The sequence below is a fragment of the Anopheles moucheti genome, chromosome 2 (genome assembly GCF_943734755.1).
Source record: "Anopheles moucheti chromosome 2, idAnoMoucSN_F20_07, whole genome shotgun sequence".
NCBI classification, from domain to species: domain Eukaryota; kingdom Metazoa; phylum Arthropoda; class Insecta; order Diptera; family Culicidae; genus Anopheles; species Anopheles moucheti.
In genome coordinates, this window is record NC_069140.1 from 101,352,063 (window position 1) to 101,417,185 (window position 65,123).

The following is a 65,123-nucleotide window of genomic DNA, read 5'->3' on the forward strand; positions in this document are numbered from 1 at the left end:
ACTCAAATAACTCGAATACCTTGTCTAGTCTAATCAGACGATCGCCTACTTGATGCTTTTGATCTTCACTATAGCCTTTAGCGAAGCTCTCTATGTTACGGAGTGAAATTACATACCTTTCCAATCTGTTGGTCTTCGTGCGAATGCGGGTTTCTTCACTCATTGTGATGCCTTGTTCTTATTCACTCTTAACGTCGACTGAAAGTTTGTGTTTCACTATTATTCCGTAGTTTGGTTGCTTCACTGGCGATACGAAATTGAGTCACTTTTTAGCGAATACTTTTCGATACGTATTCTGAGCACTACACGAATGTTTTTTCTTCGACACGTATTCTGATCACTACACAGTTGTTTGTCCAATACGTATCCTGGTCACTACGCACCAAATGTTCTGTTCACTTTTACCCTACGTTGTGTTTTATTATCTTTTAAAAATGAGCAGTCTTCGTGTTGGCTCGAAAGCCAGGACTTCCTCGAAGGGCTCGAAGGCCAGGTCTTCCTCGTTGGGCTAGAAGCCAAGGTCTTCCTCGATGGGCTCGAAGGCCAGGTCTTCCTCGATGGGCCTAAAGCCAGGCCTTTTCGATAGGCCTAAAGACACGGTCTTCCTCGATGGGCTCGAAGGCCAGGTCTTCCTCGATGGGCCTAAAGCCGGATGATGAGGCTGTGAGAGCCGTCGTGCTGAGGCTGCGAGAGCCAACGTGGTGAGGCTGCGAGAGCCAACGTGTTGAAGCTGCGAGAGCTAACGTGGTGAGGCTGCGAGAGCCGACGTGTTGAGGCTGCGAGAGCCGAACGTAGTGAGGCTGCGAGAGCCAACGTGGTGAGGCTGCGAGAGCCGACGTGTTGAGGCTGCGAGAGCCGACTTGGTGAGGCTGCGAGAGCCGACTTGGTGAGGCTGCGAGAGCCGACTTGTTGAAGCTGCGAGAGCTAACGTGGTGAGTTTGCGAGAGCGGATGGAACTGTCCTTAGTCCTTGCGCGTTCACTAATAACTGATTAAAACCAGCGCAGGATCCCCTTTTATACCCTGTTTTTCGGGTGCGAACGGATCACTCTCGGGAAGCATCTTACGCTCTGGTAGCAAAATGTTGTGCTTGCTACAGTAAGCCGTGCGCTAGGCGGAATTTCTTGGAAATTTGGTTTCTGATACAACAATGTTGGATCCATGGCATATTATTAATCCATCTCTAGCTAAAATACACCGAATGTTTGCTGTCTAAAATGCATAAAACTCAATGTGAAACAGTATCATTTGCTTAAAAAAACCCCTCCTAAACGCCGCCCAAAACCAACCTTTTTGAGTTCTATGACGCAAACAAGAACGTTTTATTGACGTAGCTTAAAACAAACGTTCAACAATTCAGCGGCAAACAAATACTTAACCGTAATTCCAGCACTAGGTTTTACCCACAATTTAATTTCAAACTGGTGCAATAAAATAGGAGACACCTTATGTCTACCAGTACATTAAACATGTCTGTACGTAAAGCTGAGTTTAGTAACGTTGTTTACCTTTATCGTACTGCAATATCAATAGAGACGGTAAACCAATTGGTAGGAATTTTCCACGCCACAATTTTCGGGTGAGAGAGAGGATTAGCGTATGATAGTACTACTATTGAATTTGGGCTACCTTTTTGTTCTCGCCTCTTGGGGCGAAGCAGTTTCATCTATAGTCTCGTCTGCAGCGTGTTGATACAGCTCGTTTTCGTCCGTAAGTAAATATTTTGATCGATATGCTCGGTAGCCGGCTAGTGTATTTGCTGAAACTGGTTCATCTGCGTTTTTCTGACGCCAACCGAAGCGCAAGCGAGAACCATTTACCTACGTTTCTGGCGCATCGATTTTGCGCCATGTTCGAGCCCGAGGTTTTTTTGGTTGCTTTTTTTCCCGCAACGCGGTCGAGTTTAGAAAAGCTGAACAAACGCACCAAACGCTGGCAATTGAAGCATTGATCAGTTAGTGTATGCGTGATAAATGGTTTATCTGTTTAGACGAACTGCTCGTTGCTTTTACGTACGATGGGGAGGAATATTTACCGAAAAACAGCTATTGTTTTGAGAGCGTTCAGTTGAAGTTCGTAGTTTTCTACGAGCAATTAAGCAGTTGGAAGTTTTTTTATGGATGGGAATTTTGAAAAAGAACAAAACATGTTAAGCTGTTTGTTAGGACAAACACACATACAACCGAAAAGCTCTCCGTTCGACGATGCCAACAATCGTTTCAGCGTTTAAACAATTCCCATCAATCTATGGCTTCGCCTGTATCGCTTACCAAAACTTACTTCCATGTAGTTGCGTCTAATGATAACTGTCGGTAATTGTAGGTTCGCTTCTTCTACTTGTGTGTGTGTGTGTGTGCATGTTTAAGTATTTTTTCTAGTGTTTCTTGAATCCTCAAATGCTTGGCAGGGTAAGCAGCGCCAAAAAGCAGCTATAATGATAGGGCTTTGCTGCGTGTCGAAATAAAAGCAACTAACACTGAGCTAGCCATACGGAACATTCCGTGCTAGGACAAACATACTACACCAGAAGAATTTGTCTCTTTTTCGGGACAGTTTAACGCAACGCCCCCTCGGTCTGGTGCGTTAATTTGTTAAGCCACGGTATTGACGGTCACGAATATGGCGCCACGCATGAACGAGCCAGCGAACATTCGCGCACAGGACTTCAGGAGGGCCCATCTTGCGCTGGCCAGAATCGAACAAAAACAGGCAAACTAAACTACCCTCGATGGGTGCGTTCCACGAAAAAGGAAACCCCTTAATGCTGTTGACTGAGTGTCCGCGTATTCAATTTGACGCACATCGTAACCATGTTCGGAAACCATTTCAAGCTCCGGCCTGAAACCATCGTAGAAGCAAATAAAAAAGGAAAACGTTTTGCTTCGCGGGATGGTGGGATTTTCGTGTTTTTTTTTTAATTCTTTTATAAGGGTAGACGCGAGGAAATTTGATATTATAGCTGCTCGGACAGGCAGGAAATTTTCGTTGGAAAACCTTCCCGGTGTATCCGGTGGGAATCAAAAATAAAAAATGGCTTCAATGCGTAAGATAATAACCGCTGGAACTATTGACAGAGCTACAAAATGGTAAATGCGGTATGTTTCTCGTAGGAGAGGCAAGAATATAGAACACCATAGAGAGTGGATGATATAAGTATAGATCAAAGTTAGGAATAGACAGTTGATTGTGAAATTTAGTAGCTTTCAAGATAGGAGAGTATCACACATTGCAACGAGTAAAATCTCACATAACGACCCACCCAAACCACTCAAATGGTTTGTCTTGTACACATCAAGCTTAATTTTGAGCATTAAGTAAGTAAGAGTATGGCTATAGTTCTTAAGGCTCAAACCACTACAACGCTCTATGCCTTCCACTCATAAAGCCCAACAGTTGATACTTTCTCTGCACTGTTGTGCCATTGCTTCACCCGCAAAAAGGTTTTCACCATCGATCTGCAACGTCATTGCGGACACCATTTCCCAACACTCACTCACACACTGCCTGCGAAGGTGGTTGAATAATTTATTTACAAAATCTTGATACACTTTGTGCCAACCCGTTCCATCTGACAATGGCTCTGCAGTGCAGAGCTGCAAAACGCGCAACGCGATAGAGCAACATTAATTAAACGACAATTAAAAAACAGGCCGCCGAGAAATCGACTTCGCCATGTTTCTTCGCCAACGCCATTGGACGGTGTTGAAGCTAAGGAAGAAAAAAACACTCACGCGGTTTGAAAGGGTGAAAAAATATGATTAACAATTAATTTGCATATAATAACCGTAATTATGAGGCTGATTTATTCACATCATTCTGTTCAGGTTGAGCCCGGGTCATTCGGTTCCGCAAAATGTTCCATCACTTCCTGGCCGATTTGCTTCTTTCACCGACACCCGGGTGTGTGTTGTGTGGCGAGTTGGCGACCGTTTGCGGGAGTTGAGACGCCTTTCTTTTCCATGGGCCTCGTTTTTGCCCAATTTTTATCGAAACGATTTGAATGTGTAATGGGCTCCCTGGGCACCGTTATGATGGATGAGTGTGCATTGTTTCAAACCGCACCGCGACAATTGATGTCGTTGTGCGTTGTGTGTGCCGGAATAGTTGGATAAGGGTCGTCGTGGTCTAGCAGAAAACATGGAAAACTCATCCCCATACAGTAGGAAGGAGTGAACAGTAAGGCAATGGAATGAAGTTTTCCTTTTGCGCTGTTCTAATCCGTGAGTTCGATCAAAATGCGCCTCTCGCAACCGGCCAGTTGGATTGTTGATTTAACGTGGCGTTGTGGAAATTAATGGCTGACGATCGTCGTCGAGGTGGGTGTTTTGTGCACTGGAAGCGCTGGGAAACTCGCTCCTTGATCAGCTCGCACAGATAACACCTAAAAAATGGCGAATTGATGGTGTCTCTTGCTTAACGTTCTCAACGATGCTAGGTAATGATACTTCATATGCTTTGCGCAGGTGAAAATGGGGTGGATGCCGAGAAAATGTGAAAATGTTTGTGCTTTTGACAATGTCATTTTATGATGAGACGGTAAATATGTGACTGTATTAGCACAAATGTAGTCTGACTTTGTTCATTAAATAGTGTCACATATTGCGTTTGCTAAATCTGTTTCAATTTCTCAGAACAGAGAGAGCACTAGGTAATGGTTGTTGTTCGGTCGTCTTCGTTTTGAAAACATCAACATTGTCGTTGAAGAATTCTAACTGTCTGCTTCTGTAAAGTACTTGTCTGCCCTATTTAGTAGGAGGGAATATTCAAAGTACTATTATATTTATTAAAACTATTAGTAAGTTAGTAAGTAAGTAAACAATTGCATTTGCTCATGGCCGGCTGAAAACAATGTCAGTTAATACTGTGTAACACTCAGTGTGATTTCACTGATCATAATCAAGTGCAGTTCATTGTTTTAGTGTTACACTTGTTTCTCATCGGGAAAAGAAACACTGTGCGCATTATCTTTTTCGACTCGCCGTGAACGTTTCACATTCCATCATTGCTCAATGTTAAAATTGTGCATTACTTGTTATCCCTCTCTATTGCTAAACTAATTACTAACAACTTAATTAAATTCAGCGATTTTAAGTGCAGAGAGTGTTGCGTTTTAGTGCAACGCAGCACCGACATCATTGTTATATACGATCAGAAATTTCCATTCCACCATTATGTGACTTTTTTCTCTCTGTCCGGAGTGTGAAAGGTAAATGCTTTTCCTCGTCTTCATCCCATAATACAAACAATCATCCAAAACAGTATTTCACGCTTGAGTGATATCATCGGAGAAGCAAACGAATCGCCGCGGTAGGTAGCATTGGTGTTGTCCGAACCTGCCACCAGTACTAGAAAAGGGGTTTGAATTTGATTCGTCTTTGCGGTATCCCAAGGATCCCAAGGCCAACAGTGCGTGTAATTACAAATGTATCTAATCCTTTCTTTTCTTGCGCCATTTACATGTTTTTCCTTAGTCTGTCAGTCACATTCTTCCATTCGCTGGTGTCATCTTGAAACGAGTTTCAAAACTGACAGAAATGAAACCAAGCCGGCACACATTTTCATTCTCAAAAGCCGATATCAATCACCGGGTCGGTTTTGGGTAACGATTTGATAATTTATTATTCCACGCTACACCTGTCTGTCCGGTGATGTTTCCAACCTCGCGTTGGCATGTGTGGCGAGGGCAAGAACCCTTGTGTAGTGTGGGGAAATGTTTCGAGTTAGAAGTTTTGGTTCGAAAGACGCACCGGTCAGCATGAATTACCAATCAGCAGTTGTTTAGCTAAGTGTGACACCGATGACCGATGAATAAAACAATGCTTTTTTGGGAACTTGGAGGGAGACGAATTCCATTTCCATTTCGCTTTCGTCACATGGAGGTGCCTACTAGAAGTCAACCGAATGGTCGAGTATTGTTTAAAATTGTCACATTTTTCATCCACAAACAATTGACAATGATACAGATGGTGATGAACAACGTTTAGGGCATATGAGTTATGAGTCTAGTAAAGGCTTATTCGAAAGAAGTCGGAATATTTAAAGGAGTTGAATTCAGGGTTATATGTTTAATTATTTTACTAAGTTGAATATTGTATTTTACCAGAATGATTAACAGTTAACATTACGTCTATCGTTTGATCCTGTGAACAATTCTTTTATTCTATTTTAAAGAGTTCTGAGGATATGATAATTATTATTACGAACTAAAAAAATCATCATCCTTTTTTTGAGTCCACTTTTTCCCAAAACCGAATCTTCACACAATAGAGTTTTACACTAATTAATTATAATAGAGCAATTTGCTATTGTTTAGCTTAAATAATTTCCTTAAATGTCGATAAATGTTAAAATTGGCAGCTTTATTATTCAATCATAATTACTGTTGTGATCCTCAGTTCGGTCACTTTTCTACGAGATAGGTAAAACGCGTACAAAAAACCACCCCAAAATAACAAGCCAGCTGCCGAAGGGCCACAACCACAAACAGATGCAATGCGCTCGAGGGTCGATCGGGAAAGTAAAGCTTTTGATGTGATTTATTTTTTTCAAAAAACCAGAAATAAAACCCATACATATGTACGGAGAAAGGCGTGAAAAGGGAAATCAATTGGATGTTTGTTTGAAGATTTTTATGATATGATGTCAAAGCGATCTGCCAGATGATGCTTGGGTCGAATCATGTTGTGATTGCGTGCGAGAATCGAGTCAGATGGTCCGTTTATAATCGTTTACTGTGAATTAGGGTCACGTCAAACAGGACACACAGTAGCAGGGATTGCTTTCGATCCACTTAAATTAATTTCAAATTTTCTGCTGAAACGCAGGTGGGACGCTTACCTAGGTAAGAAGATGGGTAACTTAAAATTAAATATTAAAATAAAAATGTTCTGTAGTAGCAGACAGAGAGAGCTTTTACCACACCGCACCAGGAATGTTAATGACATCGATTTTCCTTTAGCCTAATCAGAAGCAAGGATACTCGACCTTACCGCTGCTACCTTACAAAACAAAAAATTAAAACACTTTCCGTACGATTATTATAAGCACCACCAATTGCGGCGTGGTGTGAACGAAAACAACACGCACCCACGGCCGAATGCATCATTAATGCGATTGCCAGCGCAACAGGATATACAACTTTTATCAGCCCACTTCCTATAGGGGGTTGGGACGCATCCGGAAGACCGGAAACGAGGAGGAGGCCATGGGCGCTGAATTGAAACGCACTGCACAACAGAAGGCAATAAGTGGCGGGCACAATTTGTCACTGACATCCGTACAAGGTAGTGGAACTCGGTGTGCTGAAGATGTTGGCCACTTTTTGATTCTTTATGTCTGTTTTTTAAAGCAGTTCTTGAGGTTCAATTCGTGAGTGTGAAAGGAAACTTTAGCCGGATAGTTAAATATCCTTACTTACTTATAGTGTAGTATTTTTTAAGACCTCTCGTAATTCATAAGGCTGAAATGTTTCATCAAGAAAGGTTTCAATCCGATCGTTTTCTAAACAGCATTTTCTATTCCTTTTCCAGCAGTTCTTTATGTTTGCCAGCATATTATTTTATGCTCTTTTTCTATGTTGGTCAGCTTTTCTTTAACCACGCCCCTTTATTTGCTAACATACTCGAAAAATGGAATCTACTCGAACCGTTCCGTTTTTCTCACTCTCTCGTTAGGGGTAGTTCGTTCGAGCAGTTCTCTTATTTCGGAGAAGAGAGTTATGTACAGAAAATTTCAAAAGAAATATTATTTGATTAGTGATAATCGATGCTTAGTCATTTATTATACATAAATGAAATTTAAAACCAATTGAAATAGGGAAAATTTGAAGCAAAAATTTCAAACTCAAATATATGAAAATACTACACTTAAACTATTAAAAAATTTTCATACTTTTTCTCTTTCGGGTGTTCTATAATAAAACAAATCCGAACACTTGTGTTCTGCAACATTCTTTCGTCAGTCTTCTCGGTAATAAAACAAACCGTTCCTCTTTTTGCTACCGAGCAGAAATTTCAAATTCCGTTTGAAGTACATACCAGCTTAATGTTTTCTGTTCTTTTTGCTTGCTTGTGCTTCCTGTACGACCCTGTAGCACAGTTTAAGTAACTAAATCAGTGTGAAGCAAGGTACCCACACCTTACCACCGAAAGGAAGAAAAGAAACCGAACGAGGTTAAATTTAAACGGTGATTGTGCACCTTACCCAATGACAGGGTGAGCCTTTAGGAAGCTTTTCCAGTGTTTTTTTTTTTTCACCCAGCGGTCTATGATGCAACCACACGCCTGGACAAAAGTTAAAAGAGAATATGGATGAAAAGTCAGAAATCACAGCCTTTGTGTGTCAATTCGCTGGAATGGACGCAAATTACAATGCCCACCAACACTTGATGCCCGAGCATGGCAAAGGGATCGCTGCGCATCCTTTCTGCAGGTCAGTAGCGTGCTGTGTGATTTTGCGTTTTGCCATTCGTTTCTAATGCACGTCTGGAAGGAAACGTCAGTAATCATTGTACTTCAGGTCTGTGGGTGTAATTGCAACATTTCAATGACAATCTGAGAAGTTTTTCTACAATTTCGATAACTTGAAAGCATTTTCATTTCTGTGGTTTTATTTTACTTTTTACATATTCTAATGGCTATTGGAATTCGAGTAAGATACCTAAAAATACTGAGTAAATTGCAAAAATAATTGGTTTGTTAAATATTTGGTCAAGCAGTATGCTGTTGAAGTATGTATCAGATTGTATTAATTTCTTTTAAATGAAGTTATTCTACTCACTTATGTAAAATGTAACAGCAAAAATGTTACCAATGATCCTTTTCCCGTGCAATCAGCACTGCATTGCAGACGTAAACACGTTCCAAAGAGCATCTTCTTCGTAAACGGGTGACTTCTTTCAGTGCCAACTGGATTAAAAAGCTGAAACAGGTTTGTACGATCCTGTCCTCCACGCCCCGGTATGATCGAATTAAAAAGCGCGGTTGATATTTAATTTATATTTTTAATGCACTTCCCATGCACTGGCGACATCAAAGCGTTCGGGAACTGCATTTGCGGGAACTCAATCCGGCGGTGGACTGCCACTACACTGACAGTGTACCACTTCAGATATTAATGCATTAAAGCGGACAACCAGTGCAACATTAACAGGTAGCTCTGGGGAAGGCCTTTTCTAAGTTTGGAACGCATTTGGAGGGCCTGGTGGCTGGCAATAGAGAGCGGCGTACGAGTGAAACGAACCATTAATCTTGCATCGATTGGCAGGACGGATCCGGAGCGAATTCAACATCAAGAAGCTTCTGCTGCTGAATGTCCTTAGGTGAATGGAAGGATCCTGTTTGTTCGGAAACGTTAGACAATACTAATCGTACCGTTCCGTCAGCTTATGGGTGAGTTATGTGTCTGAAATATTTATCCTGATCAGCAGAGCGTCCAGCAAAAGAAAGGTTTCGGAAAAGGAAGAATACTTCGCTGGTGCGTTTCGTTAAAAAGCATCGGAATTCTAAAATTGAAAAATATTTTGAGAGAAGATATTTGAAGAATACATAGTTTGAAGAAGTAATCGCTTGGAACTAAAATTGTATTTTATCTGAAAGTTGATCAGTCAGATTATCGGTATATAGCTTGAATTGTTACCAGATATTCCTGAAGTCTTAAACTTTTACAAAAGCTGACCTCACTGTACATATCTTAAATTCATCCTACAAAAAGAAATCTTACCCGATGGCGTAGAAAATTTCTGGTAGCGATCGTGCGATCATTGAGCGTACACATTGCATATCTGTATAAGTGGTGAGAAAATTAACAAAACCCGCATTACAATCGTGCCCCATGCTCGCCTCATTAACGCGCAGTTTACGTTGATATGCATCGAGTGCAAATATATTTATTGCTTGTTGTGTTAGCTTCCCTTCCAGGTCCGGTTGTCGTTTGTTTTCCACTGGGCAAGTTTTCCCTTGTTCGAAACCACACCATTAGCCGCTGCGTGTCGGAGAACCCAATCCCCAGATACGTATAGCAGTTTTTTCTGCTTGCTTTCTGCGAGCAGCTCGAGCAAAATGTCGTCTACGTTCGCCCCAGCAGCAAAGAGAAAAAAGGATGTCCCATCGGGCCGGGGAAGATTAATTTTCTGGTTGAAGAAGAGATCCAAATGCAAACGCGGTTTGACTTTATGCTGCATGTTTGCACTTTATATAGATTTCTGTGCATCTCCTCCTCCTGTACCACCACCCCCTCCCAACACTTTTCCCGTCTGCCATAAAAAGTGGACAGACATGACATCGACATTCGGTGTGAGGCGATAAGAAGCTGAAATTATTGATCGTTGCTGTTTAGCTTTTATTGCCCCGATCTGCGCTGCTGTTCGATTTTAATTCACCGTTTCTTTATGTGTGTTTGAAGAACAAGGAAGGGTGTCTTGTCGTCGTGAGGTGAAACCAGGTATGGATAAATGAAAAATATTTCTAGCGCTTCTCGTCAACCATAATTAATTGCTTTCAATAATCTTTGCGCGCTGATTAAGAAATGGAAGATGCATCGAAGTGGTTGTGGTTTGTTGTTTTATTTCGTTCTGCGTTTGGAATTGATCTTACCCGATTTGTGTGCACTTTATCGTTGAGGATGGGTTGATTTATGTGGAGAAATGTGATAATGGATGCAGCGGGGAAATATCTCTAGATGCATCCAGGGGTTTATAACCATTTCCTTATTCAAGGAGAACGGCCATACCGCTAAGTTTATAATCCTAAAGTTGACTAATTTTACACACTGCGTGAAAATGCTCGCAACTGCATTTTTGTACGCAAACTCCGTATAGTAGTTGCATACGTAGCTCGTAAACTACTAGAACGTCAACCGTCAGGTAAAAATAAAGCCCACTGCAAGCAAGCTGCAACAAAGTACATTTCCGTGTAAGTACGGCAACTTCAAACAACACGCATCGAGTGTCCAATCGAATAAAAATAAAATTACAATCATATACGCCTCGTCGGTGTACCGGGACAAATAATGCTGCTGCACCGGCGGATCTTTATGGCGGCCGGTGGCCATCGCACTTAACGATTACTGTCACACGAAAACGGAACGGGTTCGTGTCGGAAATGGTTGGACATTATTGTATTATTAAGCTCAATAGTGCGCTCTTCGCCGCAGTGAAGGCAATGTTCCCATGACCGGTCCGGCACCGTAGTGGTGTCGCAAGGGGTTAAGTAAAGCTATTTAGTGCCTGCCTCGAACTCGCCCGGCTGGTGATCCAGCGAGTCGTTTTGCTGAACGTTTCCCGCGTGTGTGCGCTCTGTCCGCGATGGCTACGAACGGAGAACGTGAAGTCCGCGCTGCAGTTTTGATAATAAAAATAAACGTAAATCAGCCACCCGTTTGATGGGCGACTTGGGGGAGAATTGTTTTCGATTGCCTAGCGAGGTTCACCCAGAGGGCATACCGACGTGAAGGAGATGTGAAAATTTGTCTTTTATGTCTGTGCAATTCTTGATTGTTAGCTGGGAACTAAGCCATGCATATGGATTGTGTAATTTTTTATCTCTTTTCATGCCAGTATGTCGTTCCACTAGGGATGCGATGTAAGGATGTTGGTTAAGAATAGATGTTTTACAAAAAAATGGTGTTTGTTAGGCAAATGTTAGAGTATCTTTTCAATATTTTTATTTTGATGTTGCGCCTTCAATCTTCAATGATAATGTCAATATAAACGCTATATGAAACGGAAATAGAACTTTCTAAAGACAATTGAAGTTTGTAACAAGATCTGAAGATTTAATCCAATTTAAAAATCACATAGTACTTATTTAAATCATATTTGAATTATACTATTTGTGTGGAGTGCTGTTATTGTAATAGAGATTTCAGTTGAATTTCTTATTTTTCGAATGGTATATTAATGATGAGGCCATTCGATCAATTTGAAGGAATACTGTGAATTGTCTAAGGGTTAAAGACACTAGTTGATGTTATTTTTCACATGTTTCGATGTTATTTATTTTACAGTACTCACTTTACTTAAGACTGGACTTAGCACAGACTGGACTTTAATATGCAAGCAATGTACTACCCTACTATTCACCAACAGCGTGCTGTTCTCATCCAACCTTACCATCCTTCAGGAATATCCTTATTCTTTGGGACACCTCACAAAGCCATTTCAATCTCCATTATGAAAAGAGCTGCATCTCGCAAGGCGTCAGACGGTTGTCACCACATGGCAAAATTAATTAGCGTAATAACAATATCCATTCACGGCCAGATAAAAGCCGCCCGTGGAAATGCATTTCGTAAACCTATGCGAGTGTGCGTGTGTGTGTGTGCATTACGACGTTTGTACCGTCCGGGCCGACACGATTATTAAGCCGTTCCTCCGTTCCGATTGTGTGAAGGTGTGGCTGATGATGATTTCAATCGATGAATTATGCAAATGAGCGACAGCGACTTCAACGGTCCGACACCGTCAAGGACATGGGCGAAATGTTCTGGGCACTCGGTTTGCGTTCAGACAGTCGAACAGCCGCCGAGTCATAAAATAATCACCATTGTTGCGTTCGTTCGCCAGTCGAGATGCGGTTTGGAAAACTTTGTCCCCGAAAAGGTCCAGAGTGTTGGAGGGTCTCGGTGGCAATTAATTATCAGTAATTGGCCATGTTTGGTTGCGAGGGAAACGAATGAAAATGAAGCTTATCAATACGAAATTACGTCCGTTCGGCCATTATGTTCGACGCCTTTTTCTAATATGTGGCTAATAGGCAATCAATAAGACCGTTTCTTGTATCGCTGTACTGTGTAATATAATTTTAGTACGTTTAAGATAATCCATTTATCGAAATATTATGAAACTCTTCAATAGAATGCGGCATGAAGTTGTTTAAAAAAATTGTTCATTCTTCCAAGAACATAATTACAGTGTTCCACATCTGTTAGCGTCACTTCCTGGTTCATCCTGCCGCCATCTCGTCATATGCAGGCGTTTTTCCACCCCGACGAACGAGAACATCAGAAACCACCGGAAGCATTTTTACCTCCAGCGTAGATAACACTTCCTTCCTCCTAGCAGGACGCTCATCATAACACACTTTGTGGTTGACAACACTTTGAACTGAAATACTCGAACCGCGGTGCTGCTTTTCACCATGTTAGCACACCTCTGATAATTGTTAGCTCGAAACGACTAATGAAAGAGTGCGAAAACGTTTACTCGTACGAGTAGGGTGTCAGGGTCGATTACGGCGACGTGTTCATCTGGACGACGCAGAACAGAACAAATGGCACAGCAAAAACTTATGTGCACTCGATCAATATTTGCTTTGAAAGAACCTCTTTTTAAATGACTGTATTAAAGATGTATGGTTTAATTACATCTTCATGCAACGGATGGTAAAATCGCACGAGTTTAGTAGCTGCAATAAATTACATTAATATTCGTAACATATGTTCATTACATTATATACCTACGTCTTATCGTTGCTGTAATGTAAAAATTAAACTGTTCTACACACGAAAAAAACAAGTATTGATTATCTCTTAAGACAGGAAATGCTCAACAGATGTAATATTATTTCGACATACAAAGTTTCGCCAGTTTCGTGCCTTTCCGTTACCTTCAACCGATTGGAACGCAAACGCAAAAGCAATTAAAATGAACCCCCGAGGTTCAACCCCACCGGGATGACCGGGGCCAACGCATATTGAAGGATTATCTTAGGCTCCACCAGCCGATAATGAGAACCGCTGAAACCTATGATCATGATTAACGACACGTACCGTGTACTGCTCTATAGTGAGCGAGAAAATACTTCGATCCGGATGTAACCGCCAGAATAATCCTTCTCCCATTCCTACCACGCCAGCTGAGTGCAATCTCCGCCATACACTCCCCGTATAATGAGCAATAATTATTCGGTTAATGAATTTAATTGCCATTGCATTTGCAGCAGTAGATTTAGTGCCAGGATGATGTGGTGCAGGAAACACCACACGGTAAATAATCATTGCGTATGATGATGGTGCCAATGATCGGCACAAAAGTGTCGCCTACGGAGCGAATCGGTTTTTCTTGGTTGAAATAAGATTCTACAAGACGAGACAGTTTTACGGCGATATAAAATGGAATCAGTGCCGTGAACGGATATTGCGCTTCCAGAATGATTACGAGGGGATTTAATGGGCTTTTCGATGGGAGGTAGAGTTAATAGTTCGCGCTGGGAATTTATGTGGTGTGAATGACTCAATTCTCACAACGACGTTGTACATGGGCTGAAGTGTTTTATTGAAGATACCTTATGGCTCTATGATATGAAGCAGATCAATACTTTAAAGTTATGTTATATTTAGAAGCACAACCAGAATACATTACTGAAAATGACCCTAATTGGTATAAATATAACAGTGACATTGAAAAATCTCCAAATAGAAAAAAAGTTGTCCAATGCAGCTTGAGTAAATAGAACCGTATTAACATTTCAAACGTTTCCGTCCATTTCATCTCAATACACAATTGAGCAATGTGTCATCCCATTCGTTCACCTCCGTCATGGCTCCTTCGCTTGACCAACATCATTCTAGGCGTTCCTAATTGACCTCAAATTTGGAAACCTGTGCCGACTTAACACTTCCAAACCAAGTGAACCAAGAACAAACAGAAAACGAGCGAACAAAATTATTACAAATTACCCTACCAAATGACCCCGTAACCATTCTGGCCAACCTCTTTCGGGGCCGGAAAGTGACAAAAAGTCCCAAAAAATATAAATCAATCATTCCCCATCAAGAAAAGGAAAGACACTCATACACGGGAATCACCTTTCGGGAAATGAATGTTTATTTAACGCGTGTAACACCCGCGATGGTATGGGTTCGGGGATTTCTTGTACATACCGGCAAAAGCGTCACCATTGTCAGTATTTATCCTAAAACACCTTCGGCTATCGCTTATTAGCTGCTTGTCCCATACTAAACCCTCCCCATTAGCTTCTGCTGGCAAGCGCGCTTATCGTTGTGTGTAAAGCCGTTTTCTATATACCTCTTCTTTGCAACGTTTTCACCGCCGTTAAAAACGCTTAACCACCGAAATGGAACGAGTCAGAGTCAGCTACCATTTAGATGCAATCTGCCCCTTGAAAATGCCCAACGAAAAACCAAGCCACCGAAGCAAACTCCACCTTTCCCGGGGAGCGAAATGTAAATGGTCCGGTTCGGTTGACTGTTCGACACGATCGTACGTATACGCATACACACCCGTTGGGTTTGATCGTGTAGGTGGGTTTCAGTTTTATTGTGCGAGGATCATCTTGAAGGAATAGGAAAGACCCCGGGACAGGGCAGATGCTTTACAAGCCTTGTTGTATCGGTGCCTTCATCGAATCGAGCCGCAACGAGCAAGGCATACAGGAGGGAGCTTTTTTTAAAGTGATCCATTAAGTGTGATGATGGAATGGTGCGTTTGAGAAGTGACTTAGTAATTTTGAGTATTAAAGCGAAAGGCAAAATTGAGCTTACATGAAAAACGCATTTTATACGAAATAGTATTGTTTAATAGAATACCCCGAATTTCCCTACATCGAGAGGTTTGTGTAATATTTTTAAAATAGTAATCTAATTTTTAATCTGATCTTGCGATCATATTACGTGAAGAAAGCGAAGACTAAGTCTATTTAATTTCATACTAAATTTACTCATAATATACCCACATCTATTCTTCAGTCGCTCTGCTCATCTGGTCACTTTTAATGCGACCTTTTATTCGCCATCGCGAACGATTCCCCACAGGAAGATCAGTTTAGCTCGTACCAGCCCATTTTCATGGCGGTGTGATTTTCTGCTCAAAGATGATAGTGTTGATAGGACGCAACCGCAACAGTTCCACATCAGCTCCCCGCGACCTTCCAACCCGATCCACAGATCGCAGATGTGGCAGATGTGAAAGGCGACTGAGACAACAAACGCGACGCGGCACTCACAGTCACGGTCGAGGTCGAGGATGCGAGCGAGCGCGGACTGTGCTTCTGTTTTCGAATGTTTCGTCGCTTCGCGCTTCACAGCCAGTCGCCAGTCGGCAGAGACGTGGATGCGTAGGCGTAAGACGAGCAGAGTACGGTGTGGCCGAACCAGAGTGTACGTTCGCATGTATGTAACCGGGGGCAGGAAATCGAACGACGGCCAAATAAAAGACGAACGCAACCGTGTCGCGCGCTCCACGGAAACGGAAAGAATGAAGCATAATAATTCATAATATAAGTGTAAGTAGCAATAAATGAGCGAGCGTTGTATATTAATCGATGGCAGGTTTCTTTCATTGTGTGTAGGGGATGGATAGTTGAAGGGGTGTAAGGAAGGGGAGGGAGGGTTGGAGTGGGTGGTCTTTTGAAGCTCATTTGCAGGCGTTTGTATGTGAGCTGAACGGGAGTGTATCGTACGCTAAGCTCATCTGCATGTGAAGAGGAACCATTCCGATGAGTAATGAGAGAAACGTTTTACAAAACAATACGGAGCACTATATAGAAGATCAACCTTCGGGATGAGTTGATTTTGGGTAGAAAAAAAAGGCAGCAAGGTTTCCAACCTTGGTATTCCAACAAGTGTTGTGCTAGTTTTCCTATACGCTTGATTAAAAATTACATGCTTTTTAAGAAACCTTTTATTAATTACTATGTTATGCCTCCTCTATGCGTGTTTTTGCATTAAATTAAATTAAAAGTACCCCTTTGTCGTTATGTTTATTTGTTTGTTAGACTTCATTTTTGAAAAAAATATGTAGCAGGTTAGAAACATTTAGGAAACAATCTTCTCCAATTTACGCAAACACAATTTCTACCCTCGGCCGTCGGCAAACTCTCATGCGCACGGGGTAAAGACCAACTGCACCCTGTACCATCTCTTGCGTTCGTTTGCACTAGCGACTGATCTCTTTTCCACACACACGACCCGGTCCTCGTTTGTGCACCCGTGGGGGGAGAAAATTATCTTCAACCCCCGTGCAACGCATCCAGAAACCAACCCCCTTCTGCAGGGGGTTGCAAGTCGGCCGCATGCTCCAATCACAAGCGCTCCCGTGCACGCTTTATGGCCACGTGTGGCCCTACCGGTGTGCTCTTTCGCGCCTGTGCCACGGTATTTCGGCTTTTCTCGGTCGCTCTACTCGTTGGTCGGTGGCGTTTTTCCACCGTCCTCCATTTTCTGCTCCTACGCACACGTAAACGCAAAACGACCGCAAAAGAGCCGAAGCAGGTTTTGAGCCCGTGCTCACGGGTGCTTGAGTTTGCTCAAACCTTTGGTGCTGCTCGTTTCCTGCTTAGCTTCAGCGTTCGTTTTCAGTCATTTCTCGATACCTGTACCGTCCGCATCCTACACGCGCGTTGGTTGTTTGTTGTGTTTTTTTTTCTCTCTAACTGCTTCGGTCGGTTCGCTTAGTACGCGGTACGTTGGTTCGACTCGACTGGCCGTGTTGTTTTCTGCTCGATGCGGTGGCGTGTTTTTGTGCTGCACGGTGTGACGATCGTACCATGATCGAGTAAATTGAAGAAAAAAAGGTTCGTCACTTTGAGTTTTTCGTTAAGTGAAGCAAATTAGTGAGACAGTGTAACATATGTATTTCAGGCATATTGCATGCCACAGTGAACTGCAAGAATAAACGTTCTAGTTTTTTATCACATCTGATGGTGACAGTGTGTTGTGATAAAAAAAAGCTCTAATCATAATCACTTACTTACAAGCGAACCAAAAGTGACAGTGCGTTGTAAAACGGAATGATAAAAAACATTTCCTCGCCATGGTGACAGTGACACTTCAAACTTCAATTTCTAAACCAGTTTAAACACGACTGCCTCCGTGAAAAAAATATTGATGATCGGTGTATCTGTCGCTGAAGGCGTCACTTCAATGCATCTGCTTACCGTCGGGCGTGCAGAAACAGGCAAAAAACAAAACAACCTTCATTAACCTAGTTATCAGCAAGCATACCAGCTCACCAGCGATGGGTGTCTTGTGTCAAATAGAGCAACTAACCATACACACGCAGCGGTGACTGAGGTGTTCAACTCTCGTTCAATATTGTGCTGATCTAGCCCCATTCGCCCCCAGTGCGATCGTCGGACCGCGCGAAAGTCTAATTAATTAACTAATTATTTCTGATTCGCTAAAAACCGACCCCGCTATTTGTCGCGCTCTCGCTCTTGCGCTCTGCTTGGACTGGATTTCTGCTTCGCCGGATGACACCTTATGTGATCGGTCCCAGGAGAGAAGACTAAAATGCCCCGTTGACCAATTAAGTACATCCCGGAACATTTCCAGAACTGTGCGAGCGGTTCGTGTTGATGAGATTCAAATGACAGTTCGTTGAAGTGATGTGGAGGCAAGAGAACGTGTGACGTGCGATTTCTATTTTGCTTCATAGTCAAATTGTACCTACTAGTGCAGCGTTACCTTTATTGAAAACATTAAAAAAGTATTTACAACATTGCGCCGTGGTAAAGATTTTAAGTTTCAAACATGTGCGCCGTTGTGTTTTATAAAACCCAACAAAGTGATTTGAAAAGTATAACAAGTGATGTCAATTCTTCAAAATTCTAATTTTCCCTTCTTTAGCTCCGATGCCAACAAAGCAGAATATGAATTGAAAAACAAGTGACTGTGAGTGGTTACGAGAAGCAACACCATTAGTTAAGAGACGCAACATAATCATAAACAATTTGCAATTCGTTGCACTCGTCGGCGGTGCCATCTAGTGCAATTCGCCCGTAATATAATGTTGATAGGATCTGCGATCGGTAGTGAGTTCGCCCAATTACCGAGTGCCCCGTGGAGCATGGAACCTCCGAGGGCTCCACTGCCCGGTCAAGGATCGCTTCCTCCTCCGCCGCCGACGCTCCAGCTCTCACCGACCGGTAAGTGAAGCCGTCCGAAAATCGCCCGAAAAATTCATTTTGCCGACGGCAAAACGGCAAACACCCCAACCTAACGGGAAAGATTGTGCCTGCCGAGTAATTAGAGAGAACATAAACATTAGTTGCGAATTGCGAAAAAACGCACCCGTTGTGGTGTTACATTTCCTGAACGGAATGCATTTTAAGGGTAATTATCATAAGGCGCAAACCGGCGCAATCGGGGACGGGCTCATACCACGCGGTATGCTCATGTACAATGCACATATGCACTTGCAGCCGCACATACAGAACATGCAGCAAAAATACTTGACTTGTTCGTGGTTGGACTGATAAAACATCGCCCAACACAACAGCCCGGGGTTTGCCGGTAGCGAATGTTTCGAAAGCGCAGAAAAATTAGCCGATCGTTTCACCGGAACATGGTATAGGAATGGAAGCGTACCCGCATACGTAAGCCTTTTCCACGGGGGACCCTCTTGCATGCCGGGACGACATAAAAAAAATGCGCCGTACGGGATGACTGCTGGTTTTCAAATTGATGATCAATTGTGTTCAATTGTGTAAAGGACTTGTCATCTTTCGTGTTGTGAACGAAACACAAAACAACGATGTTCGGTACGATAAGAAGAGAGAGAGACAGAGAGAAAGCTGGGAATGAACATAAAATTAGCACTCATTTGCACTTGGCTGTCGGTCTTATCGGTTCGATCAGTTGTATGATACATTAGTCAAAATTAGCACTCAATTACGAAACCATTATGAAGGGAGTTTCTGCAATGGAGAGTTAAATGTTTTTTCAGTAAGAGGTTTACCAGAAAAACTTAAAATTTTAAATAAGTTTGTATTTAACTTCCACAATTTATGAGTTCTTCGTTTTGAATCTTATAAAAATCAGTATTATTCATTAACGAGTTGATAAATAATCGATCAGAAAGCCTAGTGCTAATTATTAACATATTAAATTTCATGCTATAAAACGCATGCAAGTTCGGACAACTTTTACCAGAAGAACTCACACACGCACGCCTGCAATAACGTAAAATCAAGTTTCACAGCTTGTTTTCCGTGAGGAAATCAATCATTTACTTCCAAACGACTGCAACCAAAAGAGCATAAGCATAACTGGGAACGATAAAGTAGAAGCAAATACACACAACAAACTTCAGACAAAAAGATCGATTAAAATTCAGCACGAAATTGATTTCCGGCGCACGGACGCGGTGAAGCGAATCGGGCTGTTGAACGGACGGCACGGAGATGCTTACGACCACCGGAGCTGTTGACAGCATAGCCACAGCATCAGGCCCCCAGCGGGAGATTTCGCATCCTCGCAAGAAAAGGGGGAAAAAAGGCGCGATGCGCATCCCTGCATAACCGTACATCGACATTGTGTCAAGTTTTTGGCAGTGAAACAACAACAACAGGTCATGATATGTAATAAACAAAAACGCAAATCATCCTTCTTTTATCATCCTGCGAGGGCCATAAGGATCCGTTCCATAAGGTTCGCATTCGGTTGGCTCTCTTTATCATGCATGTGTGAACGACAAATTGATCATAAATATTGAACCACCGCGTACGCTTTTCACGCAACTTTTCCACTTTCTTTTCGCACATTATGAGTCCGATCTCGATCGTCACTTTTCCGGCGTGTGTGAATGTATTTTTTTATACATTTTACGATCCGTCCATTCGGGCGGGACGGAATTTTTTTTTGGGCTAAACCGTTGCACTACACAGTGCGAACCTTACGTGCAGCCTGCATTTCTCAGACATGCACTGTAAGCGATGTAAGTTTTAATTCGATGTGAAACGGCCCATCTTCGGAGCGCATCATAATGGTCAGCTTGTCAGCAGACGACATGACATCTTCGCCTGCGCTGGCATTCCTCCAGCCCGTACCAGCTCGCCCTGCCCGGGTGTCCTGGGACCATCGTGAAATTTCTTTTAATTAATTAATATTTATATATTCGCACAAAAAGGCAGCCCCTCGGTTGGGAAGCAACCCAGCTACCGAGTGGAACTTCCTTGCACACTGTAAAGACTGGGAGTGAAATGTTGCCCAAGAAGGGACCAAGCAGCTTAAGAAGTTTTATGGATCCATCCAGTGGAGAAGTGTTGATGTGTTAAACTGTAATGGTTGCACTTGTTGATTCGATATTATCAGTCCTTTTCTTCTGCTGTCTTTGTGTTCTGTTTAAAAGAAAAAGTTGAAGAGTTTACGAAGTTAATGAAAATTACTGGCCGGTCTCGCATCTGTTACTAGAATTCATTCAATTTTATGACTCCAAAGCATTCGGGCAAGGTCCTCAAATGCAGCTTTAAAAATGCCGGGAACTTGAACATATTGCTGTTGCGAACTGCAAAAAAACGAAAACATTTCACAGATCGTTCCGTTCGCTGTTGTCCATCCACTTGTTTTGAAGATCATTTTTGAGGCAATTTTAAAATTCACAGCATCGCTCATAACTACCCAGCGTGCTCTTCGGTCACAAAATCAACGAAACAAACCTACCCACAGAAGTGTTAATGTCCTAACGACAATTGCCGTCGAGCGGGCAATCCGGCAGTAGCTGCAACATAATTGAATTTCACGTCACTTATGCACCCGCTGAATGCATTTCACCCATCCCCGAAGGGAACACCCATTCGACGGACAGCCTCACTGGGCAGTGTGTGTTCGAGGCAGTTGTGAAAAATTTTAATTTCAAATTAATTTTAATTTTTCCCGCATTCCTTCGACCGCGGAGCAGGGCCCGTGAGCAGGAGGAAACAGAAAAAAAATTGTCAACGAAAATTCGAGCCCGTCTCGCATCGAGTGAGAAAATTGTCAACCGAGGGCGAGACCCTGCGAAAAACCGGGTTAATGAATTTAATGTGTCACCACAGTCCTCGCATGACCTGAGTGGCAATTCGCATGATGGCGCTGTACTAGTTCGTGGTACATTAAATGGAACACCAACTGGACGTTGCATGCTGTTGGCCAAATGTGTCTTCGGACCCGTTTCGATTGGCGTGGATGCGCGGACCAAACGGCACACACTCCAATGTTTGGACCCAACCAAAAACAACACACATTCCATTCGCACAACTAGACGGTTCGGAAAGAGAAGCTCCTAAACTTTGTCCGTAACAGTTCTGGTTCGGGAATGTTGATTTTGATGAGCATTATGCTTGCCATTTCATAAGTGCAGTTCTTCATTCGGGTCGGGCATGGGCATGATTTATGACGGTTTTGACGAATTTGGTCACAGTTAAAGCGCAGAAGGGTGCTCGGACAAAAAAATTATACCATATTTGGAAGTATTTTACGGGTTTTGTAAATTAATTTCCACACTGAATTGGGAGTGATCGCTGCGTTCGACACAATCTTATATTGACTGCGAGTAATGGAGTTATTGTTTGTTTAATGCAATATTATTTTGGCTTTAATATGGCATGCATGAGCTTTGAAAAAAATATATTTTTATTTAATTTAAAGTTCTAATACTTAATCTAAATCCTTTGGTTATTCCTTCAATAAAACATGAATCCAGTCTGTACGCGACTAGAGAAACGACACGCTTTATCGATATAAAAACTCAATTTTCCGACAACTTTCCCAGGCCAGTTATTAATGCCACACAGTGCACTACATCCTACGTCAATACACGCGTTCGCGCAGCGTTATGAAATTCCCTTTGATTAGCGGTGTTGGGCAATTTAAGACAACCACGCTCATTCCCACCATATGAGCTCGATTCGAACATTACCCGCTTGAAGTGCGAGTCATGTGAAACACATTTTCAGCAATTCGTCCAAACACTTGCTGGTGTATATAATGCGATTTCCTCCGGGTTTTCCTCGAATTCCGACAGGAAATGTTAAATATCTCTAACGCAGAAAGTCGCACAAAATCGCACCAGCGGGTATGCCTCCATTACCGACAGTCGATGATTGATTCTAGACACCTCCTTCGGGCTTCTATAACTATGCCTCGGAACAGTACCTTATGGGACCATTACATCGACACCGACAAATTAATTACTTACCACCTCCTGTGTGTCTTCCCCTTTCCCAATTCCTACCCGAAAATGGCACACAAACGTAAAGTACTATTGCCACGCATAGCCCTCGGGTTGGGAAAAGGTGCCCAAGTCGTGCGTCCGCTCGACGACGACAAACGATTCGGGCGTAATTTTCTCCAACAGCGTGCCAAATGGAGGGTCCCGCTGGATAATTACCATCGATCCAGCTCCATCATGGCACAATACCGTTCCGAACGTGGTCCGCGTGCCTACAGATATCATCGTGGTCGGATCGTGCAAACAAAATGGCGTTCATCGCCATGCCTCCGCGCGCAATTATGAATTGACTACTTTTCCAACCCGCGGCACCAGCTCGCCAGGCTTTCCTCAGCATGGTTGTGAAGTTCGTGAATTATAGCTTGCTGTAGTTTTATTTAGTTCAAGCCAAACAACGCCTCACGCGCTCAAACTGGTCATGAAAAGCTGCGGGGCTTTGCAGTCGTATTATGGGTAGAGCTATGTTTTCTTTCAACCATCCTAAGGGGGGCGAAGGATTTTCTCTATCATCTCATGCGTTATCGATTTTGTGAGCTAAAAACTAGAGCATGACTGATAGGTGCTCGTGGGAATCCCGAGTCCTCAATCACCATTGTGAAAATCAATATTACATGGAGGTAATTGAATTCTAGAACCTGTTGTCAGCAGAATCGTCATGTTTCGGTGTGTTTCGATCCAGTAAATGTTACTCTACCTGTGAACGCAGCTACAACAACGCGGTAAATCTATATATCGCCTTCATTCTGTTACGCACTGTATATCTGTGTCAAAGCTCCATGAACGCACGGGAGGCGCACAAGCCGAACCAAAATGGTAATTGTGGTCTAGCTCCAACCGGTAATATGATACCCGGCGTAATTTCAACCAGTCGGCCAGTATTGGGAGTGACTATTCCTACTCACTTTTATCACTCTTCCCAACGTTTTCACACCATGCAAAACGGTAACGCCCTGGAAGGGATATTCACCGGTTATCTTTAGACTATGGTGTCGCGTAAACCTGTGATCAACTTCATTGCCTTTTACTCCGCCGTCGCAAGGAGTTGAGCCACCTTAATCTGATTATCGCACCTTGATTCCTCACAAAAAAGTGTTGGATAGGGCGATAGAGTGTCAAGGATTGTTGGAATTTTCGCTGGTACGATTAACGGTCACAAGTGGAAACTCGAAGCTGAAGGGAGCTTCTCTGTGGAAGATATTAAATTACCAACCTCGGTGTGCGCTATCGTCCTTTGGAGAGGAAAAAAGGCATTTCGCTAAGCAAACAGAAAACATTGATTAATGGGGATACTTAATCCAATAGAATCAGAGACACGCAAGTTTGTGGAACCGGAAAGAAGTAAGTCAAATGGTGTTTTGATATAATCGAGAAGCGTTCTTTTGCGGACTGGATTTCAACAGTTTAAGGGATATATAAGGCTGAGTAGTTTTTTAAACAATTAAATATGAATTGTAGGTAGTATTCGCCATACAAAACAGCAAGTTGCTCATGGTTGACGAATGTCTAGTGTACGACGTACTCACCACTCGTTACGCTACGATCGCAACCACATCCACGCAGCGTCTGGAAGCATTCACGTTCGTAGCTCACTTTGTCGCGCATCGTGTTACATTTCATGCGCATGTTCACACGTTCCTGTGGCTTATTAGAGCCGACGATCATACTCTGCTAAAATGCACCACCAGAATGCCACCGGCATCGGAAACAATGGTTCGGCTTGGAACCAATGTCTGGGAATTGAAATATGGAATTCCATAATTGAAGAGTAAGCCATCATAACGACAGCAATCAGTCGGTTCCGGTGGGACGTGTTTCTATTTTGGCAAATGGTAGCAAAGAGAGCGAAAAAAACCTCCCCAGCATAACCAACCTGACCAAGCGCCAATGCGCCGGCTGCGCTTCATTACACGGCCCGACCGGCCACGGTGTTGATGATTGACTGTTTGCTCGATCGCTACCGAAAGATAGCCCTGCAAACGCGTACTTCATCGTTACGATTACGCACATGCAGACCGCAGCGAGCAAAAAGGGCGCTACGTGGTAATTTTGCAGCGCATCCTGCATAGCCGACGATCATTCCAGTGCATATTCGAGCCACGGTGTACGAAAGACATCAACGACCAAGCGACGAACCCGCGCGTGGGAGCAGTGTTGCAGACGGGATCGTTCCACATCGAGGCGGGATGGAGAAAACAAAAGCAAACACTGAGCAAACTGTTTGCATTTCATCCCCTTTCAGGACACAAACGAAACGCCATCCGCCAAACTGCTGCTGATCGATATAATGACGCGACATGATTGTTGTTGATGCGAGGAAGTTGATAACGCGTCATACACTCGCGGACACACACAACGCATTGTGCAGAAGCGTTCGGGATCGGATCGCATTTAACAAACGCGACGCCACCGAACCCGACCACCGGCGTATCGAAAAGGACGGTTTTTTGTATGCGCTTTGTTGCTTCCCTGTAGCGCATTGCGTTTTGTAACATTCAAGCGCACCGCGATCGATTCGCTGAACATTCGGATCGGATTCCGGCAGATTCCGTGCAGTTTGTCCCGGGTGGAATAGTGGTGCGTAGCACTGTTTTTGGCCAAGCGAGACATTCCATCCGTCTGTACGATTCGTTTCCCACATTTCCCTGTCCCTCGTTTCCTCGAGCCCTTTCCCGATGGACGAGCGATTGATTTTGATGCGCGATAGCTCCCGTGTTTCGGTTTTCCGAACGCTCGTCAAACCGTCTGCCGCCGTGCCGTTGGGGAAACGGGTTTTTTTTCGGATGAAATCTAACAAATTAATGATGCCCCTCTATGTCTCCGTTGGCGATCGAACGTATGTCGCCCGGTCTGCACAGCTACATACAATTTTCCTTCCCTAGTTGTCCTCCCCACTTTCGATCGCGTCTCAACCTGCTCACTCAGTTGATCGACAAGCTTACGATCGGGAGCAGTTGTGTGCTGTTTTTGTCGTCTTTTTTACTGCCTCAGACCTACAGCGGAAAGAGACATCTGTTTGATGAGCAATCGGATGACTGGACTGGACTCGAACAATCAATGTCACACAGGGGTACGCTACAGCCCCGTAAATGGGATAAAACTGGGCGAGAGAGTTTTGTGCGTTTGGGACACAATATTATTATTTGGTTGGTAATTAAACAGGTCCATAAAATCAGCTTCTTTCCTGCTGTTGGAAACATTTAGAAAAACCTCCCCCCCTTTCCAGGCCGTGGGTCTACTTTGCTTAAAACAAGCCACCAAAAATCATGGGCCCGATACATGTGTTTTTCCAACAATCCGTACCATCAATCTTGTTCGTGTTCGGAAAACGAGTCGCACGCATTGTGGGCCCCGCTTGGGCGGCTCAGCTCCTTACGGCGATGCAAATCGCCACTCACTACTTGCGGACGGCATTTATTATCATAAATTATTGTTCGCCTTATCGCGATAACGATCTTTATGATGTAATTTACGGCAAATTAGTCACATTACTGTAGCGCAAGTGCTACCACCGAGTTGCTGTTGTCACATCCGTCAGCACTACTTACCGTAAAGGGGAACCCAACCCGACAGGGAACGTGTACGCACCAGGGCGCGTTTGGTCGGCTGGAGTCGGTTGGAGTGAATGTTTGTTGATTTTTGATCGTTGACCACTAAATAAACATGAGCAAACGGAAGAAACGCGTACGCATGTTAGCGCCTGTTAAAATGGAGGGTAGTTTAAAAAAGGCAACAAAAAAATGAGATGATAATCGGACGATTGTGAAACCGAACACTCTTGGGCAGATTGAGCAGGTTCGTCGCCAACCAGCGGTAAAACCATCGAAGTCTTTCGTTTGCGTTGTGATCGTTTCATTCATTTTTGTTGTTGTTTTCATTCGCTCTTCTACCACCTACCAAAAAAAAAGCTCAAGAAGATGAAGGTGTCTTGCTCATAAACCATCATCCTCGAGGGTAGGAATAATTTACCATCCGAATCTGAACCATCGATCGCATCGATTAGCGCCTTATCGGAGATGTTTACCCTCTCGTATGCCATCTCAGCAACCCGCGCACCCCGATGACACACGGTGACAGTTGGGGATGGTTCCGAAAAAATTATGACTAATTACCGGCACGGCAGGAGACCCAATCAGTGACACCGCAGGCGTCTAAATGACGGCATCGCGGCACGATACCCCCACAGCCCATCGCGCGTCCACGCACGGGGAAATAATTTAATTTTTTCGATTCGTGATAAAAAGCACCCAAGAATGAAGTGATGATAAGTGTCACAGGGCGCGCACCGGTTTGGGAAGCAGTGCGATCACAATCCGCCTCTCCGTCCTGGCAGGGAGTCGAGCGAGCGAGCGCTACTTTTCATCAGCGGCGACAAAACAACCCGATTGTCGCCACGATAAGGCGAACCGTTTGTCCAGTTCACCTCCCCAAAAATGAACCAATCGTCACCTGTGGTGCCATTGGGCCCCACCACCCTGGAACTGGTCAAACACGGCTGCCTGGTGGCTGTAAACAGTGAAAATTATGTGCCGACTCCCGGGTGAGCATCGGGTGATTCGCTGATTGTAAAACCCGTCGGCAGCTCATGTTTTCGGCTTTCTTTTCGCCTTCATTCGATTATTGTTGCTGTTAGAGATATGTTCGCCACAAAGCATTCGAAGCATTCCGATGGCAATGTTTTGCTAATCAACTCTAATGGTGTGAACCCGCGCGAGGTGCGTCAAATGGGCCCTGACTGGGGAGAAGCATAATAGTGTTAGCATTTTGATAGAGTATTTTTGTATCCCTTTGGTTGACGATGCTTGAACAAGCTTGTTGACAGATTTCATATGCTGTTATTGTGTTCTAGACATTCCTTAAAAGAGTTTCTTATTTATGGAAATTGATTCGTCGGTGTGCGGATTTGACATAGAAATAGAACTGCAAATCTGCACGGAACTTATTAAACCAAACTCTCCTTATTCCCAACCAAACGGTTTCATTGATTCAAATTCCCTAAAGTGATGCTTTTCCTCATAAGTGAGCAATTAATGTCATTTTCCGGTAAATCCTACCGTGTCCTTGCAGTAACAATGCACCCTGTACTTTCTGCAACAAAACTGCAATATTGCTCGCCCAAAATGCACTCACCCCGCACCACCTTCACACTGCACCACTCCCAACGTTGGCATTCCCATATGCGTGTCTATGTGCGTTTGCAAACTCCCCAGAGGCTCATTCCTGAACGATGCCTTTCGGCCACGTCAAGCCGGTCGCCTGGTTTGAGGTTCGCACTTTGCCACTGAAAGGGCCCCCCTGCTCATGAGCAACGATTTTTGTTGCGTGCGCAACATAAATTATTCTCAATCTTTCGCTCATTCGCCACTAGTTCTTCCGAACCTCCTTCGAGAGCGACTCCGAGAAGCGTGCGCTTTGCAGTTTGCGGAATATTTTGCAAAATAGTGTAAATGGACCAACTCACACATCCAACCCTTTCGGATGCCATTCCGATCGGGGTGGGAGTTTTCTGTCTGCTTCGGTCGGTCTCGGTGGGAAAACGAACCACTTTCCTGCAGACCTGAAGCGGTGGACAATGTACGGATGTACGGTTCCCGGGTCTGGTGTCCGGTTTTTCGAGGCCACCGGTTCTCCGGTTTCGGTTTGAAAAATTCCTGGAAATCTCCATACCGGGTAGATTACTGCCGTAGAAGTCCCTCTCCCGGGGTTGCAAACTTGCCGTCGGACTCGAGTTTGGGTTTTCTCTCGCGCGGACCAGTCCCTGGGGATGCATATTATTACTGGCAGACATCCGTGCAAGACGCCATGCAAGCGCGAGACTTGGAGCTAATTCTACCTTAAGGAGCAGTCCGAGTTGCGCACCGGTCGCGCTTAATATGAAGTTAATCATTGTCCGCGGCAAACTGTAGGCGCGCTTTCAATTGCTCTCCACTATCTCCTTCCGCAAGGGTTGGGTGCTCCGACAGACCATGTCCAGCGTATTAGACCCTACAGCTCCACAACTGAGAGCCACTCACGTCCACCTTCATCAGGTTTATTCTCATTCAATGCTCCAAAACGCTTGCAATTCATCAGCAACAATCCAGCATCACATCATTAACCATGATGCAATTCATTCCTCTCCCAGTCACTCCACCATGCTTCGCTCTTTACTGATGTATCGTATATGCATTAAAAATGTAGTTTTGCGACATGCCTCCCACCAACCCACCTTCACTCTCCACCAACTCTTCTCCCACCGTTTAATTCTTCTCAGGATGCACATTTGTGCATTTTCTTCGTCGCCTGCTTCTTCCCATCGCGGTTTACCATTACTATTTTCTTCATCCTTTCTCTTTCTTGCGTTGGATAGCACCCTTTCCATCGCTTCTTCATCCACCCTTCCCTCCATCCCTTCATACTCGTTGAGCTTGAAATAAGTAATACAAAACAAAAACAAAGAAATAATGGGATATGTGGGCACAAATTATGCACTTTCGAGGCAAACCTCCATGCAACTCGTGCACCCACCCAAATGCCCTTCAAACTTCATCCGCTCCCATGCCGACCCTCTCGCACCAACCAGGCACGATCGTGATCGTTGCGTCGAGAGCAGTCATCATAATTATTATAAATAAATTAAAATACGATTAACCTAACGTTTGCGCACGGTAATTCGCAAACGATCGGCGGCCCATCGAATGCACCCATGCACATCTCCCTCTGTGCCCCATGTGGCAGGTTTAGTACTTCCTTCGGTACGGAATGGGATCAATCACAACGCACTAACCGAACGGCAAACGCTATACGATCATGCTGATGGTAGTTTTATTGAACTTTAGTTATCGAAAATATATTCCTTATTATGCTTAAGTTTTTCGTTCTCTGAAGAACTTGATTCTTTTTAAATGTTGTTGAATAAAAATTGTTATGAAAATAAGTTCTTAATTTAAAATAAACATTATTTCATGCGTCAAAAAATTCTTCCCATACAAACCAATGCACTTTTTTAGCTGCTCATTTCCTTTTTTATTTTATTGTTATACCTACACTCACCTGCCACTCACACTAAATTATGAACTCATTTATGGTCTACACACAGCTACCCCGACGAAGCTGTTACTAAATGAGTTTAAGCTTTAAATTAAACTAGCTATGCGCATTCGGTGTGCGATGTAATCCTATTTGATGTTCAAGGAAAAATGTGTCCACATGGACCGCACTGACCTCCTAAGTGCCTCCTCTCTCCATCCAACAACCCCTATCCACAAACAGAGGGAAAAACTCGAACCACAACCGGCAAGTGAGCTGTAAGTCTTTTAAGGGGGTAATTTCCAAGAATGCGGTACATGTAAATGGCACATGCAACCGCCATTAGGTAAAGCAACCTTAAGGGAAATCTAGTTAGTTATTACTTTGCGTTGTGCTTTGAAGGCACGATGCACGGAAGAGGCAGATTAAACCTGATGTACACTAAGGTATTTAGAGTTGAGCTTTAAAAACAAATTCAAAGGAAAAACCCACTCTTCGTTTAACTAGCTCCACTACAAAAAGCAAATCGATAAATAGCTAATAAATGGGTAGCAATTTTTTCATTCGAGTAGCAAACATCTAATTTGTGTATCAATAATGCACTGAATGCTAAAAGAAAAGGAACCACTTTTGATTTGCCTATGGATTCCACCCCGTGATACATGTTTGCATATTGCATGCTTCTTTACCTCTACTAGTACAAGGACGCTTACCTCTTACCATGCCGAAAGGTCGATTAAAGACGAATGGAATTAAAGATTATCCCATCACGTGTATCATCAATCATGTTGCGCTAGACAACGGCAATGATGGGGTGTATGTGCATGTTGCCTCTAAGCCCACCCAATCAAGCATTATCAGTAAATAAAAACCCTCAACCAACACCTTTCGGGGGAAAGCGTTACCAATACGCATTCTATTCGGCCGGGAAAGGGTCGGGAAATCCCAACAGTGCATTGCGTAAAAGTATTTCACCTCATCGAGAAAACCGTGGTGGGAGGAAGGAACTTGGGCAGGGTAGGGAGGAAAAGGGTGGGCTTTTCTGTTCTTCTTCGCACAGCACAGCACTTGCCGGGTGTAGCCGAACGAGTTCGAGGTGTGAAAATCATTTAATCGATAAAGCTTAAGGTGCGCTTTTGCGTTTGGAAATATGGTAACGATGGATGGAAAGAAAGGCGCGTTCATCGACGGAGATACGCGGATTGTACGAGTTACGTTTCGGAATAATACAACACGTAATAAACATATCGATCATCAAGGAATCGGAAGCTTGCATTTACCTGGAAAAACCCCCACCAAAACTCACAGAGCACAGAGGGTTCGTGTAAACAAGTTATCAATCACTCGGGGCCGGTTTTGTGTTGCTGAATTTGGCAAATGTTTCGAAGCGAATAAAGTTAAGCTTAATTTAAACTCCGATCAGTCACTCTCTCTCTCTCTCCCTTTCTCTTTCTTCTTTTGTACAGTTTTTCCTCTCTTTATTTTCTCTCTCTACATACGCTTTGACGTTGCCTCGTGGCCTTTTGCGTGGCTAACCATCACTTCACACTTCAGGGAACACCTTGGGCAGCCGTATTGGGTTGCGACCGAATCTGCTCCCGAGTCCGGGTTCTCGGGTTTTGGCGCGCAGTGTCGCAATGTGTGAGTTGGCCTTTTTTGTGCCCATCGTCCCAAACAAAACAACCACACAAACCACACCACAACCCTTCAGGAGCGTGTGGGGAGCGTTTGCATGCGTTCATTATGAGGTTCAGCATGCCGGCAGGGGAACAGTTGTAAGGATGTTTCTCGGAACTGCGTCTCGACACCTGACCGACCCGCGTGGGCCAGGTGTACTCTTGGGCGGGGTGCGGTGTGTGTGTTTTTTATAGTTGATTTCGAGTTATGCAGAAGCGAAATTTTGACCCAGAACTGAAGATATTGATTATGTTTTCAACAATGTACTAAAAGATTAAAATTTCCCATGCAGGTGGTGGCTATATCTGTACAGTTGTCTCTTTTTATAACATCAATTTTATGGAAATTTTGACATTAAACTGTACTTCAGCAATTGGTCTAAGAAATCAGTTAATGTCACCCACCTTATTCCCTTATTGGAAAATTACATTGATCATAATTTCTATCGGTAGTTGATTTATGCTTAAAACACTCTATCCCACTAACAAGCCTTCCGGACGTGTACCGTTTGGCTCATTATTTGCAGAACCCTTGCCTAATGATACGTAAACATTAGAACTTCCTGTTTGCCGGCGACATAAGCACCGGATGCAAATAGCAACCACAAGCGCAAGTGTAACAGCATGTGCATATTTTGTACAACCGTCGCGATGATCAATTATGCTGCGATACAGCTTACCGCACGCAGAACAACTTCAACGTACATCAACGAACAGAAAAAAAGAGAGAGTGCATTATATCTTTTGATCTTATCCGCCGACCTGGACGACCCCAGTGCGCACAAGCTGCCCGGATAGACCCGGATTGGATATGATTTACAATTCAAAATATGGACGACTGTGGAGCCTCGTTAGGCGCACCGGGTATCCGGCTCTCCAAAGGTGCTTCCTGTTCGCCCAATTGCCCAAAACAGTTTTCCGCAATTTCGTAATGAAGATGTCGGCCCGTCGAGTGACACCGTGAGCGCGTTTTTTTGCACGCACCAACCCGCCGCCTCACCGTTCGAAATAAGCACTGAATGAGACAGTTGTTTCCCCTTTTTGCTGCCCGTATAGCTTATCTTTCCCACTAGCCGGACAGACTGGGGCTGTTTTATCGAACCGCGTTCTAATAAATATAAATAATCGTCATCGAGAGTTGAATGCTGAATAAAAAACGAAGGAAATGCAGTAATCCCTTTCAACCCCTTGTGGCTTCATCCTGTTGACTGTGCGCCTCAACCCGCCTTCCGATCGTGGCCATGATGATTGTTCATTCAGTTGTCAATAAATTTAATAAAAATATTACACAAATATAAATATTAAAACAATTGTACTCGATCAATCCGAAGCCGGGAAGCCGGGATGAATCGATGGGAATTGTAACGACTGCCGCGCTTGGACGTGGCATCCGGTAGCAGGCGCGTTTATTTGCCGTCCATTCTTTGCCTTTCGCTTTGAAAGATCGATTCCCGTTTTGCTACGATTATGTATTGCTCATTGATAGGATAGTGTATTTTATTGATCAGCGCCGTTTGGATGCGGTTGGATGCAGCCTGTCCAGGCATCCAGGAAATACTTCGCTAGTAGTTCCAAGCAAAGCAGCATAAAAAGACACAACCTTTCCTTGCTCTCCAGTTCCCACCCATTCTCATGGGGAAAAAAGGAAGCATAAATTCTATACGGTTCCGCTTTTAAGGGAAGCGAATGTCCAACTGGTCGTACCAGTGGTGCGGCCCCAGCACGGGCAAAGGTTCATTCAAGCTTGCCTCGAAATGTCTCTGTTTAGCGAGAAACTGTCGTGTTCGCCGTGGACGTTGAGCACTGTTAGGTCCGCACCAAAAAAGACATGAATCCAGTTCGCCACTGTCCACCAGAAGTTGGTTATAATAAATTTTTGACATTGCATATTGCGGTGTTCTCAACTCTCCCCGTACGGTTTGCCCCGTTCTGGAGTTTTTGAGAGTAAGAAGTTGTGCACGGGACACCAGGCGTTGTGAGGAACTACCGCAACGGCGTTTTGGTTGGAGTTTATAAAATTCAAACGATGCCCGCCGTCGCTATCACAATCCAATTCAAAGTTGTTCACTGGCGTACAAATTCCAACGCGGCTGCCAGAAGAACATGGTGGCGACATAGCAGAAAAAAACACACAACCAAGAACACACGCTGCAACTGCTACAAGGATATACGATTCTATTGTTTTCGCCAGTGACTTCTGTTTGAATTACGCGTGCGCGCGCGTTCTTGTGTGTGTTTGAGGGTTTTTTTGCGCTTCAGCACTCCCTTTACAAGCGGCGCCATACGGTAACACTTTGAAAGGTGTTCGATTTCGTGCCGACATTCATGTTCATGCTGTGGCGGGCCCGGTGACGGCCGGGACGAAGAATCGGGCGTTTGTAATTTGATGAAGAAAAATGCATTTTATGCGCTACTGTATTTATACAGGCGAGGGCCGTAAAAAGGGGCCTCGGACAACCTCGACCCTTACACTCTCCTACCCTCGAATCGTCATTCTTTACTGCAGCATGAGAAACCAACCCTTAAACGGAGTTTTCAACGGTGACTTAAGTTATTGGTTGGTGCTTACGACAGCAGAGGAACCTTTTTTGAGTTGGTTGGTTCTAGCCATTGCTGGGCAGATCTTTTGATCGATTGAGCTCATCAAATTTAATTTCATCAGAACAGAAATGCTTTTAGAATGGGACTAAATCATTTCAGTTTTCCATTTCATTTGCTTACAAAGCTATTGAACCGATTATACAACTAAATTTATAAATTATTAATACTTCATACGTATGCACACAAAAGACAATCACGAACGCTGAAAGCTCCAATGGCTATTATAAAGTATATTAATTCAACTTTTTGTTATCCATTCAATTGAATTTGCTACATGAAACATACATTTTGACAACTTTCTTTTCGTTATCCACAGTCGGCCTCTCACCTAACCTTCCTTCGCCCGGTTCAGTTCAGCCCACGACGAACTTGTTCGGTGCCGCGGCCGCTGCTGCAGCAGCCGGAGCAGCCGGAACCGCCAACGCACACGCCCTGGCCGGCCTGGTGTCGCAACACCGGCTGCTAGAGCTGTCCCGCTTCGGTCTGCGCGGCTACGATCTAGCACAGCATATGCTCACCCAGCAGGGGGCCGTCTCGAAGCTGTTGGGTAAGTGTCTTCATCCAAACTGATCGAAATGTTCCTTCCAACCGCCACACTCTGCCCCCCGGGATCGATATCGCAGCACAAAAGCAATCCATCGTAATAAAAAAAAAACAGCTCCCTTACCAGATAAAGACGCACAATTGACACATTCATGCGGTCAGCATCTGGTCTGCCACGGTTTACCGGGCCGTGAATGTCACGGCGCATCGTGTTTACTGTTCAAAAACAGCAGCCGATCATCGTCCGCTCCACCCTGCCGCTTACGAGAAAAAAAAACCGCCCGATAATAACACTTCATTATCGTCATAAGTCATTTGCCGCCCCAATACGAAAAGCGGCAACTCGCATTGCAGCAAACGCCAAAATTATAGTATTTAAACTGAACGCTCCATTTCAAATGGTGCCTTCCTCCAGGTTTTTTTTACATTTTTTTCCTCCCGTTTCAAAAGCACCTTTCTTCGGCTTCTGTTATTGCTACTCCCCATCCCTCTGCACCTTTATCCTATCATGCCGGTAACCAACATCAAACGACTTATTTGTTTCCTAGCGCTCGTCTGTTTTTTGCTTCCTTTTCCTTCCATCAAAATAATAAACATTATCCTATTCCACACTGTAACCGAACCATCAAATGGCCTGCGCGACCAAATAAAACCCATCATTACACTGAGCGGTTCAGCAGTCCTCGCCCGGCGAATGATCTGATGCGACTGGAACACATTTGTATCCTGTTCAGGGCACCACATTCACGCCGAAAATACTCCAACGGAAACGAACCTACATTCGGATGTTCAGGCATTGCTCACCAGCCTTTGTGTTGTGCTTGTTTTTTGCAATAGATTTTACTTGCTTTTCAGTAAGTTTGTTACTGATGGCACTGATGCATAATACGGGAGCTCCCTATAAGAACACCATCGCTTTTGTCCGGGCCGGCATGAACTGGTTATTAATGTATGACTGTAATAATGCAATTTGCCAGACGGTTTGGAACCACCGAAAACACCGATGACGATGATTCGTCAGTTGGTGGATTTCTATGCCTTTGGCCGAAAATTCGGGAATGTCTACTAGTGCAGAGTAGTAGAAAATAAACCTAAAACAACCTTACTCCAAACGCTCTGTGCAATACAATTTACATATTTTTGGCCAATGGTTCTGAATTTCGGTTCTTCCGGAAGCGCACTGAAAGTTTCCTTCCCGTGAACTCGCGTTCACTAATTTTATTGAGTGTTTGAATTTATGTGCTCTTTTACCGCTACTTGAACCGAGCGTCCTGAATTTGAATAACAAATTCTAGTACCAAAAAAAAGCACAGACCCTACAAATGCTCATAAATTCCCTTAACCCAATGTTTATGCTAATACCGATGGTGTGAGCACGAACCTTGATGTTTGTAATTAATACTCTAATTATCAGCTATTAAGAGCTCAGCTTGATGTGGATCAAACATCATTCGTTGTTGGTAACCTCGGTCAAACAAAAAGTTTAAATTCTTTGTTCTTTATTTATCCAGTTTTAAACACCATAAGATGGGTCAAGTTCTCATATTTTCATCCAAAGCTCCCATCCATAAAGCATTTTAATTTCCTCCCGAACCCTACCATTAATTACCGAAACTCACACCTTTTCTCTTGGGTGCATCGCTTCGACCCACAGCCCATTACCGGCCGGATTACACCGAATCGCTCGCGTTATCCGATCGATCTAATCTTCCTTTACACGATCTTCTAGCGCCAAGTTTATTTTACACCTGGGTTGCGTACGGGCTCCTCCATGCAGAGTGATGCATTTCCATCCGAGCCTATCAACTACCATCATATTTTTCATCACAATTAACCACACCCTGCGTGTGTGTTTGTTTTGTTCCCTCGCTTATGTATGCGGGATAGAATTTATGCATAGGTAAATATTTACGTGCAACATTAATTTTTCGAAATTAACACACCTCACGCATGAACACAGGCCTGCCACGAGACTGCAGAGTGACTGTGCAACGAAAGACTGCAGCGCGTGAAACAGCAACGAACCCCTCTTTGTTTCTTTCTGGTGCGAAACGATCAACAGACGACGTACGCTCCCCTCTGTTTGCGCGTTTGCAACATCCTAGTATCATTCCCAGACAAACAGTTTTGTTCTGTCGATTTGTAGACAACCGGTAAACATGCACTTCGCCGTACGTTCTGCATTTATGCAGCCCGTCTGATTGAGCATAAAGCGATGCACCACTGGACGTCCGATGAATGAACGCAACAAACCACCACCAAACGGCACAGAAGTCATTCCCGTGCGAGTGTCCGGTAGCATGGACAGGGCAACTGCAACTGGCAAGCAATTGAACCGTAACGCGTGTGTCTGTGTGTTTGGATGTCGTTCCGATTTTCACCTTCGAGTCGTCCCCTCGTGCAGAATGGGTAATGTTTTATGCATGAACGAAATGAAATTATTCCGTTTTGCAAACCGTTTTGTTACGGTCACACTTTCGAGCCCGTGTTTGCTGGTCGAGTGTGCGCTAAATCACTGGTCTTCAACAGCATTCCCATGCACTGCTCAACGTTGTGCAGAAACATTGTACCGTCCATTTTGCTGTGTTGCGCGGTGTCTCAAGACACAATAGAATAATAATTTTATTAGAACCGCTACTCTAATTTGTCTAAAAGCTTCCTCACTACCGACTGCGGATGGCGGTGTTGTCTTATTGGGCTCAAAAATTGCACTCAATTCGCAGCGCTAATGTAACCCCGAAACCGCAACCAGCACCGTGTTGCATAAAATTTAAATCACGGTCATGTATGCCATCCCATGAAAAGGTCACCACCGTGTCAACCGCGGCATTGTGAGAGCCTTACAGAGATGCTATCAAAATGTATGCAAATAGACAATTTAGCTAACCGGTAAAGTACGATTCAAATCCAATTTCCTCCCGGTAGCGCACTTCGTCACCGTCGTCTGGTTAATTGTTTTCCCGCCGTTTAATCTGCACCACCATCGTGACCGCTTCCGTGGCTGATCGTAATCGATTTTTAAAGTACTGCAATTGTTGTGCACAGTGCAAACAGGTGGTACCACACCGCCGCATCTCACCGCATTTGGAACGAAAACCGATCGTAACACCTTGATACAGCATTAATGGTTTGTTCGTCCATGAGAAAATGGGCAGCAAAATGTGTTATGCTGTCGTATCTGATAAAGAAAACACATGTAGGTAGACCTTTGCGCGTTACGTTGTATTTCCAACTTGTTTGTTTTTCTCCGGTATATTTGTGAATGCAGTTAACAAATGTGTCCACATCTCATCGACATATGCGAACACGATTTATGATGGTGCATGGAATAAAACAAAAAAAGAGCATTTTATTTGTTTGCTATATTACTCTATCATTAGCAATCGTACGGTGCACCTATTTTAATAGCACCTTGTAAATATTCCAGCCCGCTTCGTGAGCGAGCTGTTTTGTCGGTGCTTTTCTTGGAAGGCGAAAAAAGGCCGAACCATCGTTGGCCTCGCGCCCAATTTTGCAGCAAAAGGGTGCAATTTTTCAAATCGCTCATTTCCAAATTATAACTATCAAGACACCGCGGAGCGCCGGAAAACGAGCGACTCATTCGGAGGGGGGTTGCTTTGGTAGGACTCCTCCCACCGTGCATACGGCTGGGGAGGCGAGCTAATTTGCATCTCGCGATCGACGCGATCGAATCGACCCGATTGGAAATCGATACCCGTGCCGCCACCTAATGGTTGGATTTATTTGGTTTTGTTTTACACCACAGACGGCCCAACGGGAGCAAAAAAAGGCAAAAATATCGATCGCGAACTGGGTGCGTTGGAAGCTTGGGAGATAATTAAACGTTTGCTCTCTCGCGAAGCAGATAAGGGAATGTTTTCATTCTGTTTCTTTTCTGCTTTGTTTGCTTTACGCTTCGGTGCATTTTATCCCACTTAGGATCAGCTTCCAAATCGATCGCAAAACAGGGGGCTGGATAAACAAATTTCATCGCGTCCCGCGTGCCTCATAACTCTCGTAAGAGCCAAAGTGAACTTAGCAGTTTTGTTTGTTTTTCTCCTACGTTGGTCCGTTGGTGGATAACAATTATCGATGTGTGGCACTACGACCATTGGGTCGTAGATACGCGTGCCCAAAGAGAAAAAGGGTTGCAACACTGATCAACTAATTAGCATATCGGTCACAGCAACTTGGCTGTAGTAAAATGCAACAAAACATGTATAATAAAAGAGTTATAGCGTATCATTTAAACTTACCTTAGCTAAACAACACGCTCACCGATGAAATGTGAAGCTGTTTCGGTGGCACATGCCATCGAGTGTCTACCACCTGCTTTTCCAAACCCCCTAATCAGTACTATCATCAAACGATCGGAGAACGCTCCCTGCAAAAGCATTTTCATCATAATTTGCTTCCATTCCGCCCCATCGGTCGCGAACTTCGTCGGCCCATTTGGGTTGCGACCTGTCCAGATGGTCTGCCGAGTGGCGGTTCCATAAATAAACCTGTTTATGCGCCGTCGCTGCTTGGGACCCTCAAATCGAAGACGAAAAACTGTCACTTTTACTTCACTCATTAGCATCGTTTATAAGGCGAACATTGTCCATTGAGGGTTCGATCGATATCGCTGTGTTTGGAGGGGTTAAAAGCCCTCGGGGGTTGGCAGCCCTTGTGTTGCTGTGACGTTTATGATCCGTTTTGCTGATGTTGTATCGATCATCGCTTAAACGGTGTCATATAAACCTTGAAACAACGCGACAACTCACCACCCATGTAGTCGAAGACATCTTAAAGCCTTTAATCGACACATTACAGTAACGTTTTCAATGGGATGGTACACCATGATACACCCGCAAGCAAAATACCATCCCTCGTCCCTCGTCTGGTAGAATGATCTCCCCGGGTAGTGCCGAAAATAATTGCACACTTCAATTGAAAAATTATAACACAATTAATTAGATAGCAATCGATCGCGTTTCGGTACGTTTAGCCACACATTCGCACGGCCAAGTACATGGCATGCAATATGTTTCGACAGCAGCAAAATGATTCGTGTACGCCCATCGGTAATATCTGATGGCGGAAATGTATTTCTCAAGAGCAAAATGCACCTGACACTGACCGAGAAGAACTCGCAAAAAAAAACGCAACCACCAGTGGTCTGTGTGTGAGAATAATGCCTTCAAGTACCGATTGTTAATGGTAATTTATTCACACCTTACTTCCATTTAGCTCTCGGTTTTTCGGTGTTGGGTCAGGTTTGTTTTTATGCTCTGTCTCTCTCTCCCTCTACTCGATGCGGTTTGTGGTTTGCATCTCCACATCACCATTTATTTTATCTCTTTGCAGTTCTTTTTTGTATTTCTGTTTTGTTTTAATGGTGAAAACAAGGATATCGATACGCATCTTGTACGTAAAGCAAAAAGGACAATAATTTGTAACAAACTGTTACGAGAATTTTAATTGAATTATACATTTGTGATCACATCGCTTCCAGTTCTAACTAAACGGGGAACGAACACTCAACTATTTGCCCACAGCACAGTGTCGGAAAGCGATAAACAATGGGCAGTGTGTTGTTGTTATTATCGGGAATGATTTCCCAACTTACAATGGGATGTCACCACAATTGAATACGGATGCCGATTTCACCTGCAAAAACGAACATACTCCCAAGACAGATGGCATTTCGCATGTCAAGCGCTGCTGAAAACTTCCCGCTAAGTGAGCAGACTGAGCTGACCCATAAGCGCTGACTAATTGGCTAGCTGGTCCTCCCTCCCACTAGAGGAAATCATTCCACCGCTAAGCAACAGTAGAAGTGAAAAGAAAATGGTGCTTATTATATCATGCCGGGTTGTCTCAGCGTCAACGATCGGTTAACATCTTCATTAGTAATCTCCCGGGGCCCGTGTTCGTGTGTGAGGCCCTCGGAACAGTAGCGTTCTGCACATTTTCCCATGATGACAACCGCCACTTCCACGCGTCCATCAGATTGAGATGGGAGAAAAAAGCTCACAAATGCATGCTAACATGCTAAAACGCAGCGGTTTCGATCGTTTTCGGATTCGGATCGGTGCACATTGTATGCAAATGGTCGCGGAGAGCTGTCGTAATGCAACACCACCACGGTTTCATCGTGATCCACTGCACCCCGGGACATGGGTCACTCAACAGCAGCATCGGTTTGATTGATTCGAAACCGTAAATCAAACCGGAACGCGGGTGACATCGGCGAAAAGGGGAAGGAACGGACGAGCGGGTTCTAATAAATATTCATAGACCACTTGTGTGATAACTGATATGTAATTCGGACATCACGACAAGTTCCGCTGTGAGAATGATGGAACGACCACCCCGAAACCTCAATTCATCATGTTACCTTTTTTATTGAATGAAACTATGTAGCACACAACAGCACAGCGAGCGGGAGAGAGCTAATGTTAATGTGCGGTTTCACTGGACAAACCGCACACGATCGTAATTGTACGCATTTCGCCCCGCCGCTCAATAGCAGAGACAAAGAGATCACTCTTTATGAAGTATAAATAACCCACTCACTGTTTCATCTATCCATAAAATGCCACAAACGCACATCCGGCCACGGACCGTGCGTGAAAGCATCCCCTTTTTATGGATCAATCGGAAACGGATTGGGTGGAATGAAAATCCCTTCAAAAATGGTACCCAAAACAAAAAGCAATATTAAAAACAAAATATCTTCCAACACCCGATGATTAAAAAGTACGGTACGTGGGGGCTCCATTTCAAAATTAATGCCCACGGTTGACTACCGTTGCGATCCTCACGCGACACGCAATCACCGACCGACCCGTGCGCTCACAATTTGCGTGTTACTCTCGGAACCGAAAATAAGAAAAAATCCCATCGAAAAACCCTACAGTGAGTCAGAGTTTCGCTTTGCCCGGGATGGGTGTAATTAATAGAATGAAAGGGGAGTCTTTATTAGACCAATTCTGGGAGACGCTTGGGTTTATAATTTGTTTCAATCAAACGAAAAGTGCCGATTGCCGAAACCCAAACCTTCAAATCAAATTCTCGAGGGTCGTCCAAACAATTTGGACACAAAAATGGACTAATGCTCCCCGGCGGCTACAGAACCCGGGCGGTAGCTTAACCGCTCAACAACGTTTCCAAGGCGAATCGAAACAATTATTCCCTTCGATTCCATCTCAGATTAATGGCATTTGCTTCCAATAATATTATGTCCATCAAAAACCAATTCCGACTGTCGGCTTCTGACGTAGGAAACGGTCTCGCACGGTTCGAGTTGGATGTTTTTTGCAATCTCGTCCGCTTCCGGTGATGATAGGATAGCTCCAGCCGACGGTATATCCGGATGTGGATGGATCTAACGTTCCGTACATCCCGGGCGGTACAACCTCCTTTGGCGGTGCCTTTTTAACAATCCTCCATTCCAGTCACGGTAGCGCACCTCCTGTAGAGTTAACAACCGCGCGTGCTTACCCGTGCTAGTGCTACACCTGCATCCAGCAGGTGGACCAGAATGGCAGAAACCGTATTTCCCGCTTCTTCACTTACAATTCCACTCGCTGATACTCACCGATCGATTACTGCGCTCGTTGATCTGCACCCCGGTGAGTTTGACGCAATTTGTCCATTCGTTTCGCGCGCGAGAATTGTAAGCTCGATGCCGGTGGTCCTCGGACGCACATCGGGACGGCAGTTTGGCGTGAGCTTGTTCGCCATTCAACGACCTCTCGCCGGGAGTCGAAAGCTTCCCACCGGCGCGATCGAATGCGCGAGATCCCCGGTGGGGTGTGTGTGTTAAAATTAAAAATGGTACCGTTTGTACCGCCCTCCTGCCGATGGTTGTTGCTGCTGGTACGGTTCCAGCAAGGGGTTATTTAATTCGGTCTAGGAGAGTGTATGAAGCTCATGGGGCTAACCTGCATCACAGCATACAGCATAAGCATTAAGAAACTGAACGTGAAAGAAGAAGGAAGTGCAAAAGACACACAAACTCCTTCGGGATATTAAAATGCTATAAATCATCATTTTATGCCACATTATGTGCAGGTCCGAGAGACCCCTGTTACCCTTCTTCGGAATCCTTCCTTCTCCTATTCGTAACGCAGACAACAACGAGAAGCAACCACGGAGTCAATTAATTAGATTAAATGTTGCAGTTCCACAAGCTGCAGAAACTGTAGCTACAAAAAAACCTCTATGTGAGATACAACAAAAACGAGCGGATATTCAAGTCGACAAACAGTTTTCGCAAGACTTATAAATATGTAAGCGACTGTGTATGTGGTGTGCCGCTGGAGGGAAAAAGATGGCAGTGCGAAGAGGAAGCAACGAACCGAGTCGTCGCTTTAAACCTGCACCGGCTCGATATCGATCGCTCTGCAAAATCTTCCAGATCATGAAGCCGATCATCGTGCGTAGCACAAGCGAGACGCATGTTATCTAACGATGAAGATCGTCCCATCGTCTATGGTCGGCCGAGATAGGATTTAGACCAGTGTGGAGCTCTTCCGTTCTCTATCACTGCTTTCGTCATGAGCCTCAACGATGATCCGTGCACATCATCAGGGACAAACGGCGTACCGAGCAGAGCGACCGATTAGCTTCTACATGATCCTGGTGGCTACGGAATAAACACAGGAAGCCGGAAGGCATATATTTTCCCAGTTCCCGTCCGTAGACGTCTAGCTTCAACCACGGTCGGCGAGAGCTTCGCCTGAACTGCGGGTTTTTCGGAGTCATCCGTTTCGTGCATTCGGACGATTGCCCTATGGCAATCCGTCGATTTGGCCCGCCACTGATCGGATGGCGTTGATAACAGTGGTGCACCACACTGACCACCCGCGAGCAGAACACTTCCACGCTGGACGCAAACCAACCCCCAAAAGATCCTATTTATGGGCACACATCATCACATCTGGCCACCCGCAAGGCTTTGTGCCAGGGATCATCCCCGTGTAATCGACGGTACACGAGCGATTGGTGGTGAAATTATATGTCATCGGAAGCGTTCCGTAACCGCCCTCCGTTTTATACGCTGTACATTTCCACGTCGCGAAAATTATAAGCTACTCTTCAGGAAGTGCTGGCAAGGGCCCTGCTTGTATGTGTGGTCGAAAATGGATCCCTAAGGGAGGTAGTAATACGGAGCAGTTGAAATCGCAGATCGTAATTAATTACATGAGCTCGGACCTGAAACTTTGCAATCCATGGTGGCCTCCTCCTTTAACGTCAGTAGTTACTGCTGAAATTATGCTTCACGTGTCATATTTCATCGAACGCAAATGGTGCTGATTTAGAGTCAATGCGTACCTCCCGAGGGTTTCCGGTGCAGATGCGGTGAAGATCGTGCATAAGAAATTGAAGAACTCACTGCGGGTAAAGGGCTCACACTTAAGAGGGTGCCTTTCATGAGCTGAAAGGTTGGGAAATAATGGCTGTAAGGGGCTGAAGTAACGTAACTGATTTGATCTAGATCACTTAACGTCAACTTCAAAAGTCAAGTACAGTCGACTTCTGAAAATTTGAAATCAATGTTGTCTTTTAGCTTTCCATCAAGACTCCAGACAAATCCATTCAAACGCTCCACAGCTATGTGTCTCTCCAAACTCCCCCCCTTTCTAAAGCACAAATGCTAACCATGTTTACCAAACGAGCTATTTTAGCCAGCCAATCATAAACATACTTCACCGTCCATCTCTCTTACAGGCACTCTAAGGCCACCTGGTCTGATAGGAGGCTCCAAACCGAAGGTAGCGACACCGGCCGTCGTGTCCAAGATTGAACAGTACAAACGGGAAAATCCGACCATCTTTGCGTGGGAAATCCGGGAGCGCCTCATCTCGGAAGGTAAGTGTAATGGAAACTGAGGAAACTGATCCGGTATCTTGTGCGCTGCATACTGCGTGTGTGGGCCAACCACAATACATTGTACAATGCAAAACGCAACTTCCGGAAAGCCGGCCCCGATTTGATCCTATCCGTCTGCGTGCATCGCCTAATCAAGCTCAATCAATCTCGTTCCGCTCGCGAAATGAGACAATAAATATTCCAGCGCTCCCCCGAAAGCGCTCTCGAGGTTGCGTCTCCACTGAAGACAGTGAGCAGGCAAGGGTTTAATCATCCTTCAATCATGCGACGATTCCCGAGACTAAATCCCGGCGACAAAACTGAACATTGTCTGGCCCATGTCTGATCGGTCGATCGGTCAAGATTCAAGGGCCTCTTCTATGAGATCGAGCAGGATGAGAACAACTGGCGGAATGATATGCAAATCTTGAGCCATCCAAGCCCGCCGATTGCGAGCATAGCTGGGCAAACCGAGCGAGTTGATGACGGTAAATGATGCGCTGAAGAGACTGTTTTGAGTTGAAACTGCAGCGCTTCTCGCGCTTTACTCCTCGCAGAACCGTGGCGGTTTCAAAGATATCCCCCCGCTCTCAAAGGGAAGCATGATTACGATCAGCATCGTTCGTCGGGGATGTTAACCACACACGGTGTCTCGCAACGGTCCACCCAAAAGCGAACTCGTCCGCTTCCACCCACCGAACCCATTAGCCAGTGCCTCTGATCGGGACGTAATGATAAACGATTGATTTATTGAATGAGTACGGGTTTGATTTAACACATTTCTCTCAGGTGCTGGGCCGGTGTTTCTTCTCGCCGCCGCTAGATGGCCGATAAGCGAACCGAGTGCGCCCGGGTGTGTACGCGTTCAGGTGCAACCGAAGGCCGGACATGTGGAAGTGGATGAGACTCAAAAGTAATTATGGCGCAGAAGAAAGACTAAAAGGCCACCGGTTTCTGAAGAAACCGGTGAATTGTTGATGATCACTCGATTGCGCGTTTTTCTGCGTTAAGAAGGTGATGTTAGTGCGATTTGGCATGCGGGGCAAGTAATTTGTCTTGCGCTTCGAAACCATCGTTTCAATATGAAAGGCGATCAATAAGAGATTCCGCCTGGGATGTTAACCCAACCCGACATAGTTCATATCCTACATGCTGCAACAATGAGCCATGTCCAAATCGGATGATTTATTGCTGCGGAATGAACGCGATGTGTTATGAGTATTGATAAAATCTGTCGAAAACATGCAGTATGCAAAAAGCAGTGTTCTGCGAGCACATTAATTTGAGACGTCGTTCTGCTCGCCATGCGCGATAAAATGGATGTTCACAGACCCACATTCACCTGTTGCTTTCTAGCTTACCTAATTAAAAGACAATCGTTACCCAACGTCCCGAGCAGGTGAATTATGTCCCTGTGCTTCATGATTACGATCTCACTACTTCCTTGTCCATAGCGCACACGGGTAGATACCCATTTTGAATGAAACACCTCGGTGTAACCATAGTGCTGATGATGATGCATGGATTGTGTGCCAACTGATTACATTGGTGTGGAATCATAAATTTCTTTCGCACGCTCTCAAACGCTGCACGTACAGAACGAGAACATCCAACGCTCCAAAAACGGGTCTCTGCCTCCGTCTGATTAGCCTTTTCTGCTCCAAATGGAACTACACTGGAATGGAAACGAAAAAGGTTAATCTTATCCAACGAAACCATGTCCATGCAGTCAGCCCGTTCGGTGAGAGGGATGGCGCCGTTGTTGTCGTTGTTGTTGGGACATTAATTTATTCGCTTTACGGTCTTCTCCACTCCACCAAGGCGATGCTGTGAAGCTCTAAATGTTGAACAGCAACCTTTTTTTTATTTGTGCACGGCACACACACACACACGACAAAAAGACGAGTGCTCACCTGAACTCCAGTGCAGGTCCAGTGAATGATCTATTTTTAATCTTCAAGGAGCCAGTTTAGCTCGCCCTGGCTCAAGCTAAGTAAACATCACCTTCTTAAGGGGTGCGCAATTGACCCGATACCACTTGAATGGGTCCTACTTGAGCTGGAATCCGGTGCGCACTCCCGGTCCACAAACATCGTGCTCGATCGTTCGAAAGCTCGCCCGTACATACCCGTAGCGCCCAAGTAGCGTCGATTGGAAGGCATCGCTCACACATTCCCACTTCTACCCAACGAGTGTTCGGTGAGCTCAGCTGAAACTGACTTCCTTTCGTCTGTAAAAACAACCAATCAAAATAAGTTCCAAAATCGCCTCCCGTCGAACACCACGATCTGCTCAATCTGATTGAGAGTCTCTGGGTGTCTAGTATTCAAACTCCCCAAAGTTAGACTAGCCTTCCTGATTACAGCGTTCATATTACGCGATCGATATGTTACAATTGCTTGCCCGAGTCTTTCTTCCCTCTTGCTCTTCAAAAACAACAGATTCAAAGCATTCACCGGATTATATTCTCGAATATAATACCCACACACAGACATCGAGCCTTCCTTCCGTGCAAGAAAAGAAATCGAAGATGCTAAATAATTACGAATCTTTGAGCTTCATAAACAAAAGGCATAAAGGAGAAGCATGCACTATAATATTGCTAATTATTTATATCTATGTGTATAGCTATGTATATTATGCAGCTATGTAAGCTACATTGAACCATAGAAATAGATAATCAAAACGAGAGGAGTACAGAGTTCTCCAAAAATTGAAAAAATCTTTTTTTTCAGTTCTACAATGGTTTATATAACATCCAGAGCGTATGATTAAAACAGCCCGCCCCTTGCTGGAAGGAAAATCCACATCATTCGTGCGAAGCAGTACAAGTTTCATACCATCATTCTACATACGAAACTGAAGCTCACGCCATCTTCCAATGATTATCCTAATCTCCCTCGAGCGGCTCTTGATTTCCGTTCTTTACAACACGGTCGACCAAGATTTGCCATTAATCTGGCACTGAAATCTTCGCACGCTATAGCACGTAGCTTACCCACATGACACGTTGCACTGTTGTGTCGGAACCAGTCGCGCGAATGCATGGCGTACGGATATGGATGTTCCTGTTTCTCGTACGACATGCACGTTCCCGTATATATACCGTTTTGTTTCTAATGCTACTATCCCACCACCATCCATCGGAGCACCAGCACCGTTTATTATAATGAGATTTAATTCTCACATTTGTCACAATTTTACATGCATTAGCGCAACACATCCAAACGCACGCACACACTCACACGCGCGCCAGCTGTGGGAAAAATCTTTATTGCAATCCCACGGAATGGGTGGATTTTTCACTGTGCAACGCAATCTCGACCCGCCATCACACGTCGTCGGCACCGGAGGCGACAAACGTGGCCAAGATAAAACTACGTACCGAAACTCCAGCTTCCCAGGCACGTTGGCGGACCACTGTTCGTGGTGCGATTTATGCGACGGGAGCTGGTTTATCGAACATCGATTACCGGGTGCCTCGGATATTTCTTTACCGGAAAATTGTAGCTGTTTTTCTTCTTTGGATGTCGAAAAAAAATCCCATCGGATGCAGATGATGATTTTGACAGCTGCTTGACGTTCCGCAAGCAGCAAGGATGAATCCTGCGGACATGCTCCACATATTTCTAGCGGATCAATCCGATTCCAAGACTGTTTTCGTGTGCACGGAAGGTAGCATGGAACCGCACTTTATCATACATCGCAAATCGGTGTGATTTATTGTGAATGAAGGAGGTGTATTGGTGGCAGATGGGACATAATTTGAGCTTCCGCTGGGAGCCAAATATGGTTGAGGGCTACTTTTTGGGCGGATGAATTACGATGGCTTGCTATGACTGATGAGCTCATTTTTTGATCCGATCCCATTCATTACTCATCCCGTTACGCTTCGGGGCAGAATCACGAGCGAGAAACAGCAATTGTTGACTTCGTTTTAAAGAGCATGATTTCGGTACCGTATATAGCGCATAAACACAGTACTTTTGTACACATTTGCTCGCAAAAGTTAAACGTTAAGGTGTGTCGATAATCGTTGGAAATTTATTTTTAAATATCGTTTGACTTTAACGCACCCGCGAATGCCCCGTATTTCGGTTGTAATCTACATCCATCAGTGTCATAAAAACCGACCGACAAGCAACAAAGTATCCGCCGCAAACAAAACCTCCCAACTGTACAACTGACGCGTTCTTTGACCGGCTTCAGGATCATTACTCACTGCAACGATCTCTTCCATTTTGAATCGATCCCCTCCTAGTGGGCACCGACAGACCGAAGTCCGAGGTGTGGAAAATGTAGTAATTGAAATGACTTCGACCGATCAAAAAAGCGACCGAATCGTAAATCTCGTCGAAAGTACGCCCATAGATAGCGAACATATTTCATGACCTTTTCAAAGATATCCACATAAGAAAAAAAACGGCTAAAGAAGCTCAATTTGCTACCCAAAAGACGTTGTAATTGAAATCCGTGCCACACTCGGAAGTGTGCCTTCCGACAAAAGACTCCCGCTGGTCTGGGGCGGTAGAGTGGTTGCCTTGCGGTAGTTTAATTTTATTAACCGAAATCTCCAGTCTTGATATCTTGTGGAGATGCCCAGTCTCAACGGGATCCGTCAGGTGGCCACGTGGGGAACCATAATTTGAGCTAAACTTCAATTATTAGTCCAGAGTCAATGCTGGGCGGTGAATTTACTTAAACTTTGATCGATTTTCTCTCTCCAGCTGGAACTGCAATACGAGAGGTAATTTCCCGTTGTTTGGATAATAGCCTACCCTTGGTTTAAATTAATATCACGAGAGCACTTCTTCCAAAACGTAATTCGACTCGTGCCACGCGGTGGATCGTCATTAGTGACTGAAGATATTTTCCAAACAATCCACTTCGAAAAAGAATGTTTCTTTTAAGAACACCTACGGCGGTGCTCGGACGTAATTGCGCATAATTTAATCGATGTCTTGCTGCGGTGATCTAGTGCTAACAGTAGGTTAAAACGAACGGCTCCGATCCGTTGACAGCTCGCTTCGCTGCTCAAAATCAAGCGCGGACATGAGGCTCCACCATGTCCAAGCGAACGGTTTATGGTCGATCTGGTCCCGCTACCGTACCGGAGCAATGTAAAAGTGGTTCCATCAAGCTCTCATATCATATATGGCATACAGCATGGCACCAGCAGTGTCGCTGCCGTTTTAATACCCGATTGCTCAACTGCCATTTCAAACCCACCCAATAGCCTAGATGGCGCGATGGTGGGCGAGATTGAATTTACATTTCTAATTTCACCTGCCGTTGGACAACTCGCGGACATTAATGAGCGCCGGGCGACAGGCAATATCAATTAAAGAAAATCACAAATGGTGCCTCCGGAGTGCGCGCGTGCACATGGTGTAGGCTGGTCAAGTGCAAGTTTGGTTGAATTAAGATACAACGTATTTGAACGGAATAAATCAACCAACAGAGCATGGGTGGTTCTAATGTGCAATGGGTGCGAGTGCTCAGTGTCTTGCTTTTGTTTGAACGTACAGGGACACACTTCGGCGCTAAAAATATGTGGAGTGGATTTTAGATGAAGCTTATCCGAGTGCATGTTCTGTTTTCTTTTCATAGTAAAACAATAACTTAACGCATGCTTAATAGGCTCTATATGAGAGGTGCACATTGTATAATAAGCGTGAAGTCGTAAATCGCTCTGGCGAAAATACTATTTCTACCCGTTGAGTTACAGCACCATTTTTTCCAATCACCGACGGTTAGCGAAAGAAAAGTGACTGCAAACCATTGGAATATGTTACTCGATTGCCATGTTTATAGTAAATATTTTGGAACGCATAAGTCACGTTTTAAAGTTTCAGCGTTTTAATATTTGCCGTCTCTGAATTCATGTTTAATTCAAAATATCCATAGTCATTAAACTGCTAACTAGAAACGTATTTCACCAGCATTGACGCAACGCTATCATAATCATAAAGGTCCACAGCTCTCCAACCCGAACTGTGTTTTCCCCCAATAAAAACAAACCGCCCGACTGACAGCCACTAAAACGGGAAATTTGACGACATCGATCAATCCCAAATTGATCGTCAAATTAAGCCCAGCTTCTACCGTTGGCGCTGCTGAGGAAGCCAACATAGCGAAACGTACCGTAGCCGATAGTGGGCTTCCTTTAAGGCGAAAATTTGCCGCTGATGCAGAGTACGCCATTAAAACACAAACTATCCCTATCAATCGATAGCATGCGAAAGTCGTGCTCCCACGTGATGAGGTGACAATATTCATAAGGAAAGGCGGTGAGCCGAATAGTTCCCCTAATTAGCGAGCAGCGACCAGGCATCTAAACGATCCGTTTGATGGCTCTATCCAACGCCGTGTGTCTTTCCCATTCGATTCTAAATGACCGCGTGAGAGCAGAAAGGCTCATTATCCGCCGCTGGATGGTACGGGATCGTTTGGTGGGGATTTGTTTTTTTTTGCCATCGTTACGGATGCACGGATGGTGAGCGGGAAAATGTATGCAAAAACACACCCCGATGATCAAATGGAGTCTAGGTGGGTCGTTGTGTCTTCTCCCAGTACCGACTCGAGACGAATCGAAATGCTATCGAGATCACTATCGCCTGTACGGTCGGCCGGACACGGCTGATGGTTTTGCAGAACCAGGAGAAAGATTTATTGCTGCATCGTCGGCATGAAATGGCACTGAAATGGTTCTACGGTTCGGTTGAGGACATGTGAATTTCGCTTCAACTAGTTTTACTTCTTGACATAGAACGAGATTGCAATTGTACGATCTGGACGATACGCTCCTCACGACTGTCCATCGAAGGATCGTGAGCGCCACACGGGATGGTCACCAATCAGCGATACGGCACAGGATTAATATTGGGAATCGGGCAACTAGCTAGCAATCAGCCTGTCTACCTCTAGGGACGAATGACCGCCCGACAAGGCATTATACTCCGTGCTCGTAAAACCGTAACATTTTACCCTCAAAAACCTTCCACCGAATCATCATTTCGATAATGGAGTTTTGTGGTCGTAAAAATACTAGTGTCAGAAATCGATTCCATCCGGTAATGTCCCGGTCCGGGTCCGGATCGACCGATCTAACCCCAACGAACAGGGCTTTGTGGTCATAAAACTGGCTGGCGTTTGTCTGATGTCGCATTCCTCACCCAAATGACTGTTTAATTTCGACCACAGATATGGTATTGGAACCAAAGCAACGCAATAGGATTGAGATTTGATTAAAATGGGAACATGATTGTATTTTAGGTTCAAGGAACACTATGAATCTTTCTTTCTTCAAAACCCAATGCTTCTGTCGTAAAAAAAAGGAACAAGTTCTAAAGCGTGTTAAACCGCCGGTCGATCCTTGAACTATTTCTTTTTTGTTTATCTGCTTAGTCCGAGCAAATTTTCGTTAGAAATACGCTGTAAAATTTGGAGATTGCTAACGTCCTGTCCGTAGTTTTCGTCGCTTTGATCATCACGCCAAGCTGGTGGTACCTGCAAAATTTAACTCGAACCCGCGTGTTCTTGACCGTTTTGATTCAATCGATTTAAGACGCCCAATAGCCAGCTCTGAGACACGATATGACAATGCGGAGTCTCAAGTGGCGTAGCTCAACTCAAGGCCACCGAAACGGACAATACAAAAACCATCCGACAAACGGGGCATCGGAATGCCCTGAGATACCACACGGGGAAAAAAAATCGATCGCAAACCCGATCGTAAAAGTTTCAATTTTTACGACCACTCGACCCATAAAATCTCTAATAAAGCACTGAATTAATTACGGCACGGAATATATGGACCACTTAGATCGGGAGGAACAGCGGGGTGGTTTCGCTCCCTCTGGTGGATGAATTTGGAAGCCCGACGAAGGAAGTCCGGTGTCGTGTTTTCTCGATCGGTGCCTGTTGTTATTGAACAGCGACCGGAAAATTGATTAACACTCGTGGCTTTACAAATGTTCGGATGGTATTTGGAGCTGTGCTTGACGACACTGTATTGAGTGTTTGCCAGAACGAGTTCGAGCACGCACGGTCGAACAGATAACTTTTTATGGCTTTCAATGGCTTTATTACGCTGGCTGAATATGATTGATTTTGAGGCAGTGCTATGGAAACTTTCAGCAAACTGTCTACACTTGTCAGTTGAAGATTTAAAATATCACATAATATTTCGTTTAAATAATTCTTTGTGTTATACCTTACTGCTGTTCCAATTGTTAAATAAGTGTCATCAAAAACATAAACAGAAACTCTTTTATAATTGTGACGATATCTTAACATCGCCGTTAAAACGCTTCCACACTCCAGTACATCAATAGATAATTATCCATTTCCGCCAAAAGATGTTCAATATTGGACATTCATTGAAACGATTGAAACGAAACGATCTTAGGAAAGCAAAAGCGCCACATCAACCGACACAGAAACCTTACACAACTAGTTAAAATAGTTCGTGCCCAAGCTAAAGTTCGAAAAAAGAGATTCTATAAAGTCGGTGAAACTCAGCTGTCAGTTATCATCATGCGTACCGTCATAGAAACCACCCGAAAAATCTAACCCATCGATCGGTGAGTTTTTGATTCCGAGCGCATTATTACTCCCGCACGCAACAAACGCACGGAAGGCACAGGGCAGACCGCCAAAGGTTTCATCGCCTCCGGTGCTCCACTACCCCATTCTACGATTATTTGGAAATGGATTAATTACACATTTTCGATATAAACGGTTCGTCTCAAACCTCGGTGCCGCTACTGCTGGGCCGATCTTCGTCAACCCGTCAACCGCCCGGGATGGGGGAAACACACAACAAACGGCTACACACACAAAAAAGGTGAAATAAACCGTTCACTCCGTTCCGAATTCAATAGTCACAATGGCAAAAAGGAAACCCCTTCGGCTGCGGGGTTGGCTCTGCTCAAGGCGCACCGGGCGAACAAAACGGGCGCACGGAATCATGGGGAGGCATAACACAACACAAACGAGCTGGGAATCGAGTTCGGGATGGGTTCGGTTTCGTGCTCACTGGATTTCTTTTTCAAACCCCCGGTCGCCCATTTGTTCGACATCGAAGCAAACGGCAGAAGGAAGAGAAAACTTAATCAATAACACAACAATAACAATATTTTGATGATAATACTTCCACTTCAGTGTAGATAAACTATTATTACGCGATCGCTCGGCCGTTCACAAGCGCTGGCTGTTTCTGTCCAGACGCGTTGGCTCTGCGCTGGCCGCCGAGTATGCCTGCGGCGGGTGCGAAACTTCCAAATGATTGATGGTTAAATGTTGGCCCGCGCTACGGTTGGTGTGTTCGAAATATTCACCGAATATCGTCCGCACTCTTTCGCACTCTCTCGCAACCTACCGTGCCCGACGACTGCGTGAGGTATGCTGCCAGCCCTTTTCCCTACGAAAGGCGTCAATTGCTCAGCCAACACATTCCGGTGTAGCTCCTGCGTGGTGGCGGCTCTCTGCGTGCGTTTGCTACCATTCTGTTTTGTTTGGATCTCCGCGTCGACTCCGACGGACCTTGGCCAGGGTCCCCGAGCGGGCCTAGCAATAACTGCGCCCCGGTTATTCGTGACTCAGCATAGCTCAGGTTCCGAGGCTTCGAAACCCGAGGATTATACATGTTTTTGGATCAGCGGCTCAAGCCGGTTAGATACTATCGACGGCAAATGATAGACTGCCGAGGCGCTGCTGACCCATCGACCGGGTGAATATGTTTAGCAACAATCTCGCAAATCATCTCCACCGGGTAAGCGATCCTCTTGCCGGGTGTCGGGAATAGCTAGCGGCAAAGCGCACACAGCAGGTCTTGTCCGTTCGTTGATCGGGTATTAATTGGACGATGAAATGGGCTGATAAAAATGATACGGACGAGTCTGCGCTGCGGTGCCTCGCTGTCGTAGAAGAGATCTTTTATACGGGATCATAATGATCTCAACATGCGACAAACAAATTCTGCCCATTTCTTGAAGTTTTCAAGTGAAAGAGGTAGCACCAATTAGTTGCTTAGAGTTGTTAATTTGGAAGAGTCCATCCTTTAAACCATCACTCCATACAACAGAAAATTGTAATTCTGGCGCTAAAGATCTCCGAGCATCTCGAGCATGCTAGATCTGATCTGATATGAAGCTATCAGGTATGACCCAAATACAACTAATTCAATTCACCCACAATTATCACTTTTAGGGTTATTTTGATATCACAAAAAACGAGGTTTATAAATTAGACATAACCGAAACCACAGGCACGGAAGTTTGCGGCCAAGCGCCAATGCGAAACATGCAAGAGCGAAACAAAAGAATGTGTTAAAAGTGTCATATTAATATCACGTGCCCAGTGGTTCGGATAATACTTAGAAAAATATCTTAATACCACCGAGGCTCTCTATGGTTTGCTTCTTTGAAACACCACGACGGGAAAGGCTTCTCTTTCCGGGAGAGCTGGTACGCTGGTTGAAGTTGATCTTAAAGGACTCAGCAAGAGTCGGGTTCCATGTGTTCCTTAATTCTGTGTATGCATGTATTTGGAGCCCGCAGCCGTTGGGAGCGATTTCAGAGGCAGCAGCTGACCTTTTCTTATATGTATCAGCAAAGTCGTTGGGGCGCATCGACACTACCACATTTCTTCGAAATCTGTATTCAATCGAACGACCCTCCGGAATCCCTAATTTGGTGTGTAAAAATTCTTGTTTACACTCGGATCTACTCGACCACACTCCTCCATATCGTTAAGCATCCCGTGGAGATGTGCGTTAAGGTTCCGTTCTGTTCTCTTTGGACACCTTTTGCGCTGAGATACCGTCCCGGCACCCGGTGCCTTCGTTGGTAAATTGTTGACGGTTTTCTGATTGAAGGGCATTTAAGCTGATCCCGTCTCTCTCAGTCGTCCGCTAGTCAGGCATCGACAGGGCTTCCCGCGGTGCAGTAGCCGGAGACGTTCGGGATTTCTTGGAGGATTTCATTTTCCTGCCTGTCCGTTCCGATAATCGCTGTCAAGCGCCGAATCCTCGGACCACCAATCAAACCACCCAACAGAGCACACGCACTCCGAGGCATCCCCGGAATGATTGGATCGGCGTGTTACGTTGTTGTCCGGGTGCGTATTGTAACCGTCTTTTTGGGAAGGTTATGATACGCAACTGTCACTGCCTTTGGATGAAGTCTTCAAGCTAAAGGGATAACCTTCCAAAATACAGTCCCACCAAACGGGGTGACGAACAGGGTCCGCTTTGCCACTGACTGTGAAATCGATCTGCAGCCGCGGCTACCCGGCGGGAGATAAATTCTTAAGCCCCATTTCTCGGTAACTTGCGGGTCCAAATTGAAATCTCAACGACCACTTGACAGGGCTCAACTTCAAACCGAGAAGATGGTCCGAAATTCCCGTGCCGTGCGCAGGTAAATGTGCGGAATGTTAACGCAGCGAAACCGTAACTAACGTGGCCGGTAGCGTGCCTTGCCCCAACCTACCAAACATAGACAAACTGACAGCACTTTGACAAGTGGTTTTGACTTCCGTCAAAAAGGACCTCACTTTGAACATTGAAGAGAGAAGCTGCCTGAAAAGCTGCTCATCAAAAGAAGACATCAACTGATTTTGACGGTGTTTAGCTAATCCTCTTTTATCCCGATTCTTTCCCTCTCTCTCTCTCTCTCTCTCTCTCACTCTCTCTCTCTCTCTCTTTCGCTCTGCCCGCTCTCATAGGTGTTTGTACGAATGCGACTGCTCCGTCAGTGTCCTCTATCAACCGAATCCTGCGTAACCGGGCTGCAGAAAGAGCGGCGGCTGAGTTTGCTCGGGCGGCTGGCTATGGACTCTATCCACCTCCACCATACGGTGGATTTCCTTGGCCAACTCCCACGCATCTGTGGTCCCCAGGACAAGGACTACCCAATATGTCCCAGCCTGGCGGTAGTACTACCCCCGGTACGATTGGATCACCTGGTTCCGGTTCGCATGAGACACTTGGCTCGCCAGACGGAAATCGATTAATCGGTAAGTATTTTACAATACTATTCCATTCTTGCGATACAGTATATGAGATCTTCCTTGGAGTTCTCAATTACTTAGAATCATTCCTAATCTATTCCGTATCTGATTCAAAACAGACATTGAGGGCGAAGACTCCAACAGCCTGGACGGCGATCAACCAAAGTTTAGACGTAACCGCACCACCTTCAGCCCGGAGCAGCTCGAGGAGCTGGAAAAGGAGTTCGACAAGTCGCACTATCCCTGCGTCAGCACCCGTGAGCGTCTCGCGTCCCGTACCTCCCTCAGTGAAGCCCGCGTACAGGTAACTATCAGACCATGGGATAGAAAAATTTCCTTCGCTTTCTTGGAACTGCGCAACTGTCCAACGGTTGTCGGGCAAGCGCGTTAACCCCTTTCAACCCGTGTCCTCCATCATCTTGCTAACCACCGAACGGTCGCTTGCTCCGACTCCGAAATCCGAAACAGACGAGGAAATTTTTCGCGCTTAGCTATAAGTGTTTGAGCTAATATACTTATAACTTGAACTACTAGGTTTGGTTTTCCAACAGACGGGCGAAATGGCGACGTCATCAAAGAATGAATCTTTTAAAAAGGTCCACCTCGCCGAGCACGCGTGCGGCGGCGGTGGCGGGAACGGCAAGTTCCGCTTTCACCCCTGGCTCCCCGCCGCCGCCGCCGCTGCAGCAGCAGCAGCAACAGCAGCCGCCGCCGCCAACCGGATCACAGCCGCCAGCGCCGGGCTCAACGGGACCGGCGGCCCTGGCCCATTCCCAACACCCTTCCTCCGGTTCGCCGGGAGCGGGCCCTCCCCTGCCCGGTCACCACCATCTTCCCCATCATCTGCAGGGGGCGACAGGATTGCACCATCCGCACCATCCGCACCACCATCTCACCCACCCGCACCATCATGCGCTTCATCCGCACCACTTTCACCAGCAGCCGCCACCGCCACCACCACCGGGCTCGGCGGCTGCATCCCATCAGCCAGGGGGCTCCTCCTCTCAGCTGCCACCCCATCACCACCATCACGCGGCCCATCTGCACTCCAACCGGTCCACCTCGCCGGCGGCCCAGGCAGCACAGGCGGCGGCCGCCCTGGGAGCCCAGGCGGCAGCGGCAGTAGCGGCGGCACAGGCGGCGCAATCATTAGTCACAGCATCAACTCCATTATTAATGGGCGGTGAGCATAGCGCGTTCCGGTCGCTCGTGCCAACGTCAGCGGCGGCCCTATTCGCGGGTTTGTCCCGCTCGTACGCCGCCACCACCGGTTCCTCCAACCTGGACTCAGCCAGCCCGGCACCGAGCGATGATTCGGACGAGGAAATCAACGTGCACGACGACGATTCTAACGATGAAACGCACGAAACGGGCGGGACTGGGCGTCCAACGAATGGTGGCGGCTCGCGTCATCGCCGTCGCCGTCGCTCCAGTTCTGTCACCGCTTTTACCGACTCCTCCTCCGGTCCCTCCGGTCCGCTGCAACTCACCAAACACGAACGCACACCGCAACAGTGAAGCCTTACTGCACAACAGCGCAGTCGAGGGGGGGACAAAAGGCAGCCATGTTTACCCAGGCCACCATTTCACGCACCCTGCGGCCGAAGGACGAACAGAATAGAGGGTGTCGATTACACACCTCGGACTGTGGACGCCCCTGTACGCCGAAAGGAAAATGGCGTAATGCAGGGTGTGCAGTTGGGTTCCCCTTTCTTTCTGCAGGAAGCCCTCCGTAAACGCATGGCATGGTTCCAGCAGAGAATTGAACCAATGCAACACGTGTTCGATAGGGTCAGCAAACCATCATGGCGCGGACGGTTTTCAACCCGCAGGAGGTGTTGCCTTTTCATGGCGTTTCGTGCAAATGCAAATTAATCAATGTTCGCTGGAAACAAGCATGTAACCGTACCCCCGAAAGACGAAAGACCCTGCGACATAAAAGTAATACGATAATCAATTTTCCCTCTACATCCCCTCTTTCCAACCGCTCCTTACCCGCTCCACCCGGACCGAGACTTCAACCCTCTTCAAGGTGAATCAGTGCAGGCTAGGTGTAGATTATTTTCATTTGACCCACTCTGCCGTTTCATTATTCAATTATATATTGAGGCTTCTTATATAAGCGAACGACCATTGCCTACAGTGCGTTGCGATCGTTCATCCAGTGGCGAAAAGAACGAGAGACAGAGCGATAATAGGAGATAGAAATGGCGAAAAGGTATGCTGATTGTACTTTACTGTGTAAAATACGTTTCTAAACAAAGTAAATGTTCTTTAAAGATGTGCATAAATAGACAACTACCATAGATAGATCAATCAACGATGTTATCTTCTGGCTTTATTTTACGACCCTTTCAACACCAGTTCGATCAAAAAACCTAATGAAATAGATAGCGAAATTTAAAAGATTTATACGTTAGCAAAATAAGTTTTACCGACAATTGTTATGCAATCCAATCCAAACAAAACTTGTGCGGAAACAGTATAGGTGCACGATTTAGTCGAGAGATTAGCTGGTCGGAAGGCAAAAAAGGTCCACGAAGACAAACTACCTGTTATGTGATTAGGTGTGCATGGGAACGTGACTCTTGCTAGGTTTTGTAGCATACGTGTATGAGTGCGGTATACATTAAGTGCGATTTGAACTACTTAGCCGCTAATATACTAGGGAAGTAATTTAAATCAATTCATTCTGCTAATCCTCTAACTTTCCTGTGCACCAGTGCACCTGCTCGTTGTGTATGTATTTCCCAACTAGACGCTTCACATTAGACAAAATAGATGTGTAGGAACCACCCAATAGGCAATAGGTGGTTTGTCTGTAATGTTACTGGTAGGAGACGCGTCGGGCGCAATGTATTGATTTTAAGGCACGTGCTAATTTATGAGTAGATTTAAAACATGAACAATGCTGGAAAATGTTCCCAAGAATGGCAATTGATTTTGAAATTCAAATATACTGAAAAACAAATGAAAACGAGCTCTTAGTTACTTACTTGCTTAGCGATTATTGCATATCGATGACAGTAGACTATTTTCAACTCCAAAGAAATGTGCGCCCATTAGCTTGCTTCAATCAAAAATACTTCCTAAAGTATCTGCACCAATCCCACGGGCTCGTAATACCTGCTCGTAATAGCGACAATTCAAACGTACAATAAAACTCCCAAACAAATGAGCTCAAATTAGCTCGGCATCCAACCGATCGAGCGGCAAACTGTAAACTCGTTTGACCGGTGGCAGCGAAATGCATCGCAACTTCAAATCGAAACCCAGGCCTGGAAGCAGACCATTTTAAAAGGGTATCGCAGAATTCTTCTCTCCATACGTGGTTGCCAAATACAGCAGCCGAAATTCATTGCCGCCATATTCAGCATTATAGAAACAAAAACCCTCCCCGTGGGATTGTGTTGGCCGTTGGGCTGTTTGTCTCTTTCCTGCGTCGTTTGTGTGTGTGTGAGAGTGTTTTTTTTTTAGTATCATTTGCATAATATTCGCATCATTGCATTACTGCAACTCGGGGCGTGATTGCAAATCGACAGCAGCAGTGTGGTACATTTTGTTCAACCCATTTCAAATTCCAGATATTCTTCCATTTGCCATCACGTGCACAGTGTGCAGACAAATGATCATGTCCACCTATCAACACCTTTCCGAAAGGATCGTCCCTTGCTTTAAGGTAGAGTACAATTTTGGTGGCATATTGGCATACGATCGTTTTGTAGTCTTTTTGAGGTGAGCTGTTCTTTTTTTAGGTTGCTCATATTCGTTAAAATCCGGCATCCAATGAGGCTGGACCACTCAAAGACTAACGCTTTATCAGCCACACGTACACAAATGCGGCCACAAATCCGATCATCAAGGTGAGGATCAGTTTTTTATTGTCTCTCTTTCACCCGCAACTAAACCCAACTGAAGGCGACTTGAATGTTATTAGTGCGTATCGTGTGCTGTGCTTTTTTTTTTTTCATTCCTCCTACCCCCTTTAGGCCACTCATACATGGATGGCCAGCAGTGGTTAAGTGCTCGTAATTTCTGCCAATTTATGACATCAATTAGACCGTGTCCGAAACGAGGTGACAAACGCATCGGGTTAAATCCCCCAAATTGCTCCCGAAAAAGAGCACGACGCGGGGTTCATGTTTTTTTTTCGATCACATTTTTATCACTCTAACTGTTTGTGGATGGGTGGTGGATATGAGTGCGCAAGAAAATGCTAAGTAACCGTGCTAAAAATGTGTGAAAATACCTATCAAAACAGAATCCCTCTTTTGATATGCAGCGCCTGTGGTGAGCGCTTTTTTTTCCATGCCCCCTTGCTAATTAACCATGTTCAGTTTTAAACGATTTATATTCTTCCTTCTTAACACTGTTAATTGAAAGGTGCAAAGAACCGAAATAAATTTCCACACCGAAACAAAACCCCGAATGGTTCATTTCCGTCATGCCAATCCCTAAAAATGATCTCATTAATTAATGGATTTGGCGCCTGCCGAAAGTCATGAACTTCGTGTGTGGATGAGCATCGAAATGTGATCATGTGGTAAGAATTACTTCCATACCCTTTTGTTTCTCTCACCCATTGAATTTGCCGACACAGACCTCAACTAACGATTTTATTTTAATAAATTGGATTAGCGGGTCATTTTCTTATCACGCTTTTTGGCTTCAATCTTGAAACAACATTTTAAAATAAGTTTAATTAGGGTCCTTAAGTGAGACTTTAATTCCAAACATAACTACTCTGTAAGCTATGCTCTGTAAGAAACGCCTTTGTATTCCGCCGTGATACTGGAACCAATTTCACGTGCTTTAAAATAACATTATAAAAGATAACTAGATACTTTAGTAAGTAGAACTACTATTTTACACACTTTTGTTTGCACACAAACGCTTTGCCACAATGAAGAAATAATTAAACTTGCCCATTTTGTATCAAACCTCAAACCTGCACCTGTTTTAGACAAACAAAAGAACCATCTTTCTTGAAGCAATATGATGATCAACTTTTTTGCGGGTTCATTTCACTAAACATCAAACTAATGATGATCGTTTGGATCATACAGACGAAACTCGTCAGATTACATCGCCGCCCAGAGCTCGGTGCTACTCATCGTAACCATGCGACAAGAGAATTTAACATTCGGTCGATCAAACAACCTTGTTTCGTTGAAGCACAAGCAGCACATTTGATGTCCCCAGGCAAAATCGTGTATAGATTATGCTAATACCGACAGACGTAACATACTGCTTAGAATCTGCACAAGGCCTACGTTAGGCGAGGTATGAATAGTTGGATGGGTTTGATCTAAATCGATAAAAAGCCACCGGCAAGCAGTGGCTGACGCGTGTTCCCTTTGTCCAGTGAAGCAGCTGGTTCGGTACAACATGAATCGCTAATAAAAATAAATACCCCGGAAAAAATACCCCGTTTGAACAACAGCTTTTTAAGTTTCTTCAGTTTAGTACAACTTTCAATAAAAGACAATGAAAAGAAACGAATCAAATATTCATTTAGCGAAGCTCTTTTTTATAACGAAAATAGAAGTTTACTGTGAAAAAAATCCACAGATAAAATGATCGTAGACCTTCAAAAACTTGATCATTGAATCATCACCAAACTAAACAAAAACAAAAACACCAACATCTTCCGAAACCGACAGGTGATTCGACTCGATCGCTCCGGTCACACATAAACATCGTCATAATCATTCGACCCGTGATCATAATGTCATCGGCCGCTTCTTTATACCCATCCTTGATCATCATTCCCTTTTTTTGTGCAGGCAAGTCAACCATTTAGGCATTAGACTTAGACAGCGAACTCGATTTTATTGAACGTCGTCCAAATGGATGGAAAACTAAAAGCAGAAAACCACCGCACCAATATCACGCGAGTGGACGCGATCGGATGTCATCGGCGGGGCCTGATGCTTGCTCACGATGCTCACAAACTTACCCATTCCGATGTCTTTCAACCTGCCAGCCTTACGCTAACGGGCATGCGCTTGATAACAAAAATATGCCATAAATACATTCTGAAGCAGCCCCGGACTGGCAGCAAATATATGAGAGGCATCCAAAAAACGCCCCAGAAAAGAATAAAATAACCATAAATTTGCTCCAAAATCTGACAGCTAGCGCACCGGAGGTGGAGACACCAAGCGACGAACCTTGCTTAACACCGTTGCAACTTTCGCTCTCGGGCGCTCGGGGTCGGATATGTATGGATTCGGTACAAAAGATGGATGTATGAGTGTGTATGATTTTTTTTATTTCACTTTCGATTGTTCCTCAAGGCGTAGAACGTTTGCAAACTGAGCCCAGCGTCCCAGCTATTCCCGCCCGGTGTCCTGCCCGGTGGTGTGACGAAAAAGGCGCGAACAAAACCATAATGCCTTTGTGAGTTCATGTAAAGAATGAAAAATTAATGTGCGCACATTCTCCACTTGCTCGCCAACCTGACATTGCTGAGAGTGGTCGAGTTCCTTGACTGCGCCACATACAAAAAAACCACAAACGCAAACGGAGGATAGCAAAACAGCCGGGAAACAGAAAATGGATGGGCAGCCTTTTGGGAAGCTTTTGTGTGAGGAAACCGGATAATTTACGATGTATTTTTCTACCTTCACGTAATTAAATTAGGATTACGCCCGAGCCCGCGCAGTTTGCGTAGAGCACAAGGCGTTAGGAAGCAGTGGGGGTTTAATGAAGGGGAACTCTCAGAGCTGGTAGCGATTGCTAACACACTCACTCATGCCGTCGGTCCTAATTTGGGCGACACTACACACCACCGGAATCGGAGCTTCTGTTAAGCCTACCGAAAAAGGCTCCCGGGGCTGTCGGGTCGGGAACTTGCTGTCCGTTGTTGTACCGTTGGGCAAACAATGTTCGTACATTGTACCCATTCCGGAATGAAGTGATTCGAAATCCTCCCATGATATATCATCCCGGGGCAACGGATTGGTGAGGCGATATTGGGGAATCCACTCGGGTAAGTGTTCATTTGTTTTTGGCACCCGACTTTGGGAACGCTTTCAATAAAACTGACACCTCGTTGGAGCGAAGTGGACGATTATTGCTTTTTGCTCTATCGACGGGCGATTTCGGTCGATGGCCTTACACACATGCAAAACAACCGGTAAGCCAAAATCGATCAACTTCAAACTGTTTGCGATGATCGAAATGGACACCCGGTTTCCCCGGTAAAGTTCAGCAAATTATGCCTTGCAAACAATGGTGGAACTGGCTTTGCGAGTTTTGTCGATGAAGAGCCTATTATTTTATTGAAATTCCTGCATCCATACCAACAAGGGGCAAGTGATTGTGGCGCCTTTGAAATGATTTGCTTCCAGTACCAAATAGCGCCGTAACGAAACTTAAGCCGCGGCACCAGCTGAACACACTCTTCCTTGAGTGCCTAATTTAATAATCGAATCAAACAGTCAAAAGCGGAAGATACTTCCATTTCTATTCGTGCGTTTTTGAGAGGCCAATTGGGTTTGCTATTTATGATGGAACCGGTTTGAAAGATTAGAGTGAATTAAGTTCATAAAATGATAACAATTTATTCAAACTAGCTTTGATTTTGGTATGAAACTAATGAAGTTGTGTAGCAACTGTCATTTTGAAAAATAAAATACACCACAGACGACATATTTTTATTCACACAAAGAAGAGCCATATCGGGTTATTCAAACCTAAACACACAATCGTGCAACCATTCCGCCGAAACGGTCGATGCGTTATCTCATTTATCAATCTGCCATTACATCTCCATTCTTACAAACAACAGTTACATCTCAATCTCCTCTAGTTTCGATTGCCATCTCAATCCACCCGACACGCATCCTCTCATGTTTTTAACCTCGCTGACCACAACCGGCACCAACCATCAACAAATGCAATTTTCCCTCACGGTTGTCTACACCGAAACCGGTCAGGCTTATCGTTAACAGAATCACGCTTGATTAGGACTGAAAAATTGCACCATTCGTCGCACCGTTTAGCCGAACCGATGGCTAGTCGGACGGGCCTGAACTAACGGCTAATTAATATTGATCACCAGCATACGGTCGAACCCATAGTGAACCGCGTGCCTGTTTCCCATGGAATGAACCCGCACGGGTAAAATGGGTCGTGTTTAACGCCCTGCCACCAGAATGTCAGCCATACGGGAGAGCTGGATCGAAAACCCTCGCTCCGGTTCGGTGGAGAATAGTGAAATCGTAGCTGGACCAGCGACGTACGCTGGTGACACCGAAATCGGCTGTGACGGAGACGATCGTTTGGGATCGGGTTTGGGTGTGAAAATGGTGAAGATCCATCCACGCTCATGCAACAGAGACTCGTGCAAATCAATTTCGTTCTGTTCTTTCAATTTAAATTAGTACGCCTCGATTTAGAATACTTTTATGCTGTTTGGTTCGTTGGTCCGAAAAGATTATGCTGCTGGCATCACTCTCTGACCGCGTG

General features: G+C 44.8%; 1 protein-coding gene across 1 annotated transcript; it reads left to right on the forward strand.

Annotated features, from left to right (window-relative positions):
* Window positions 1-18,744: 18,744 nt before the first annotated feature.
* Window positions 18,745-58,166, forward strand: LOC128297573 (paired box protein Pax-6-like). The gene is made up of 6 exons (XM_053033243.1): window positions 18,745-18,883; window positions 34,546-34,776; window positions 44,493-44,633; window positions 56,364-56,654; window positions 56,768-56,952; window positions 57,183-58,166. Exons 1-6 carry the CDS (start codon window positions 18,745-18,747, stop codon window positions 58,164-58,166), a joined length of 1,971 nt encoding a protein of 656 aa, XP_052889203.1.
* The last annotated feature ends 6,957 nt before the right edge of the window (window positions 58,167-65,123 follow it).

Excerpts from the sequence above, each read along its gene's own strand:
- LOC128297573 (XM_053033243.1), top strand. The coding sequence starts at position 18,745 with ATGTTGATAGGATCTGCGATCGGTAGTGAGTTCGCCCAATTACCGAGT. Across the intron at positions 18,884-34,545 it reads GCTCCAGCTCTCACCGACCG|TCGGCCTCTCACCTAACCTT; the intron begins GTAAGTGAAGCC and ends CGTTATCCACAG. Across the intron at positions 56,655-56,767 it reads AGACGGAAATCGATTAATCG|ACATTGAGGGCGAAGACTCC; the intron begins GTAAGTATTTTA and ends GATTCAAAACAG.